Source organism: Adiantum capillus-veneris, chromosome 8 (genome assembly GCF_014529385.1).
Source record: "Adiantum capillus-veneris isolate H3 chromosome 8, ASM1452938v2, whole genome shotgun sequence".
NCBI lineage: Eukaryota > Viridiplantae > Streptophyta > Polypodiopsida > Polypodiales > Pteridaceae > Adiantum > Adiantum capillus-veneris.
Genome location: NC_140938.1, coordinates 169,857,624 through 169,929,712, shown reverse-complemented (window position 1 = coordinate 169,929,712; position 72,089 = coordinate 169,857,624). Strand labels below are relative to the sequence as shown.

Below are 72,089 nucleotides of genomic sequence, written 5' to 3'. Positions count from 1 at the left end.
TAGGTGGCAAAAGCATCAACAAATAATGGATTATGCAGAAGGATATTACATTTTATGTATATTTGATTATTCAAGTGCTCTTTATGAGCTTTGGCCAATTATGTCCGGACGGCCAATTTTTGTACTCATTTTTGGGCATTCAAGAAATCTATAAATAAATGCGTGCAAGAGGAAAATACTCACTCTTGCACGGGGGGAGATTGTACCCAGTGTCTGCGTAGTCCTTCTCCCCTCTCTTCTCTTCTCTCTCATCGTGCCGGCATAGTACTCCACTCTAGGAGGTGCGCCTGCACGTGCTCTTTTGCTCTGTCTTGCTCTCAGTCTCTCTCTATTTGCATATGTCGCGGTTTATGTGCTATGGGAATTGTTAGGTATGCATATTTGTCAGTTTATGCTAGATATTGTGTTATCTTGGGTATTTTGCAAGGCATCCATGCTCCCGTCTTTTTTACGGCCTCCAACCACTCCCATGCAGTGCCGCCAACTTCCTTCTAAACGAGTCTTTTTTTACGGCCGCCAACCACTCCCATGCAATGCTTCTTTCACTCACCACCTGGTCCTCACTTTAACCTGGTGCCTTAGACTAACTCGGCCATCCAGTCACTTACCAACGGCTGCATGCCGCAACTACCACTCCTTCTGAGGCTCGCATTGAATCCCAGCTCCAGCCCACACACTCCTTGAGTAAACTTTGCGGTGCATTCTTTTTTTTTTTCTTTTACTACTCACGACCACACCAATTTTTCTTTTTATTATTTTCCCACTCAATGGCCATGAAACTCTACCTTTCTCTCTCGTCAACTGACAGCTACACAGCACATAACACCACTACACCCTCTCTTTCTCTTTTCCACACACTCTCAGAACCGCCACCTTTTCTATCTTTTTTGAGCACCCATACAACAGTTGATTGGAGACCTCCTCTCCTTCTCGTCCTCACAGAATGCATCTATAGCGGGGATGCAGCAGTCGCCTGCCTGCATTCACATGATGCCGCGGTACCACTGATCATTGCTTCTTATGTAATAAGTTGCAATATTGGTGCGACTCCATGGGATCCATTGCACGTCCATGCTCCCTCGCTCAGTCGACCTAGTTATTGTGAACGAACGGATTCTCGGTGTCAGGAGTTTTTTGGAGCAAGGGATTGAGCATATGTACATACACATGCATGGTGCATCGAATAAAGGATTGCCCAATTTCCATAGCCAGGTGGTTACGTGGGGACCACATGTGTACAGGTAGGACAGCATGTACATAGTGCATCCATTTTCACTATCACCAGTACCAGTATGTTTTTTCTACAATAATGAGGAGTTTATAGCTTTAAAACTTCTTGAGGAAGCTATCCGCGGGCCGACGACATGAGGTAAGCAGGTGCGTCAGATGGCATCTAGTGGCGTCAGGAGGGCGAACGGGGTGAATATTTGCACGTGGATGAATACGGACACAAAGTGGTGTTTTCTTGTGAGAGTTATGCATAAAGGTCATCATTAGGATCAATTTTTGGGGCCACTTCACGTGGTTGTGAGACGCATTATTGAAAAGAAATGAGTGCCAGGTGTGCGCATGGATGCAGTAGGGTGACAACTATGCACTGCGAGGTCAGTTTTTGGCATGTTCGGGGTCCGTTTGAGGTCATCTAAAAGGCCAAGGGTGCCCAACTAATAAAGCTAAGTGTGGGAACTGAAAAAACAGAGAGAAGACCAGAAAATACGTGGAGAAGAGAGGAGGAACAGCCGCAGGTGTGTTTTTGCTCATTTTGGAGCTTGTTTTGGCCGTAAACTGCTCATTCGAGGTCGGATTTGAGCACTTTGACATTGTAGACTGGGGTTTTGGGCCGTTTCGAACGCGATGGCGCTGTCCATTATGCCAAATTCCTCACTCTTTTTCTGTTGTTTTTCTGTGTAATCTTCTTCGGTGAGTGAAGCCTCTGCTTAACTTTGTGGTTGTATCTGGTGTATTTCTTCAATATTGTGTAAACTATTTGCCCCATTGGTGTTGGCCCAAGCTCAATTGTATCTAAAGATCAGAAATTCTCCTCTTTTGAGCTGAGTTTTTTGGGTGTGTGTGTGTGTGTGTGTGTCTGTGTTGAGTGGGCAAGTGGGAAGTCTCTCTCCTCTCACTCCAGAGGTGTGTTCCCTGTCTCGGCCAGGTGTGTTGTCTAAGCCGAGTGGTGCCCCATAGTGTGTGTGTGTGTGTGTGTGTGTGTGTGTGTGTGTGTGTGTGTGTGTGTGTGTGTGTGTGTGTGTGTGTGTGTGTGTGTGTGTGTGTGTGTGTGTGTGTGTGTGTGTGTGTGTATCTTCCCAAGAGTGTATGTTGGGTCGTTATAGAGGCGCTGTGTGTGTTTTCATCCCTCTCACATTCTTTTGGTGCCCCCACTGAGGATCTTCTTCGAGTACCTTCTGCTTCGAGCTTCAAGCTTCGAGATTCGGGGTTACAGGTTACAGGTTACAGGTTACAGGTTACAGGTACAGGTACAGGTGATTCACACAGGTACAGGTAGCTGGAGTACAGTGATATACTAGTAGTGATGTCACTTGCAGTTGTTGTGGGTATACATCACTTGGCGCCTATTTGAGCGCATTGTCTGTTGGATTGTACGTTACTTGTGGAAACTGCCATTGTACACATTTGTGGAGCCATACTTGGTTGTGTTTGGCAGTCCCAACCATTTCTAAGACTTGGTCTGGAAGATAGTCATTTCTGAGACTTGACTATACGCGATTTGCATTAGCCTTCGTGTGAGGGTCGATAGCGTGAGGTTTTTATTGAGCTGGGGGATTCTCAAATGTAGAGATCCTTTCGGTGATACAAGTAGTTGGAGCACCCTTTTTGTGACCTCGCCATAGGCTATGTACTAGTGAGTCGTACTTGATGCTCGGGTTCCATTGTTGACAGTTTATGCATACATATACAGTCTATATTTTGGGTTCCTACTGCTCTATTTCTGGGGAAACTCTGCCAAAATTTTTCCAAGTTATGATGGCTGGTTTTTTGGTCTTTTGAGCCATTTATGCTGTTATGCTGCTGAAATTTTGGCAAAATCAGAGGTTAAGTCAGATGTGCCTTCTTGGGAGCTTCATGGTTGGCTTTAATGGATGATCAAAATGGCCCTCAATTCACTCCATTTCATTTAACTCAAAGAATCCAGATAAATGTTCATGTGTCCAGGAAGATTTTTTTCCAGCAGCGCATGGTCTTTATGTTCGGGCCAAGAAGATTACGAGAGATCTTGGAATGTCCTTTGCCTGTTGTAATTTCGATGATCAACTATGAAAACTCATTTGATGTGCATGTGTTTGTCCTTATCTAAAGTTGAGCTCCATTGAAGTTTCTGGGATTGGGTAGTCAAAAGTTTTGGGTTCTTGCACGTGTGTTCGAAGGGGTTCTCAAAGCATCATAATTTGAGTAGCCATGGCTTTCTCTTATTCGGAGTTTCATGGAAGAAGTGATGAAGATGTGGAAGAATTTTTGGAAAAGATGGAGGTTGCCTGCATTAGCAACCAGATTCATCACCCTGCGCAGATGTTACGCCTTCTCCAAATTTGTTTGAAGAGTGATGCACGAGTATGGTCTAAAGCATTTGAAGAGGAGTTGCGTGTGGCTGATCCACCTGTAAGATTGAGTTGGGACAATCTAAGGCATGGGTTGGAAGTGGAGTTTGTGAAGATAGAAGATCCTGACAAAGTGTGGCAAGAAGTACAAGGTTTGGTGCAAAAGGAAGGTGAGCCAGTAGATGCATACATACGTAAGTTCTCATTGGCATGGGAGCGGATGTGCAAGGCCTTAGCACCACAGGTACCCCGCCTGACATGATGAAGAAGGACAGGTTCTTGGCTGGTCTTTGGGAGAATATATGTTGGAGAGTGGAGCTAAAGAAGCTTAGGACATATGAAAATGCACTAGAGGTAGCAAGGAACAAAGAGTGGAAGTTAAGGAAAATGAGCCAGGTAGGGGTGGAGTCTTTTCCCATGAGGTCTGAATTTCAGCCTATAGAGTCTTTACGAGGTCGCATGTCAGGGGTTCATCATGAACCAGTGGTTCCTGTTACTACTCAGGTTATGCCAGCAGTGGTCACTACAGCAGTGCAAGATGATGGGCTAAGGCAAGACATGAGGCAAATGGTAGATTTGATGAAGAATCTCAGCCTAAACATGCTAGGTCAAGTGGGAAATAATCGAGGTCGATGGAGGTTTGCAAATCAGCCAGGAGGTGAAGAAAGGCCTAGGAATGGTGTTGGACAAAGCAATGGTAGGTTTTGGAGGCAGACGCCCACATGTTATAATTGTGGAGAGTTGGATCACATCAGCCCGCAATGTGATAAGCCACCAAGGATGGGGGGAGACATGTATCCATTGCCAAGACAGGTGCTAACTAGGTCAAATGATTATGGCATCGAAATTACGGGAGACGAAGGAACCAGTGGACTGACCCAGGAGGAAAAGGGAAAGACAAAAGTGCTACATGTAGTCACCTTGGAGAAGGCATCAAAGCTAGAGGATACATTACTGATGCCTATTGGGAAGAGGACCACAGAGGATAAGGAAGGAAGAAGTGCCCCAGGTCCTAGTAAGAAGAAAGGAAAGAGCCATGAAGGCGAGGATGTCAAGGCCAAGAGGAAAAGGAGATCTCGTCGAAAGTTTCATGTTTCAGATTTTCCACTAGGGGATGGGCAATTAATCTATGACTTGAAGGAGGATCTGATGAGCAGGAAGGCAGATGTTACTTTTGGGCAGCTTATAGAGATGGTGCCTGAGCTAAAGCGACAGTGGAAGAGGATGGTTAACCCAATGGAGAAAGAGCCAGAGAGAGGTTCAGTAAAGGTGTTGGCAATGGATGAGCTACCAGACATTTGTCCAATAGTAGATGTGTGGCATAAAAGGAAAAATTTGGGACAAGGTTATGTGGATGGCGGAGCCCAAATATGCGTCATAACACACTCATGCGTTGAGAAGATGGGTCTCACAGTGGCTGGGGTGTCAGGTTTTCGGATCAGATTGGCAAACCATCAAAAAGTAAAATGCTTGGGTGTTGTAAAGAGCTTAGAAGTGGAGGCATATGATGCAAAGGCAGTGGTTGATTTTCATGTGATGCCAGCAGGGTTGGGAGCATATCCTATTATACTGGGCAGACCATGGTTACGTGCAGTGGGAGCTGTTCAAGATTGGCGACATGGTACGATTAGCCTCTATGGAAAGACAGGTACCAAGAAGCTTTATAATATGGACACAAGGAAATGATTAGAGGAGCTTTATGAAGATGAGGATGAGTATAGTGATGAAGACTCTTCCACGGTGACAGATGAGGACATTGATAGCACTACCAGCAGTGATGAGGATGCTGATGTTGCATTTCTTTTGATGGACAAAGAAATACAGGAGTTTGGTTTAGTTGCATTTGCGAATGAGGTTGAAGATAAAAGTGAAGGGCCTTATGAAGTGATTGAAGGGCTGATGCAAACCAAGGTTGAGTTGTCAAAGAAGCAAGAATTGATGACACAAATGATCAGTGGAGACCTCTGAGCTATGGAGAAAGATATATATTTGCACATGCTGGCTAGTTTTCCTGATTTGTTCATTACTTCATATGAAGAGATCAGAGGGTTCAAGGGCGAAGAGATGCATATAGAGATGAAAGAAGGTGCTAAGCCAGTGCGGCAAAGGCTTAAAAGGATGGGTCAAGAGCAAATGAAAGCCTTGCGAGAAGAGGTGGAAAAGTTGTTGAAGGCAAGGTTCATAGTCCCTGTGGAGACCACAGAATGGGTGAGTCCAGTTGTATTCAGTCCAAAGAAGGATGGGAAGTGGAGAATTTGTGTAGATTTTAAACCCTTAGACGTAGCCACTAAGAAGAACCCATATCCTCTTCCATCCATCGATCAGATCTTGGATTCAGTGGTACGTTATGAGAGGTACAATGTGTGTGATGGTTTTTCAGGCTATTTTCAATTGAAGATTGCTCTTAAAGACCGTCCAAAGACCACTTTTATTACGCCATGGGGTTGCTATTGCTACACAGTATTGCCATTTGGGTTGTCAAATGGACCTTCCTTCTATCAAGAGAGAGCAATTTGGGTGTTGGAACCATTCATTGGTAGTTGTGTTAAAGCTTTTATGGATGACTTCTGTGTTTATAGCAATAGGGTTGAACACCATGAGAAGCTGCAGATGGTATTGGCTCGATATGATGAATGTGGAGGACAACTAAATCCAAAGAAATTTCATCTAGCACAACCAAGGATGAAGTTATTGGGCCATATGGTGTCAGAAAATGGCATTGAGGCTGATCCAGATAAGGTTAAGTCTATTATTCTTCTACCATCACCTACGAGTACGAAGCAATTGGCAACTTTTATACACAAAGCGAAGTACATGGCACGGTTTATTCCATTGTCTTCGCAACTTCTTTATCCATTACAGCAAGTGGCAAAGCATGATCCATTGCAATGGGATGACAAGTGTGAAGAAGTGTTTCAAGAGGCGAAAGAGGTGTTAGGGGGGTTGTCAGCCATGCAGGCTCCTGATTGGGAGAAAGTGTTTTATGTAAATCCATCGGTAGGGGATGATGCCATTGGAGCCATGCTATTGCAAAAGGGGAAGGGCAGCCATTATATGAGGCCAGTGTATTGTGCAAGTCGAGTGAAGTTGGTAGCGGAGAGAAAGTTCTCGGAAGTAGAGCTAGTGATGGCCAGTGTAATATTTGCTTGTCGACGATTTCGTCATTACTTGCTACCACGGCCTTTTGTTTTCTTCATGAGTTATGCCTTTTTGCCACAGTTAATTAATGGTACTAACATGTCAAATGTGGTGAAGAAATGGGTAATTGAGCTGCAGGAGTTTGAGTTCTCTTTCCTAGTGGAAGATAGTACAAGGGCCACCCTAGCTGATTTGTTGACCTACAAGGAGAATCCCCTTATTGTTAAGGAAGAGGTGGCGAGAAAGGTAGTTGAAGAAGTGCCACATATCAGCAATGCACATGTGTTGTTCTTTGATGGTTCATACAAAAAGAGCCATGATGCAGCTTCAGGGGGTATAGCACTTTATGACCCAGAGGGAAAGCTAGTATGCAAGAGATGGTTCAAATTGGATGCTCATAGTAACAATGAGGCTGAATATGCTACTCTGGAAGCCGGATTACACATTTGTTTGAAGCATGGGGTTCGAAGGTTGAGCATAAAAGGTGATGCCTTGTTAGTGGTGAAGCAAGTGCTGGGTGTGTGGAAGAGCAAGAACACCTCATTGAAAGAAATGTGCTTCAGAATTAAAGGCCTATTAAAAAATTTCGAAGCATGGATCATCAGACACATTGAACGTGCTCTAAATGGAGAGGCACATGAAGCAGCTCAAGGCATGATTGGGGAGCTATTTGTGTTGAGGACCACTTTACCTCTTTATCATGGCCGGGAAAGTTTGGCTCAAGAAGAGGAGTTTTTGCTAACAGGAATCATTCCAAAGGAGATTCAGAAGTCTAAAAAGTATGGCTTTGTACGTAGAGCATACAGGTACAAATTGATTGGTGATGTCTTATACATGAAAGGGGCTGATCTCGTGTTGAGACGTGTACCTTGGCGGGAGGAGCTTTACAGAGTGTTGGAAGAGAATCATGAAGGCGCATGTGGTGGCCATTTTGCTCTAAAGATCACCTTGCGTAAGATATTGCAAGAGGGGTATGTATGGCCTAGTTTTCACAAGGATGTTCACCATTGGTGTAGGTCTTGCAATAGGTGTCAAGCATTTGGGAAGAGATTGTTGAAGCCAGAGCTACGAAAAACCATTATGGCGTTTGATGTGTTTGAAAAGTGGGGGATTGATGCAATAGGCCCGTTACCTATCACAAGCAGGGGCAAAAGCTATATCTTGACGGTAGTGGACTATCTCTCTAGATGGGCAGAGGCTATAGTAGTAAAACAGATCACTACAAAGGATGTGGCAAAATTTGTGTATGATGAAATATGTTGCAAGTTTGGAGTGCCATTAGAGCTACTTTCAGATAAGGGGCCAGGATTTAGAGCTAAACTGCTAGACTTCTTAAGCACAAAGATGAAGATTAGGCACCAGCATACCACTCCTTATTACCCGCAGTGTAATGGCTTAAATGAAAGATTCAATGGTGAGTTGGTACAAATTCTTTCTAAAGTGACAGAGCACCAAGGAAAGAATTGGGATTTGGAATTGCCTAGTGCATTATGGGCTTACCGTACTTCGGTGAAGACAGGTATTGGGTTTACTCCATTTCATTTGGTGTATGGAAAGGAAGCACTATTGCCTGTGGAGGTAGAGTTGCCTGCGGTCAAGATGTTAGAGAAGTTGCTTGGGCTGCCTAGTGATGCATTCAAAGAGAGGCTCTTGCAGTTACAAGGGGTCCAGTTGGATAGGATGAGCGCATTGGAGCATTATGGGCAGATGCAGGATAAGGCTTTGGCAAAGATAAATGAAAAGTTCAAAAGTAAGGGTATCAAGAAACATGACTTGGTTTTGCGCTACAACAGTAAGCTGGATAACACCTTCCAAAAGAAGTTTCAAATTAAGTGGGAAGGCCCTTTCAAGGTAGTGGAGTGTTTCCCGAATGGTACATATCAGTTGGCTAACCTGGATGGGTTTCTACATAAGTCAAGGGTAAATGGATTGTGTCTTAAATTGTATCATGCCAAGTTGATGATGGTCGAGCAGGATGAGTTGTATGTGGATCAAGGAGTGTTGGTGAGGGATGAGGAGACCTGTGATGCGGCGAGTCTCATATCTCTTTTTGCTGCTACTGATCATGAATGATCTAGCAGGCTAGGGGATGGGCAAATTATGTCAGGAGTTTTCTGGAGCAAGAGATTGCGCATATGTACATACACATGCATGGTGCATCGAATAAAGGATTGCCCAATTTCCATAGCCAGGTGGTTACGTGGGGCCCACATGTGTACAGGTAGGACAGCATGTACATAGTGCATCGATTTTCACTATCACCAGTACCAGTATGTTTTTTCTACAATAATGAGGAGTTCATAGCGCGTAAAACTTCTTGAGGAAGCTATCCGCGGGCCGACGACATGAGGTAAGCAGGTGCGTCAGATGGCATCTAGTGGCGTCAGGAGGGCGAACGGGGTGAATATTTGCACGTGGATGAATACGGACACAAAGTGGTGTTTTCTTGTGAGAGTTATGCATAAAGGTCATCATTAGGATCAATTTTTGGGGCCACTTCACGTGGTTGTGAGACGCATTATTGAAAAGAAATGAGTGCCAGGTGTGCGCATGGATGCAGCAGGGTGACAACTATGCACTGCGAGGTCAGTTTTTGGCCTGTTCGGGGTCCGTTTGAGGTCATCTAAAAGGCCAAGGGTGCCCAACTAATAAAGCTAAGTGTGGGAACTGAAAAAACAGAGACAAGACCAGAAAATACGTGGAGAAGAGAGGAGGAACAGCCGCAGGTGTGTTTTTGCTCATTTTGGAGCTTGTTTTGGCCGTAAACTGCTCATCCGAGGTCGGATTTGAGCACTTTGACATTGTAGACTGGGGTTTTGGGCCGTTTCGGACGCGATGGCGCTGTCCATTTTGCCAAATTCCTCACTCTTTTTCTGCTGTTTTTCTGTGTAATCTTCTCCGGTGAGTGAAGCCTCTGCTTAACTTTGTGGTTGTATCTGGTGTATTTCTTCAATATTGTGTAAACTATTTGCCCCATTGGTGTTGGCCCAAGATCAGTTGTATCTAAACATTAGAAATTCTCCTCTTTTGAGCTGAGTTTTTTGGGTGTGTGCGTGTGTGTGTGTGTCTGTGTTGAGTGGGCAAGTGGGAAGTCTCTCTCCTCTCACTCCAGAGGTGTGTTCCCTGTCTCGGCCAGGTGTGTTGTCTAAGCCGAGTGGTGCCCCATAGTGTGTGTGTGTGTGTGTGTGTGTGTGTGTGTGTGTGTGTGTGTGTGTGTGTGTGTGTGTGTGTGTGTGTGTGTGTGTGTGTGTGTGTGTGTGTGTGTGTGTGTGTGTGTGTGTGTGTGTGTGTGTGTGTATCTTCCCAAGAGTGTGTATCGGGTCGTTATAGAGGCGCTGTGTGTGTTTTCATCCCGCTCACACCGGCAAGCAGTTTCTATGGAGAAGGCTCTATGGAGAGCACAAGCCATGTCTGATACTGATGCTGATGTGATCTTTGCGGATGCATTGTGTTCCAAAGATGAGCTACTTGATTTTTGTAAGATTGTACATGGTACAACCAAAATGGCAACCATGCTGTAGGGAGGTGGGAGAACCCCATTCTGCCTCCCATAGAACTAGAGGGGTTGGGATTCACAATTGTGGCTTACCCATAATCGCTTATGGGTGTATCGATGCAGGATGCTTTATGTGTTCTAAAGAGTGGTCGCATGCCCCTCCAACATACCTCCCTTCTTTTGCAGATATCCAAAAGGTTGTGGGTTTTGAGAGGTGTTCTGAAAAGCAGAGTAGCTATCAACTTCTTCACTTCCAGAATCTGATATACAACAAGAGATGCAATTCCCAGCAATTGATACAGATAGGTCTTTAGAGCCTTCTCCCATAGGTGTTTCTCCTCTGTCTCACACAAATTCACGGTCCAATTCCGAGGGTTTTGGCGTCAACTTGGTTGTTCCAAATGTGCTGGTAGAATCAAAGGATGAACATTTCACTAGCCAAGATTTGGTCTCATACACTACATGTTAAAGTCACTGCTAATAATGGAGCCGTGACACTTAATGTCAGAATTTCGGTAAGGCATTGTGAGCACACAAGTTTCCATGGTGCCTTCGGACCTCTCTCCTCTTCTCGAGTAAAATTGATCTCTGCAAAATCACGAGTTCCAACGGAGCAAAACGAGAATCACAGTCATTAATGTATTTGAGCTCTTTGACTTTATTGATTGTCGGTAGGCTTAAGCTAGTCATAAAATGATAGTAATGGAGAGCAAGTCGATCAAACATGGTAGCAAAAAAAGGGTGAAATATTTGTAGGAGACAGTGGAAAGGGCATGTAAGTGCACATGCTCACAATAATCTGCATATGGGTGCTTCATCCTTGGGAAAATCCCTCAGGATCAGTATGATTATATGCACCCGAATCACTATCATCAACCTCATGCACATCAATGATACGAAAGATAGCCTCTTCTCTAGAGCGTTCACAAATTGTTTTACACCGATAGTGATTTAACTTTGAGCCTGACAGGAAACTCTTCTTCCCTACGTTAATTGATCTAAATCTTCCTTGTGCACTGCTAATAGGTCTAATTTTTTAAAAAAAATTGTCGTTATCCATTGTCTCTTGGCACTTGCACATACAAATATGCTCTATTTTGTATAAATAGACTATCCAAATCTGTAAAATCTACAAAATTTGAAAGAAGTTTTCTACTACAAAAGAAAACATTTCTCTCTCCTCACATACCCTCGGCCAGACGATGTAAGATTGTCTCCTTAGCAATACTTTAATGTAATTTCATTTGCAGTTTCGTACGCTTGCGATTATTTCCACTATTGCACTATACGTTCCTAAATTTGTTATTGGAGTTTAGACGGCTACGATTATTTACGGTTAGGTACTTACTCTTATGTTAAAATTAAAAGCCAAAGTCCTTGCATCATGAGTCATACTTTTGTTTGTATTCAAATATGGACCCATCATCATCACCATATACCTGAGTATTTAGTATGCGGTTAACCTGTTAATAAATTTAATAAGAAATATTTTTTTAGGGCTTTGTCTTTGAGAAACATGTTTGTAGATAAACCTAAGTACAAGGCTACCATATTGTAGACCCTCCAGCTATAAATTCCCCTACCTTGGTTATGAGTTCCGATAAATTCAAGCTTGTTATATTTAATTTCTTTTCAGTAAGTCTTCTTACAGATATTCTCACAACTCTATAACCCGAATTGTCAGTTTTAAAATCAATAGCCTCAAGATATTCCGCCTTTTGGCCATGTAAATTTAGTGTATGATTAGATTGTTGTTGAATTTAACACAAAGTCGTTTTTAGTGCTTTGTTTTTTTAGACAAGTTTTGCAGATAAAATCTAAATACAATGTTCTCATATCAAGCTCCAGGTATGTCATTTCTTAATGCATTCTAATAATACCCCTCTTCAATCATCATTTCAATTATTCTTGATAAGTAAGATCTATCTATGTATGTTTAGACCTCAAAGTAAAATTATCTAATTCACCACAAGTACCTATCCCATCTCTTCTCTTACCTTGACCCCTCCAAATTCCCCCACCCTTCACCACATCTCCTTATGCGCGAATCCTCTAGTTTAATAGTGGTTTGATAAATTACTGCTAATTATATTTGATCTCTTTTAAGTGAGTCTTCTTGCAGATATTTTCACGCCGCTATAAATACCCAAGCACCTTTGCAACAGACAAGAATTTTTTCAGATGCTTTTAAGAAGACATAACTTCCTTACTTGTTTACATTATCTTGCAAAATCCATTGTTTCTACTGTCATGGGTTCTACTTTCTTTGCTTGGACTCTTCCAGAGATGACTTGTCATACCACTACTTACATGAGCTCAGTTGGTGTGTGATGATTGCTAACATTTGGTATATGTTTTCGCATTCTAGTCTATTCCAATTTCATATCAGACAAGTCATTTATTTCTCACGTTTTATGCACTTTCTAGTCCATTGGTCACATGCACACAGATTCGCCGATTTAGGCAGTGTGTCAATGCTCATCTAGTGCAGATTCGCCGATTTAGGCAGCACAACAACAAACTACAGATTCATGCTTTTTGAACTTATATCAAATGCAGATTCGCCGATTTAGGCAGCACGTCAGGTGTAGATTTGCCGATTTAGGCAACACCGATCACAAAATCATGCTGCAGTGACTGGCCACCACTGTAACTGGTATGATTTTGTTACCCGGGTATAAAAAATGAAGGATATTTGGATTTGGATTTGGAATTGGATTGAAATTGGTATATGATGATTTTTTGTCGCGACAGTATTTAAGTGAACTTGAGATTGATGAGAATTGATTTATACAATGATGAGTGTGACCAATGATATCCTGGTCCATCAGGGTATGACATATGCTGCTTATTCTAGTGGTATGGGACACTAGAATAGGTAGTATGTGGATGACGGCAGGCATAAGCAATGTTGTCTAATTTTATGGTTTTTTTTCTTTTATATTGATACAGATTTCTAATCATTGTTTTTTACAAGTATTGTTTGCAGAATTTTATCTTCGCAACTAAGGACAGTTGCTTTCCAACAGAGAGGTATGTTATAGAATTGATATTTTATTATCTATTGTTGCAGCTGGCAGGTGGCAAAAGCATCATCAGATAATGGATTATGCAGAAGGATATTACATTTTATGTATATTTGATTATTCAAGTGCTCTTTATGAGCTTTGGCCAATTATGTCCGGACGGCCAGTTTGTACTCATTTTTGGGCATTCAAGAAATCTATAATAAATACGTGCAAGAGGAAAATACTCACTCTTGCACGGGGGGAGATTGCACCCAGTGTCTACATAGTTCTTCTCCCCTCTCTTCTCTTCTCTCTCACCGTGCCGGCATAGTACTCCCCTCTAGGAGGTGCGCCTGCACGTGCTCTTTTGCTCTGTCTTGCTCTCAGTCTCTCTCTATTTGCATATGTCGCAGTTTATGTGCTATGGGAATTTCCAGGTATGCATATTTGTCAGTTTATGCTAGATATGGTGTTATCTTGGGTATTTTGCAGGGCATCCATGCTCTTGTCTGTAGCAAATCCTCTACAAGCCACTTGATTGCATGAAGCGAAAAAGGGGGTAGGTAGACCTACTTCCTTTTTTTGCTTCGTGCAAAAAAATCTCACTATCCCATTTTTTGCTTTGTTTTGGATTTCCCAATGCTTCGGCTCTCTTAACCTACCCCCCCCCCCCCCCCCCCTCCCTTTTTTGCTTTGTTCGGGTCAACGGCTTGTAGAGTCTTTTTTTCCCATATCAGCCTCTCTAGGTGTCCACCAAATTAGGCATGAAGCCCACCACTCCCAAGATTTTTGAATGCATTGGTGTTGGTGATGTCAAAAAATTCACATGTTGTTTCATTTCAAAGTTACAAATGTACGTTATGTCAAGAGAGCTAGAGCGTTGGGAAATCCAAACCAAAGAGAAAATTGGGATAGTGAGACTACACGAAGTGAAGGGGTAGAGAGATCTGTAGTCACCCAATATTTCTTTCATATTCTCAATCACCAAGATTTTGTCACCTCTCAAGTTTCCTTTCAAATCACCCAAGAAGACAAAAATGAATGCAAAGAAGTAACTGTAGAAATTAGCTAAGAAGTCGTGGAAGAAATTACCCATGAAGTCATGTAGAAAATCACCCAAGAAATCACCTAAGGAGGAGAAACAAGATCACCAATATCAACACCTCATTGACCTTCTCCCTAGTCACCAGAGCACCCACAATCACCATGTCAAGAGCCAACTATGTCCTTGGATGAGCCCAAGACAAAAAGACAAAGATTCAGTTAAAAAAAGGATAATAAATCACCTCGTGCTAGGAGACAAGTAGTTTTGCTTGAGGAAATGTTGATTATTGTAATGAAACCCTAATTTTTCACGTAATGAAGCCCTAGTTTTTTGTAAATGTGTAACTCAACCCCCCTTGTATACCTACTCCTATGAATACAAGCAAATTTTAAGTCTTTGATATACCATAGTTTATTTTTAATTTCTTACGTGTGATGAACCAAGAGACTACTTAAACACTATGAATTCATCAGTAGTGGACACTCAAGCTTTGTACAAATTGTCACTCCTTAGCTATGGAGGGAAAGACATTTGCAAATTAAAATAAACAAGATGATCATAAACTATTCTTGCTCATTGAAAAAAGTAAGAGAACACGCTTAAGGAACAAATTAGAAAAGGGTATTGATCTACGTTCAATACCATGTCCTTGGCCAAGTAAACATGTTCTACTTTGGCTAGCCATCCAATGTTTGTCACTTTTGAATGCAAGAATATGGCTTTTCTAGTGGTTTTTTAGTGTTTAGTCCTATTCACTCTATGTGCACCTTTATGAGATGGAATCATGGTTACCCAATGATTTACACAAAAGACATAGGTTTCAAATTTTCATCTTCTCTCATATAGTGAAAAACACAAGGAGTGATGTTGTTAGAGGGACAAGGGAAGAAGCCATTGAAACTCAAAAAACATAGAAAGGAGAAGGGTGAAATCGCCAAGTAAACTAAGCGTTTGAAAAATAGAGGTTAATCAAAAAGACCTCTTTAGTTTATGTTTCCTCATTAATGGTCTAATTTTCAATGCCTTCAGTAGATGAGTTTTATGAAGCACAATCAAATCCAATGCTCAAACAATTTTTAGTTCTTGAAAACATAAAAATCATCTTTGTACTTTGTGCCTAAGCTTTTATGTTATCCTTGAAAATGGCCAAACCGTGAGTCCATTTAGCGATTTCTAACAAAATAAAGAGTTTTTTAAACATTACTAATCAAAACCATTTAAGAAAATCTCGAGTTAAAGAAGAAAAGAATGTTGTAATTTTGTACATGTGTCAACATTCTTCTTGTCTATTCTTTAAGCAAGTGATTAGCAAACAAGCCTTTTTTAGCCAATTTTGGCCCCAATGAGAGAGCTATATGCAATAGTAAATGCTCTGAAAAAGTGGAGAAATTATTTGCATGGTTCTTAGTTCGAAATAGTGTTTGACCACATGAAAGTATAAAATTGTGTATAAAAACAATCTGGTTTGAAGGGTCGAAAGGCCAATTGGACTGAGATACTTTAGGAGTATGATGTAAAGCTCCGATATTGTTAAGGATGATACTATGTGATACCTAATTCTCTTAGTAGAATACTTGAGGTCAACTCTCTTCTATTCATGAAACTTAAAAGTGAGTTTTTGGAGTCTCTTAAGGGCACATGTGAGCATGATGATGCATCCTTCAAGGTGTGGAGTCGTGTCAAAAAGAGGGATCCTTCTCACTCCAATGTTGGTAGTGTGTCTACTTCCTCAACACCTAGTTCTCCTCTTTCGAGTGACAACTGACAAGCTGAGTAGATGAAAGAATTTTTCCATTGATGAAGGGTACCTACCTCACAAGGGGAGATTTTGTGTATTGTGTTGGGGTATAAGCGTCTGTGCCTTGCCCGGTCGCCCAGAGTCTGGGCGCCCACTGACTTGTATACCTTATACATAGCATAAGTGTATAGGGGGCTGCTCACTCTTTGAGTCTCCCCACCCACATCGTGTGTCTCCTTCTCTCTCTCTCACTCTCTGTCTGTGGTGCTCCCCGATCCCCTTCATATTGATGGTGGACGCAGACATTTGGCACCAAATTCTTTATAAATTTCATGACATTCCAAGTGCAAGGCACCCAGGTATAAATAATACTTATGCACTTGTATGATGATAATTTTACTGGCTAGGCTTACATTGGTATATTCAAGACTATATCTTGCATTACCAAAACTGTCAAGCTCATAAAGCAAAGTGCATGAAGGCCACAGGAGGTCTCTTGCCTCCTTTGGACATTCCCAATGGTAAATGGGAGAGTCTCCATGGATTTTGGTGTGGGTCTACCAACCATCATATGAGGTCATCACTCAGTATGGGTGATTATAGATAGGATGGATAAACTTAGTAAGTTTATTCTGACCACGTCCACCATTAAATAGTCAAGTTTTTTGTTGAAAATGTGTATAGATTATATAGATTTCCCTACGATATTGTGAGTGATCATGATCCCAAGTTTAATAGTCATTTCTAGAGGGCTCTCTTTAAACAATTGGGTACACAACTCATCCCGAGACGCAATGGAAAACTAAACAAGCTAATTATGTGCTAGTGGATATGCTAAAAGCATATGTTAGCAAGAAGAAATCGAATTGGGAAGAGTATTTAGGGTTTAGGGAGTTTATCCAAGACCATATGAATATGTTGAAAATTGATCAACAAACTATTTGACAAGCACACTTGACATATACAAGGAGTATGGTGATGAGAAACATCAACAAGTCACTTCCATGAAACGTGAAGAGGTATTCTTATGTATTCCAAAGCATTCAAAAAGTCTAAAAACTTGTCATATTTCTAAGTTATTTCCTACATATTGTGGCCCATTCAAAGTACTCAAGCACGTTGGAGATTTTTCCTACAAACTTTGTTTACTTGCTTACTTTTGCATTCATCTTGTTTTTCATGTAAGTCATTTACAAAAACACTTGCATAGGAATGAAAATGTAATTGATCATTGGGTTTTGTCAATTTCATTGAGCCTCCAATCGAACCGCATGAACCGAAACATATTCTTGACTATCATGATTTATGTACTCATCATCATGTAGGTTCACCACTTGAAAAAAAATTATGTTCTTAAGAAGAAATACCCCACTATTGTTTTCAAGGACAAAAAAAACCCCTCCAAGGCGGGAGTAATGTGAGGCCAAGCGCGAGCAGGAAATCGGCACGAGTTTTGTCTATAGATTTATATAGGCAGGATGGTTGGGTGGAGTATGGGTTTCCCTACCCTTTGGCCTCTTAATCCCCCCAACCTCAACAAACCCTCGAACTTCCTCCTCCTCATTATCTCCTTTCATATAGCACAAGAGATAGCTTAAGAGTGGAAGTGAGATGGAGTGGTCTTTCTCTCCTTCATGCTTCTACTTTGTCCTCCCAAGGGCTTGAGAGCTTGCAAGAGTTCTCTTTGAGCTCCCCCCCCTTCGCTTGCCTGGTTCTCTTCTTCCCCAACACCTTCAAGAAAAGCGGATTCTCAACTCTTTCCCTTGATCCCCTTGATCTCTTCTCATACTTGTCCCCCTTTTGCTCCTCGTTGCCCTTCTTCTCCCTCTCATGTGTTCGTGTGTGTGTGTGTGTGTGTGTGTGTGTGTGTGTGTGTGTGTGTGTGTGTGTGTGTGTGTGTGTGTGTGTGTGTGTGTGTGTGTGTGTGTGTGTGTGTGTGTGTGTGTGTGTGAGAGAGAGAGAGAGAGAGAGAGAGTAGTCCTCATCGACATGAAAAAAATCCCCTCCCAGAATAGCTTGCTCCCAAAGCTTTTTTTACCAACAACAGAACCATCTTTGCAAGGCATGGGACACAGCTATGATGTTGTGGCACTTCAAACTTTTTGATGCATAGAACTTCATTAGTGATGCCATCCAAAGCCTTTGGTGGCCAACGCAATTCCAGAAAAGCTCCTCCTCCCTCTCCCTTCACTACGTGCATGTCCGATAGTACCTCGGATCGTGCCAAAGTTGGACATTGTAGCCAAAACCCAAGCTAAGTACTCGAAGACAGATTCTGGGAAAAACATTTACCTCAAAGGTCGAGAAATACCTTTAGGCCAATCATCAAGCAGTACCCTTTTGCAAAAATCTGTGAGGGATTTTTCCTTTTTGAACCTCCTTTAGGCTTTCAACCAAGTCTCTAACGAATTCATAGTTCTCGAACACTAGAAAAACACTTCTTTCTTCTCTTTTGTCCTTGTGGATGTGTGCATCACGACAATGTGGTGTTGCAATTGCACGTGCAAATAGAAAATGACATGTTTGTCCCTTCAGTTAATGGAACCCTTTCAAATTGTTGGAATTGCAAGATGAGACACATATGTAATGGTAAGGACTCAATTGTGGGGTCAATTAACTAAAGCCTAAACGTGTTGTCATCGACTAGCAGTGCTCAAATAAAACCCAGGTTTAATGGATAACACCTACAAACTTTGAAACTTACCTCTAAATTTGTAATTCAAGTATGAAAACTTCGTTGTACAGATCTTTGAGTTTTCCAAGTTCATAGGGGAAAAGTTTGCAGCATTATCTACTAATAAGTGGTCCCAGGTTTAGAAAATTCCAAATATATAGAAAACTTATAGATTCCTTGCATAATATCAAAGTGTATAAAAAGTTTTATTATGCTGTTAGAGAAGCATTATATTGACAGAAGCAAATGGCCGATTTCTTTTGCATAGCGTAGAAAAAAATTCCTACTTTTCATATCATATAAGGACTCCTACACTTTTTATGGAGGTATTTGTGTGGACAAGTAAGAGCTTGCACAACACTTTCTCTTTCATTTATGTGGTAGAATTACTAATGCATATTCATAAAACTCTCTCTCTCTCTCTCTCTCTCTCTCTCTCTCTCTCTCTCTCTCTCTCTCTCTCTCTCTCTCTCTCTCTCGGAGAACACAATTAACAACACGTTAGCTTGTTAGGGGTTGTTGGAGAAACATTTCCAACGTGGTGTTCTCACAATTGCATAGAAAGTTCTCGATGATGTAGAAAAAAGGATCAAGTGGGAGAGAGGGCACCAAAAAGATATTGCAATCGAGGTGGCTAGAAGGGTAGGAGGCAGAGGGCAAGAGATAGAGGAGGGTTCATTGCTGGAAGCAGGGTAGGTAGTGGCTAGGTGGCAAGGTGCTTCAAGTAGGGCGTTGAGGCAATTCATAGCTGAAATTAGGAAGGCACGTGCGAGAGAAAGGGGAGAATATTCTAAAGCAATGATTTATGTGAAGAGGTTCCAAAAAGGTAACCCACATCTTTAGTTTGGATTTGTTCATAAGATATTGGAGGAGATTCCATTAAACTTTAAATTGAAAATTGAAATGGGAAAAAATAAAAAAAATTTGATAAAGGGGAAGTTCAACTTTCCCTTCATATGTGATGTTATCATACGCAATGCATATATGCTACATACAGCAAGGTGACAAGAAAGCATGCTCCTCTCCCTCCTCTCTCTCTCTCTCTCTCTCCTTCATCAAAAGGAACGCTAGCGATGGTCCAAGAACATTGTCATTTTTTAAATTCCCAAAAAGAATTTTAGGATGCCTCCTTCTCTTATCATTCTCATGAAAGGTTTTTTGAAACACTCTTTGGCAGGTCAAGAGTTATGGTTTGTGGGGCATATAGAGTGAGTAAGCAAGAAGCACCTCGCTGAGGAGAAACGAACAATCATAGGCACATGTCGAATGAAACTGTGGAAGATATCCTTGATAATAGTTGGATTTATTTGAGAGGTATAATATGAATTGTATGTGAAGATCTGCATTGCAAATCACATGAGGATAGGAATAAGAAAAACATCTCTCATACAATACACACGATCAAGGAGGAGGCAAGTTGATCGAGCAAATAGGGATAGGTGACTTATGAGGCCAAGTTACAATTGAAAATGTATTTTTGAAATTGCAAATCAATACCTATGGAATGCGGGCATTGGAATAGATGAACTAACTAGAAAAACGGATGTTGTACTTCTTGTTGAAACTTGGGAGCATGATGCACAAAGGACTAATAGACTAGAGAAAATATAATATACATTCATTGATGTGGTCGAAAAATCTCAAGCAACGAAGAGGGCAAAGAGAGGTAGCATATATGAGATTGGAAGATTTTGTATCAATGTAAAAGATGATAAGCACCAACATCATGTAAGGTTGAAAATTATGGTACCAAAACAAGCACCTAATTTTGTAACCAATTACTCCATACCTCATCTCATGATTTTCCATTTTATGCTTGCATTCAATTATTTGTTGATTTAGAGGAGGACATCCTTGCAAAGGTGCTATTATTGTCTTTTGACGATATGAATGTCCACACAAAAACATTACAACATGATACACAACAATTCGATATGCCATACATTTCAAAGAAGTTGGAGAAAACTAACTTACATGATCATACTTCAATGGATGAGAAAGAGGTGGATCACTATGAAAAGCTACTTTCTACACATGTGCAATTGTACAAGAATGCTCATTGCAACTAGCGTATCTTTATGGAGTAGAAGTAGGGATTTATATGTATAAATTACAATGAAAATAGTGTGGTTGACTATATACTACTCTCTAAAGCCATTACGTTTTGTATAAAGAGTTTCACTTGGCCAATGAATTTCAAAATCATACCATTGGATCTTATGTATTGATCTTACATATGGAGAAACAATTAAGCATGAAAATCTCAACCAAAGTGAAGAAAAATTGTTTCTTTGGATTAATTTTAAACATGCATTGATACATATTGAAATGGTTGAGCAAAAATTATGAAAGACAAAGCTCCAACATCATGCACCATTGGTAAGCAAATGGGAAGCTTTCAAAATTAAAAAAATGTATCGAAGAATGCTTTGCCATAAAGCTTGTCAAAGGTGTTGACAAAAGGAGATCAATTTGATAAGAGAGTCTAAATGCTAAAAGTTCTCAATAAAGTTAGATGCAACTAAGAGCAAAGATAACTATCATATTCATTTGCATGCATACAAAGCACTAATTCAAAAAAGAGAAGAAATTGAGAAATCAATCAACAATTTTCAAATCCAAGAAAAGGCATGTGCATATGAAAGATTTTGGAGAAACCTAAAAGGCAAGCGGATTGAGAATTTTGGGAAATCGGGTCTTGTGAATTTGTATACGTCTTGTAGGCAGAACTATACGAGCCACCAAGTGCGAAAAAGATTCCATGTTATGGTTCACTCCCATGTGTATGCAATAGGCCTAAAAAGTTAAATCTTCAAGGTTTTCGTCAACATCATAGCATCATTGATCATCTTGTCACTTTGTATGTACTCATGGAAGAAAGCTCGTTGACAATAAACAATTTTATTACTGCTTCGTGGACTTCAAGAAAGCTTTTTATATGATTCCAACTAATAATAGTACAGAAGGGCGGAACAACTCCTAGTACCAAGTGAGTTTCTACTTACTCTATTTTGAATCTATAAGAAACCTATGAAGCCAAGGAAAGGCTTATGAAGCCCATCTCCAAACTTCACAAGCGTCTAGCTATCCTCCTTGCTGCAAGAAGCTCAATGAACTTGTGATTAATAGGTGCTCTTAGGGACAAGAATCGATAGAGCTATAACCTCCTAATAAGGGTATCTCTTCTAATTGATGTATTGACAAAAGCCTAAAGGTCGAGATTAGAAAATACAAAACTTGCGGCACATGCAATCATGGACCCTTCCCTTTACTGAAAATGAAAAACCAATAAATTGGACCGTTGGCCTTGAGGCGGGATCACTTTATCAAACACAAACACCTTTAGCAAACAGTAATTAATCATTCTGGTTGGAGAGCAAGAATATATGTTGCTAAGGTATGCTTGGAACTCAAGAGTTAGCTCAACCATAGCTATGATATATTTAAGCTAGGACTCTGACTTGCTTTGTTAGGATTTGATGGCCATCCACATGTTCAGAGGGGTTGAGAATGTCACATGAATGGCAACAAAAATCCCCCTGTGTTATTCGCATGGCAAACAAAAAAGTTGCCCGTCCACTCAAACAAGCAATATTTTGTGAAGTTGGCCCACCAAAGTACAATAGCCTTACTTATTCAACCAAAACAAGATGTTTTTATACATCTTATAATGGAAATCCTCAAAAAATAAGTTGAGACCATATAAAAAGTAAGTCCGCCTACCAAGCTAAGGCCCTCATTCAAATGGAAAACATGAAAAATGGAATGGCAATGGGAGATGCTATGCTATGCTATGCGAAATGGCTATCCTCAAATTTGAGGGTCCATTGAAATTTTGGGGTGTCCAATTCTAACCCTGGCTAGCTAGGAGCAAGATACCATGAACCTTCAGTATTGGAGATTAAGAAATGTTTTTGAAGGTATGTCAGCCTTGCAAATTTCATTACCAAACCCTGCATGTAAAAAGAATGGTTAATATTGCATCCACCAATATGGATGAAGTAAGATATGTCCACATTCCTCAGAGGTGTCAAATACACAACATTCTTACTTTTATATTGCTCTTGCAAGTTATGTCCATGTCCTCAGACCACATTAAGTGTAACATTTAATGGCCTATAATCTTATGTGTAGCGGAAATTAGCATGAACATAGTGGGCATTTCATTAGAATAGATTCCTAATGAGAATTACAAGAGTGCTTGGGTGGAGAGAGCAACAAAAAGCATAACACCTAGTTAGATAGCATCGACAATACTTTCAAAAGAGAGAGAAATTAAGCTATTGACAACAGTTGAGGACCGGATTTGCATGGAGCCGGTCCCCCCTCCAAAAGGCTTTGTATTATGGTTTCTCCCATCAAGAGAGAGATTGTACAATACAATTCTTTGTGTTCCTTCAAAACTAGCTAGTGCAATGAAGATGGAAGCTTCATACACCAAGCAAAACACTTAATCAAACACAACTTGAATTATCCCCGTTCTCAGACCCAAGACCTCACACACCTTCGAAGATGGTGAGAGCTAGCAGGGTATGAGAGTAGATTGAGAAGAAAAAGAAGTATCTTACGAGAAAGATGTACATCTCCTCACATAATCACTCATATTAGCATAGCTTAGCTTAGTAATTAGCTTGGTAGAGAAGATGAGCATGCATTGAAGCTTGGCTCTTGGTTGGATTTGCATCCATATGCCAAGAGAGTGTTGATGTAGGCTTCTATCTCACAAGCTTGGAGTAGGTGATGAGCTCTCCATTAAAGCTTGGGAGGAGATAGAGTATTTTCCCTTCACACATGGTCAAGTGTGAGAGTGTGTGTGTCAATGCCAAGCAAAAATCAGCCCCCCCTCTCTCTTGGGCGAGCCCTAGCTGCTAATTAGGTCTGGCTTTTGCCTCATTGGACCTCCCCAGGTCAAGCCAATAGGAATTAAGCAGCATAAGTGATAGCCTTCTGACATGTGTCCCCCTTTCCCCTTTTGTGAGAGCTTTAGGTAATTAAATAATTAAACTAAACTCTCATTGGACCCCTTTGCCTCCTGGCCAATAGGAATCAGGCAAGCCATGGGGCTCCTGAATGCTCATTGGACCCCTTGGGAGACTGCCCAATAGTCTTCTAGGAGACTTAATTCTCATTGGTTTCTTTTATTAAATGTTTTTAAATTAATTAAACTAGATTTACTCTAGCTTAATTCTCATTGGTCCACTTCAAGGGTCTTCCAATAGGAATTGGGCACACCTTGTGGGCATCTGGCCTAGGGAGCTGACATGTGTCCCTCATTCCCTTTGTGTAAAGGGAGCCTGTGTGTGTGTGTGTGGCTTTCTCTCTCATCCCCTAGCTTTGGGGCTCGCCCCCTCCCATGTAGGGATGTGCAAAGACTTTTAGGGCACACACAAAGCATCCAATTTTTCCTAGGGTTGACCTTTGGACACAACCTTTGAATTTTGGAACCTTAGCATTTTGGAAGTCTTAATGGGCTGAACCTTAGGGTCTTTTTGGCCCATTGTTTCACATGGCTCTTTTGCAGATGCCCCCCCTTTGGATCCCTATTTTCCCTCCTTTGGATCCCTACTGTGGCCGGTCTGCTAGCTTAACCAATATTCTAGCTTTTTCTCCCTTGGCACTTCCCCACATTAAATGATCAGTTTAATATGAGAAAATCATTTAGGAGAATTAGATATTGATTATTATGACATTACCTCTCTCTTGAAATCATAGTCGTCCTCGACTATGGTGTAGAGAAGATAAAGCATATGCATGAGTCCTTTTCTTAGCGGGTAGAGGATCCCTATGTTACCCTACGACATCATTCCATAATGGATGACTAGTCCATTTGGCGCTTGAGAGCCTGAGGCTGCCGCAAGCATGTCTGCACATTAGTCCTATCAGTCTTCCATAGTAGAGTGACAAGCTCTACTTGGTGTTTGGGAGACGTCGTCTCCGCAAACTTGATCTAAGCATGCATACTACTTCATTTTTGTGCACAAATAAAGAAAAAGAGAGTCTTATAAGACAAAAATTTTGTTCATTTTTAACATTTTGTACATTTGCTTACTCTTGGGAAGCATTGTAAGCATTGACAAGGTTTAGGTTATCCTTTAATTGTATGCCTTGCATCCATCTAGCATCTTCAAAAGGATAATTCTTAAACTTAATAAGATATCGTCGGATAGTCTTACCGCCTCTTAATACCTTGTCTTCATGTCGGAGAATGGACTCGGGCTGCAGCACCTCCTCGTGGTCCTCGATCTCCGGTGGGTCTTCAATAGTTGGTTCTTGAGGTGGCTCTCCTTTGTAAGGCTTTAATAGGCTCACATGAAAAGCATTGTGTATGAGCCAATGATTGGGCAACTTAAGTTGATAGGCCATCTCATTGATTGGCCTAAGAATCTGGAAGGGACCATAGTACCTTTTTGCTAGTTTAGCATAGTACTTTTGGTGGCCCGTAGGATTCTTGCCCGTCGTGTGCCTTAATCGAGCCTTGGGAAACTTTAACAAGACCCAATCGTTTTCTTTAAAGGCTTGGGCTCTTCTGTGCTTGTCAGCAGCAGCCTTTTGCCTTTGCTGTGAGATAGAGATAGCATCCTTAATCTTTTGGAAAGATTCTTGTAGGTCTCGGCTATACTCATCTGCAGCGAAGATCTTCCCATGTACCTTAAGTAGCAAGGGACTTTTTGATCTTCCCTCAATTACCTCGAAAGGTGCTTTTCCTGTGGAAGTATGTACAGTGTTATTGTAAGCATACTCTACTAAGGGTAAGTACTTCTCCCATTGGGATCTTTGATCTACTTCCGTTACATAGGCTTTTAGTAGATCGAGAATGGTTAGGTTAGCTATTTCACTTTGGCCATCAGTTTGTGGATGATAGGCCGAAGAGAAGTTTAGCCTTGTTCCTAAATTCTCAAAGAGACCCTTCCAGAAATTACTGGTCATTCTAGGATCTCTATCCGACACTATGGACATTGGCAAGCCATGGTACTTGAAAATTTGTGAAATGAAGAGGGTTGCCATTTGATGGGCTTTGATAGTCTTTTTGACAGGTATAAAATGAGCTTGTTTACTGAACCTGTCTACTATCGTCCATATTCCCGTATTCCCATGGATAGACTTAGGCAATCCAAAGATAAAATCCATGGATATGCTCTCCCAAGGTGAATTAGGGATTGGCAAGGGTTGAAGCAATCCAAGTTGCTTCCCTCTATCAAATTTTGTCTTTTGACATACCACACATTTGGAAACATACTCGTGTATGTTCACTTTCATGGTAGGCCAATAGAAATATGTTTCAATTCCCTTTAGGGTAGACTGAATCCCTCTATGCCCCGCATATGGGGGAGCATGAGATTCATACATTACTTTCTCACGTAGTGAGTTAGTAACGCATAGTCTATTGCCATAGAGAAGATAACCATCTTGTAAAGTAAATGGTTCTTCTTTCTTCCCTAATGCAAGGGCTGAAATCACATCTCTAAAATCGGGATCAATAGCATACTCATCTATCATTGAAGATAGATCATTGTGAGTTGCTATGGAAACCGCATTCACTCTCGGTCGTCTTGAGAGTGCATCGGCTACTTGATTATGCTTGCCAGCAATGTGAGCAATATGAAAATGAAATTGCGAAAGGAAATTTGCCCACCTCATTTGTTTGTCGGAGAGCTTGGTCTGCGTCATGAAGTACTTAAGACTTTGGTGATCCGTTCGCAGAATGAAAGGAGTCCCCAATAAATAGTGCTTCCATGAGTCTAAGGCATGTAGAACTGCAAGGAGTTCTTTTTCGTATATGCCTAGAGCTTGCTCAACAGGGTCGAGCCTTCGACTCTCATAGCCTATGGCGTGCCCTTCTTGGAGCAAAACAGCCCCAAGGCAATCACCACAAGCATCACATTGGACCTCAAATGGTTTTGAGAGATCCGGTAGTGTAAGCACAGGTTGAGAGATAAGCTTTTCTTTAAGCTTTTCGAAAGCATTGTTCTCCTTAGCAGACCACGTATACCTAACATTTTTCTTTGTTAGGTCATGTAATGGTCCCGCAATTTGTGAGAACTTTTCTATGAAGCGTCTATAGTATGCACACATACCTATAAAGCTTCTTAGTTCATGAAGATTCCTTGGTTTAGGCCATCCTTTTATTACCTCTAACTTGGATGGATCCATTTGGATTCCATCTTGAGAGATAATGTGACCTAAATATTGAATCTCTTGCAAGAAAAATTCACTTTTCTTTCGATTAACATAAAGTTTATTCTCTCTTAAAACTTGAAATATTACCTGGAGGTGTTGCTTGTGTTCCTCCAATGAATTAGAGTAGATGATAATATCATCAAAGAACACTCCAGTGAAGGTTCGATGAGGCCTGAACAGCTTCTCCATCAAGCGGTTGAATGTGGCTGGTGCATTGGTCAAGCCAAAAGGCATGACAATGTATTCGTAAAGACCAAATGTAGTACGAAATGCGGTCTTTACAATGTCTTGATCAACTATCCTTATTTGATGATAGCCACTTTTTAGGTCAATCCTACTGAAGTAGGTCGATCCTTGTAGCTTATCAAATAGGTCTTCTACCCGTGGAACGGGAAACCTATTCTTGATAGTGATCCTATTTAGTGCTCTATAGTCGACACACATACGATATGTGCCGTCTTTCTTTTGCACTAATAGCACAGGTGAGCAAAATGGAGATGAGCTAGGCCTAACCATGCCCTTCTCAACTAACTCATGCACTTGCCGCATAATCTCCTCTTGTTGAGCTTGAGAAACTCTATAAGGAGGTTTGTTAGGCGGTGAACTTCCTGGAAGAAGTTCAATTGCATGGTCGTCATTACCTCGTTTAGGAGGTAGCTCACAAGGGATGTCGTCAATAAAAACATCTTGAAACCCCTTGAGAAAATTGGATAACTCTAATTCCTTTTGGTTGCTTTTATTTTCTTTTGCTAAAGCATTAGGTTCATTTTGAGAATCTTTAACAAAAATCATGTACACGGAAATAGAGCTCTTTATTGACTTGTTGAAAGCTGGTGTATGTACAATGGGGATGGTGTTACCCATCTCCTTAGCATCTATATACATGTCCTTTTCCCTGAACTTAAAGGAGATTCTCCTTTCAGGAAATTTAACATCGGCAGCCAGGCGGTCAAACCATGGTGCCCCTAGGATTACATCCTCATGCTTGAGAGGAGAGATAAAGAAGTCCTCTTTGTCCACATAGCCTTGGACATGAAGCCTCAATTTCCCGATTAAGGGAGTGACTGAAGCTTCTTGCCCCTTGAAGGCACTGTCTGCGGGTAGGATATCTCCCATCTCGTAGGATTGTATGCCTAGCTTGGTGGCTAACTCCATAGATATGAAATTGTGAGTAGAACCAGGGTCAAAGAGAATAAAAGCATCATGTTCTCTTACCTTTCCCCAAGCATGGCATAGAGGAGATCCTTTGTGGTGAGTTTGGTGAATCTCCTCCTCTTGGATTTCAACCAAAGAAGCTCTAGGAGGATCTTGGCGGTTGTTCTTTTGGGGACAAGCGCGGTACGCATGCCCTTGTTCGCCGCACTTGAAACACCGGTTATCTTTACGATAACGCTCAAGCTCTTCAGGAGAGAGTTTATTCTTTCCTTTGTAAACTCCCTTCTCTTTAGCTTTGTTGGAATTGCCCTTAGGAGACTTTTGGACATTGTCCTTCCCCTTAGGCTCATTGGAACCCTTGTTTTCCGGGGGCTTATTATTTCTTTTACCCCCCGTTTGGAAATTGATTCGCGAGGCCACCATAGTATGGTGTATTACCGCCGATATGGTACGTGGCCTTTGGGAGTTGACATACTCCGCCATTTCTTCGGTTAAGCCCGCACAAAATTGTTGCTTTTGCTCTCCAAAATCCAACTTTTTGAAGACAGTGGCTTTGAGTTGTAGGTCCCAAAACTTGTCTACATATTTGTGGATGGATTCATTGGGAGAGAGCTTTAAGCTTCGCCATTCGGTGAGTACTTTGTCTTTGGCATCGGTGGCCAAAAACTGCTTCATAATGGAAGCTCTTAAAGCCTTCCATGTTCGTGGAGCTTCACCGTTGGCTCGTAGGCTAGACCACCATTGTCTGGCGGACTTTTGAAAGTGCATAGCTACATGGCGTAGCTTAGAGGACTCCGTGAAGCCCTCATCTCCAAACGCCGCATCGAATTGCTGGATAAAGGCCAAAACTTTGTCTGTAGCACCCAAGGTGCCATCATAGGTAAGGAAAGAGATGCTCTTCCCTCCCTCTTTGAATTTCTTCAGCTTGGACGACCTCTTCCATGCGGCATAGGATTTCCTATGGCCTCTTCTTTTTGATGGTTCAAAAGTTGCACCATCACTTTCTTCAGAAATGAAGAATTTGAAGAAGGTGGAGAAGAGGGTGACCTCTTTCTCGCCTTTTTCTTGTCTTGATCTTTGTCGTCTTCACCATAGCTTTCATAAGAGGAAGAGGATGAAGAAGATGGAGAAGAGGGTGTCCTCTTTCTCGCCTTTTTCTTCTCTTGCTTTTTATCATCCCTCTTTGAATTATGGCGTGGAGAAGAGTGTGATGGTCTTCTCCGCTTTGGTGGTGATGGAGAGCGTTTAGCCCGCCGTCTTCGTGGAGCCATCTCCGCCGAGGTGGCGGGAGACTCGCTTCTTTCTCGTTCCTTCGGTGGAGGCTCTTGAGTTCTCCTTTGGGAAGGAGATGCATCATCAAGAAGTAAGTTCTTGAGCCCTTCATATGGATTCTCTTCTTCTTCCCGAATCGGAGAGAGACCTCTTTTGGTAGTCTCACAAGGAGGCTTCCTAGGTGTTCTCTCGTCATGGTGATGAGCTTGGAGAATCCCGTGAGCACGGAGCTGCCGTTGCACTTCACTTTGGAGAGATGGATTGCCCATGGCTTGTTGAAGCCTAGAAACAAGATAGTTAACAAGCATTGAAGCATCATTAGTAGCTTGCTCATGAGCAAAATCAAAGTTATCAACATTAATTTCACTCTCTTTAATATTGTCAGCCATTCTAACAACTTTTAGGTGTAAACTTTTTAGGTGTACTTTGGCACTTCAAGCCCTAGTTGCTACTCCTCTTTACCCCTTTAGAAAAAGCACTCAAGCTACTGTACCCGCGGCTCGAATACCATTAATTGCAAGGAATAGAAGAGAGGGTCTTTCGACACCAAAACAGCACCGGCTCCTGTCAAGCTTCTAATAGCTCAATAGTGGTTAAGCCGTAGGCAAGCCCCGTAGGACTCCACTATTAAGACCATAGCTCTCGACGGTGATGCCCCGTTAACTGCACAAAGGCAGGCGCACTGCAAGGCTGAAAAATCCCTATTCTACTTACTCACTGACAATTAATAATACCAACCATTTGTAGCTAGCTTGAGGACCTCCCTTCTTGAGCAAGAAAAGAGAAACCTTGAGCTCTGATACCAATGTAACATTTAATGGCCTATAATCTTATGTGTAGCGGAAATTAGCATGAACATAGTGGGCATTTCATTAGAATAGATTCCTAATGAGAATTACAAGAGTGCTTGGGTGGAGAGAGCAACAAAAAGTATAACACCTAGTTAGATAGCATCGACAATACTTTCAAAAGAGAGAGAAATTAAGCTATTGACAACAGTTGAGGACCGGATTTGCATGGAGCCTGTCCCCCCTCCAAAAGGCTTTGTATTATGGTTTCTCCCATCAAGAGAGAGATTGTACAATACAATTCTTTGTGTTCCTTCAAAACTAGCTAGTGCAATGAAGATGGAAGCTTCATACACCAAGCAAAACACTTAATCAAACACAACTTGAATTATCCCCGTTCTCAGACCCAAGACCTCACACACCTTCGAAGATGGTGAGAGCTAGCAGGGTATGAGAGTAGATTGAGAAGAAAAAGAAGTATCTTACGAGAAAGATGTACATCTCCTCACATAATCACTCATATTAGCATAGCTTAGCTTAGTAATTAGCTTGGTAGAGAAGATGAGCATGCATTGAAGCTTGGCTCTTGGTTGGATTTGCATCCATATGCCAAGAGAGTGTTGATGTAGGCTTCTATCTCACAAGCTTGGAGTAGGTGATGAGCTCTCCATTAAAGCTTGGGAGGAGATAGAGTATTTTCCCTTCACACATGGTCAAGTGTGAGAGTGTGTGTGTCAATGCCAAGCAAAAATCAGCCCCCCCTCTCTCTTGGGCGAGCCCTAGCTGCTAATTAGGTCTGGCTTTTGCCTCATTGGACCTCCCCAGGTCAAGCCAATAGGAATTAAGCAGCATAAGTGATAGCCTTCTGACATGTGTCCCCCTTTCCCCTTTTGTGAGAGCTTTAGGTAATTAAATAATTAAACTAAACTCTCATTGGACCCCTTTGCCTCCTTGCCAATAGGAATCAGGCAAGCCATGGGGCTCCTGAATGCTCATTGGACCCCTTGGGAGACTGCCCAATAGTCTTCTAGGAGACTTAATTCTCATTGGTTTCTTTTATTAAATGTTTTTAAATTAATTAAATTAGATTTACTCTAGCTTAATTCTCATTGGTCCACTTCAAGGGTCTTCCAATAGGAACTGGGCACACCTTGTGGGCATCTGGCCTAGGGAGCTGACATGTGTCCCTCATTCCCTTTGTGTAAAGGAAGCCTGTGTGTGTGTGTGTGGCTTTCTCTCTCATCCCCTAGCTTTGGGGCTCGCCCCCTCCCATGTAGGGATGTGCAAAGACTTTTAGGGCACACACAAAGCATCCAATTTTTCCTAGGGTTGACCTTTGGACACAACCTTTGAATTTTGGAACCTTAGCATTTTGGAAGTCTTAATGGGCTGAACCTTAGGGTCTTTTTGGCCCATTGTTTCACATGGCTCTTTTGCAGATGCCCCCCCCTTTGGATCCCTATTTTCCCTCCTTTGGATCCCTACTGTGGCCGGTCTGCTAGCTTAACCAATATTCTAGCTTTTTCTCCCTTGGCACTTCCCCACATTAAATGATCAATTTAATATGAGAAAATCATTTAGGAGAATTAGATATTGATTATTATGACATTAACCAACATTTCATATACACGATGATGGATAGACGCTTGTAATGTGATTGTTCTTAGTAAGAATGAGCATTTCAAATACATTCTCCAGAAACATAGATAGTTTTCAGAACTTTGGCGCTTTAATTGAAAAGGCTTGAAACGCTTTGAGTATGTTAGTTCTGTTCAATGCTTTAGCAGTGCCTGCGGTTGAAAGACAAGATCATATGGAAAATGTGGATTGACTAGGTGAAAATGACTTCACACCACATCACATGCCTCTTTCATTGATCTAGAGAATGCATGCCAGATCCACCTCTTTTCTTGGCCTCACCCTCCAGCAAATCATGTTGCCTGCTCTTTCACTACGCTCACCCTCCAACAAAAAACCCAACTCCTGTATACAGCTATACAGGCAGTAACATGGCTTACAAAGCTTACTTACCAGGTGTAAGGTTGCATCAAGAAATTATGACAAGCTCGGTGCTTGTTAGCACTGCACATCCAAACTTCTCACTTCTAGCCATCCTCCTCTTCATTGAGTAAGAGAGCAATCAATGCATCAGCTGCTTCAGCTGAGTCGTTATAAACACTGGGTATGATGTTCACTGGATTTGTGAACTTGACAAAGTCTTTGAGCTCTTTGAAGCTGCAGTGTTCACTGTACGGAACTTCATACCTGCAAAACCAGACGAATGGCCATTTTGCATCATACATCAAAAATAATGCAAACTCTGGATATTTAGCCATCATTAAAGCAGGAAATAACACCTGACGACGGTTCCCTGCCGCCATCTTCGACCAGGTGTTCGTTTCTTCCCCCTTCCAAAGCTCCATCCAGTGGGTGAAAATGATACGATAGAATTGTACCTTCCCTGGTTTTGTGTTAAGAAAAGCACTTCAAGTTGGGAGCTGGATTGAGAGATTTGAAATTGCTATCCCAATTCAGGAAAAAGCACACAAGGTTAAAAGAACATACAGCATTATGTCGTGCAATGTAATTCATGCGCTTGAAGCTTGCAATGCTCCACAGGGGTACAACATGAATATGGGCATCCCGTTCATTTGTTGTCAACCACTTCATATCTTCATCTGGAAAGTTCATGCACTGCAAAAGCCGCAATTTTGTGGCACTACAAAATATCTTCTTTTGAAGAGCTTTGGCAACTTCAAAAAAGATTCTTTCCTTCCCTGTAAAATTTCAACCTCTTGGATGACAGGATAAGGAGGCTTGAGTGAGAGTGAAGTATGACTTGCAAAAGTGAAAATTTGCAAGCAGCACCAAGTTCAACTCACCTATAGTATACGTGCCAATCAAAAACAAGGTACTGGGATTAAATGCCTCTGCTTGGATGGCATCAATAATAAATTGAATCACCACCTCCTGCTTAGGAAAGACATACTGGATAATGGTAAAATTAGTAAAAAAAAAGAGTTGAAATCATCTCGCCTGATAACAACATCAAAATTTCTCCAAAAAGCAAGGTGAAGTTCACACCCGTTTAGGATGAGCACCTGAGGATTGCAGTAAGTTGTGTCAAGAATCACAGTATGGATGTTGCATGCCTGGAGCATAAGGTTACTGGCCATATCCTCAGAGAAGCGAAAATCACCAGTGTGCAACACTGCCTGCATCAAAACTCAGAGTGAGCAATTCTGTACATCAAGACTATTATGACTAGCACTCGATTACTTTTAGCTAAAACTGGAGAAACCCGCCAAAAACATGATTGCATGTTGTTTTTAGGGTTATATAAAAAATTTTGGTGTGTGCTTGCTATTTTTTTGCTGGATTTTGCTATTTCCAAATAAAAAGGCCAAAAAATATTACTAATTGGCCACGAGTGTCCATTGGAGAATCTGACCTCAAATGACTGATCACGAAGTCAAGATGAACAATCAATAAGCGCGTGCTCATGAGTTTAATTCTTCATCACTGAAATGAAATCAAACAGTAACCAATTTCATGATTACCTTCCCGTTCTGAGGCTGAAACAGAATCATAACCGATCCAGGACAGTGGTTGGCATCAATGAGTGTAACCTTTACCCCATCAATTTCTGTTGTTTGATCAAGTGGCAAGGACTTCAAGCGCTCCCAGGGGACACCAATTCTTGTATTTACCAGTTGTGCTGTGATAGGCGAGCAGTACACATGCCCATATCTGAATGCTCTTGTAAGGCCTTGATAATCTATGAAATTCACATCATTCTAAGTAACTTGACATTTTGAATGTGTATAATCATGTTTTGTACCCTCACAAAAAAGAAGCAGCATAATTAGCGAGGAATAAACCGATTTGCTTTTCATATTACCCCTTGAACATTGACAAAAAAGCATAAAAAGATGAGATGTGGGGAAGCTTACGATCGGTGTGAAAGTGTGTAAGAAACCAATGCGAGCAGTCTGCTCTAGGATGCTGAAAAGCGTCCTGCATTTGAGACAATGAAACATAATTTCATTACTCAGATTTGGATTACAAAGGATACTTTTCAACAGAAGAAAGAAAGAACTTATAGATTCAAGCTTGTATCTGTAAGGATAGCCTTGAACATGCCAGATTTTTTTGGTGGAAACTGGGGCACGGGTTAGTTCAATAGCAGCAAAGTTGGAAAGAGATGCCGCAAAATCAGAATTGAGTTACCGACAGGCACCAGGTTAACTACAAGGAGAATTGGTTAGCGACATCATTATGGGAAAAACCTCAGAGTGCAATGAAACAACCGAGGTGTATTCCACATTCATTGGAGATAAGAGGCTACAAAAGAAACTAGAAACCCTAGAAATGCTTTTGGAGTTTTGACGGAGTTACTACAACACAGAGCAGCTATTGCCTTGGTCAGCAACATAGAGGCTTGAGTATTGCAGCCACACATTATAGAAAACAGCCAGAGCCAGGGAAGTTTGTTCCATGAAATGCTCAGATTTTCCAAACCCATGCCCCTCCTTCAGACAAATTATTGACATCTGGAGGAAACACGGGTGCTAAGAGGCCACATATTGTTGTTTCACGCCTTAGGAGCTATCTTGCGTCGAACCTGGTGAATGACATTCAACTCCCAAGCTTATGGCTCCAATGTAGCTAGAGGGCATTCTTAGATTTATCACCTCCCAATACATCAACCCCCACATGAAACATTGTATGACAGATGTACGCCAGATCTGAGCATTGTACCCACCACATACCAAGGATCTCGTTATCATTACTTTCATTTCCTTTTTCTTTTTGACTATCTGGCATTCATAGACAAGATCACCGTAGATTAAGAAATGTCTTCTAGGCTATTTTGGTCTTTATGTGGTAATGCAATCCCTTTTTCTGTCTTTCTCCTTAACAACATTGTTCTCTTTTTTCAGAGATCCACTATTGGAAAGACATACATGCAGGGGACTCATTGAGGTTTTTGAAGGCCACTTCTCGTCAGACTCACAGACCTTTTAGTTACATTACCACTTTGTGTCGTGCAAGTTCACAATTAGGCTCTTCGTAGTCCCAAACAGAAAACACAAACCACCACACCATTTGCTCTCTACAATTAAAGAACCTGCTCCGGGTGAAGTACACCTAAAGCTCTTGGTGATGTATCATAGTGTCATAAAAAAAGATTGGGTGCCAAATAATAATGGGCAACATACCACATAGAATTTTGTGCCTGGGATGGACATCCATTCTGGTATGCCAGCGAGATCTGCCATTATTCTCTTTCGAGCTGCAACACCACCAGATCCTCCGCGTCTCTCCTTGTTAGCAGGCTCTGTTTGGGGACCAGAAGCACCTTCTCCTTGCAGACAAGTAGGAAGCTCAAAAAAATCAGTGATTCGCTTTTTTCCTGTTGTATCTGCTTCCACTTGCTGCTTGTTTTCAGCTCCTCGGTTCATACAATTGCTATTGATCAAGTTATCATGCCTTCCCTTCTCAAGCTGTTGCAATGCATGAAGTATTTTTCTTCTAGGACCAAGCGCTGTTATTCCCAATGTAATAAAATCCTATCAAAATAGCAAAAAACACATGAAGATGTTGGCTAAGGCCACCATGTGCAGCTATTTCCCAACATTAGCAATCACCTCATCTGTGAGGCATTTAAGTGTATCCCAATCAATCTCTTCCCGAACAAAAATGTCTGCATATCTGGAGAGGTTCAGTGTCTGCAGCCACCTCAACACGGGGGTCAGATCGAGCGAACAGTCCTCTTGCACGCATTCCCCTAGCTCACTCTTGCCGTCAGGTCTATTCAGCTGAAACGTTGACACAAACAAAAATTAGTTCCTATTTGAAAGGGATGACGCAAGAAATACAACCAACTTTGGAACTACATCCTATCATGATGCAAAAGTTACTGATTCAATGATTCACTGACCCAAAGCCATGTGCTCACAGCCTTAAAATGCACTCACTGCGACAATATTTTTCGACCAAAGTCGGGATTATGGCTTGAGTAGAATAGCATGCCTTTGTACAAGACCAAATTAGGACATGAAGCCTGATTGGCTGAATGGATTTGAGAGTGCCTGATTAGGATTAACCTAAACTTCTCTTTGAATTGCTGAGAGGCCTGTGATTGGGGACACGAGACAAAATAATAAGGATGTTACCAAGGTATCAAACAAGCATAGCTTCCTGCGTGGCTCCTGAAATTGTACCAATGAGCACATATGCTCCAAGCCTGTAAGGGCTGCATATCCTTGTGTCAGTCTCAAAGCTGGGGCCTCCCGCATAGAGAAACAGGGTCGTACAAAAGGGGCACCAATATATGTGCAGGACTCTACATACTCAACCACTTCTGAACATATGTGAATGTTGTGCTGTTGCCCTCACGCACTGTGCTGTAGTCTTAAACTCGTAACATTCGTCATGTCCAGGTTCACGGACAAATCTCTATCCTGTGGCCTAGCTCCATAATGCATCCAGCTAGTAGCACTTCTAGATTCATTTCAGTATCGCTTTTTTGTACCCAAACATGGTATCCAATTCACCAGTTTGTAACGGATTGGTCTGATAGGTCATTTTGGCCTTTTGAAGACATTAATATATCATTTCATTTCTATGGGCCCTCTGGCGAGTCAACCATGAGAACAATATCATAAAGCAAGAAGGATATCAAAAGTTCCTGAAAATTGTGCACCTCTGAGGTAGTTTCAAACGTTAAAAAACCGTCATCATTTAAAATGTTTGAAATGTGATTCAAAGCGCTGGTAGGCATAGAAAGCATTCAAAATGTCAAGTTTCTTGTTAGCTGCAGCGGCACTAACGACTCAGGCATGTACTTGGAGGGCCAGGAGGCCAATCTGTACAGGCGTGAGCAAGCTCTTGAGGTGTTTTGTTGTGCATCAGGAGCACTGATAAACTGTAGGAAGACAGTGGCTTTCTGGGTTGGCAGTGCTCCTACGCCTGATTGGTTGTGGGCTTCAAGTGAATCCACCCAGGGACTTATGTATGTTATTTGGGCTGTGGAGCCCGTCCATCAGGTGGATTTTTACAGAGATGCACAAAATTGGCCTGACCAAGAATTGGGAGGATTGCTTTGCTACGAGCCTACTTAGGTATTGGGAGCAGCTGCGGAGTTGCATGGAGCAGCACCAACCCACATGCATGGCGGAGCGCTTGAGGCAACCTCCTGTTTGGAAACCCATGGTCAGCACTCAGCGAGGCCACTTGGTTGGTAGCAAGCCTCACTTTCTTGGGGTCCTATGGCAGAGGTCCAATCCACACTCAATGACTGGCTACAGTTTTCATGCCTTCCTGAGGAGATTCAGAGCATTTAGCTAGGAGGCATGAGAGGGGTCCAAAGCATGTGTCAAGATATTACAAAGGCTATACCTGCTGAGTGGCATACCCCTCTTGAGGCAGCAGCTCCCAAAGGAATGGGTACCTTTACGCGTTTGGAGGTCCTCATTGCAGTAAGGGCTTGCTCCGAATCAATACCTTGCATGTTTTTCAAGGTTCAGGGAGAGTGTCGTCTTCACTGAGTCTCAACAGAGGCACCACAGGTTGCATAGTGCTATTTTCAGAGGATCCGACTTGTGCGCATCTTTAGGAGGACTTGTGCCATAGATCCCAACCCGACAGATCTTGAGTCAAGACATTGGCAGCTTTGGGCTTGGGAGAGCCGCTCTTTAGTACAAGTGTAGTGGGACCCAGGAGAGTGGTTCTGGCGAGATCCTTCCTCTTCAGTCGATCACCCACGGACTCTTTTTTTCCAGTACATAGCTCGTTTGGGACGACACATACTGGCAACAGGGAGCGAGGCTTGTCCAACTGCAGCACGTCACTGGCAGGAGGAGGGCCTCACAACAGAGTTCTTGGCAGGATTCTGGGAGAGCGGTTGTGGGACAGCAGGTAGCCGAGAAGAGTTACCATGTTGCAATGGCTAGTTGCCCATAGAGCTACTGCACTTGGGAGTTGGTTGGTACACAGCGGCTTCTCGGCAGCATGTACAGCCTGTGGCAACCCTTTCGAAAGTCAGCTTCACTGTTTGTGGAACTCCCCCATTGCAAGCAGGTTTGGCTTGGATTCTTCGGTTGATGCCAGCACTCTTTACAACCCGACAGTGCACTAGGGGTGTTGCAAGCTAGTCAACACTTTCGAATTCAACGCTCCATTTTGAGATGGCTTCCACCAGCAGGATGATAATCACAATTTCCCAAAATGTATGAGAATCCCCATGTAGCAACTTGCCACATCTATGATAACTGTCTATAGTCCTCCTACACAAGTAGTATATCCACATCTTGGTCTACATGAGAAAACAAATCTCTATGAAGTAGATTCTGTGTTGGACCACTACTGCCAGTGAAAACGCTGGAGATCTCCTGGGTCCTGCGGGTACTGACTGGTGCTATTGCATCTCCGTGTCCTCCTACTGCCTCTAGCGCCTAATTGGGCCCCTTAAATAGGTGGAAAAGGCTAGGTCGAGCAGCAATAAAGCAGCCCCATTATTGGGAATGTGAAGAGTCACTAATTAAATTAATGAGCACACGAGGTGGTTCACACGCGGTAAAATGCACATGCTAAAATGCGGTATTGTGCAAGAGAGGGTATGCAACTATGGACATGCACGTCCTGCTAGAGGCTCACAAAGGTACCAAGCTACATCCTAAGCTAAGACGCATGCTAGACTCTAGCAGAAGCATGTCCACATAGCGCAAGTGAAGTGCGCACATGACATCCCCCTCTCTTACAAGTGAGACACAACTGTCAAACTTCTATCTTTGGATACTTCTTCTAGAATTCTAATGCTGACTGTGTAAAGTGCAACAGAAGTGAATGTTGGTATTGCTCAAGATGAGTGCTCCGAAATGTGCTCAAGGGTTCCTTTTACTTACAGAAGGGAGAGCCTTCCGTCGTTTAGAGAGAGAGTGCAATGATCACAAACAAAGTGAATGTGTCACGTGACACATCCAACCCTATGTGTCCGTGGAGAAGCCACAGCATAACAAGAGTTCCGTCAATCCAGTCAGTCTAGATTAGCAAGTGTTCTGGCACTTTTGTGAGTCTGTTCGCAGACCGTGCATGCCCAAACACTTAGTGTATATGCATATCCTCTGGTTGCACATAGCATGATCATAAGCATTCCCATCAGAATCCTTCAAGGGAATTTTCCAGTGTATTTGACCTATTTTCCCTATTTTTGACATTTTTCGCTTATTAATTTAAATGACTTTTGTTGGAAAGTAGGTAGGGCAAATTGAGTAAGTTTGTATATAAGCAAACCTAGGCTAGTAATTATCGGCAGAAGAAGAAGGAGAGCATCAAGCATTCACGTGCAACAGGCCCTCTGGAGACACTTCTCAGCAAGACGACCCTCACCATTGCCTTGGGCGATTTCAGCCAGCAAAGACAGCAGCCTCTCAGCGTTTTGACCCCAGCTATCCAGCATTTTGGGACATCAGTACGACAGTGAATTTCAGCAACAAAATCAGTGCTACAGCAGCCAGCCTATCCAGCGTTTTTGGAGCAGCTTTCAACCAGCCAATCAGCGTTTCTTCCATGCAGAGCAGGCTAGCGTTTTTGCACAGGCATGTCAACGTTTGCAAGCCATAAGAACCTGCGTTTTCAGCGAGGCAAATTCAGCCGATACAAGAGTAGCATTTCAGCATTTTTGCATCAGCAATTTCAGCGACCCTTTAGCAAGCACAACAGTAGTAGATCAGCCGATAGCTTCAAACCCTTGCAAATTCATCAAGAACTCAGTTCTCAGCCATAGTCTTGTCTTCGTCGTCCACTCCGCCGACATCGACATCGTCCCTTAGATTTGCATTCAGCCATTGTACCAAATTGTGCAATCAATAGTAGACCACTCTCGCCAACGAGAGTGGGCCCTTCGGAGGAGGGTTTTACAACGTCCCTGGTGTCGTATTCTCTTCTCTCTCTATCTCTCAGTCTCATACACTTTCACACACAATGTCCGTTCACTTGTTTGTGATCATTGCACTCTCTCATTAAGAACGAAAGGCTCTCTCCCTTCCATAAGAACAAAAGGAACCTTGAGCACAGTACGGAGCACTCATCTTGAGAAAGAACAACATTCACTCCGTTGCACCTTACATTGGTATCAGAGCTTTGGCAGTGTTCTGTATCACTCAAGGAAAGAACCACAAGAATCACAAGTTTTTTTTTGCTTGTTGAGGTCACACGAACCCAAGTTCGCTTGGGCGTGTCGATTCCTAATCGTGTTCTTGAAGAGTGACAGGAATCCCAGGAAAGAAGAGCTTGTCCAGCCTCCCCTTGTGCCTCTTTTCACTCATTGAGAGCGGACCGTGCACTTAACGGCCGGCCAATCGACGTGAGGTGGGAAAAAGTAACCTTGGTGCGAGAGCAAGGCCGCCAAGGGGTGCGGGTGCGCCTGCAGAAAAGAGCAAAACTCGGGTGAAGAGAAGATCCTTCTCAAACACAGATTGCAAGCAAAAGAAGACCCTCAAGAACCCAAGAACTCAAGACCCGCAAGAACCCAAGTTCCTCGTGAACTTAAGAACCAAAGATCATAGTGCATGGTCATCACCCGAAGCGGAATGGATACTTCGCATACAGGTGATGAGCATGAGAGAGGCGACGAAGAATTTTTCCCACCAGGAGGTTTTTCCGACCCTCCCCCCTCCCCATCTACGCCACGAGTTGTACCAAATCCTATGGAGGCGATGGTCAAGTCGATGTTGGAGATGTTGACACAACAACAAGAAACGAATCGCGTTGTGATGGCACAACTAGAAAGAAAAGCAAAACAACAAGAAGCGACTCGCATTGCCTTGGAACGCAAGCACGATGAACGAAAAGAAAGAAAAGCAATACAACAAGAAGCGACTCGCATTGCCTTGGAACGTGAGCGCGATGAACGAAAAGACAAAAAAGCACAAAGAAAGAAGAAAGCCGAAGTAAGACGAGTGGCCTTGGAGGCCGATCGAGAGGTTCAAAGAGACCTACGCACTCAAGAATTGGTTCGACAAGTTCTTGCCTCGAAGTCTGAACCAGCCAAAGATGTTGGTAGTTCCTCAAGTGACGCAAGCCGGGATGCGGACTCCAACAACCCAGTCACAGAAAAGTTGACTTGCAGTAAGTATAATGGTAAGATGGATGCTACGGTTATTCAAGTTGGTTACATCAATTTAATACTTATTTTGCGACAACTAAGAAGACAGGAAATAGCAAGGTTTTGACGGCAGCTGTGTACCTTGCCGGTGATGCCATCAATTGGTACCACGCATGGCAAGAGGCACGGTTAGCCGCGCACCTAGAGGAACCCAACGAATTCACGCCCCTTTCCTTCAATTGGGCTGATTTCCAAGACAAGCTTGATGTCACGTGACACATCCAACCCTATGTGTCCGTGGACAAGCTACAGCACGACAAGGGTTCAATCAGTCCAATCAGTCTAGATTTAGAAGTGATCTGGCACTTTTGTGAGTCTGTTCGCAGACATTGCATGCCCAGACACTTAGTGTAGATGCATATCCTTTGGTTGCACACAGCATGATCATAAGCATTCCCATCAAAATCCTTCAAGGAAATTTTCCAGTGCATTTAGCCTATTTTATCTATTTTTGACATTTTTCACTTATTATTTTTAAGTGACTTTTGTTGGAAAGTAGGTAGGGCAAATTGAGTAAGTTTGTATATAAGCAAACCTAGACTAGCATCGTCTTGAGAGTGCATCGGCTACTTGATTATGCTTGCCAGCAATGTGAGCAATATGAAAATGAAATTGCGAAAGGAAATTTGCCCACCTCATTTGTTTGTCGGAGAGCTTGGTCTGCGTCATGAAGTACTTAAGACTTTGGTGATCCGTTCGCAGAATGAAAGGAGTCCCCAATAAATAGTGCTTCCATGAGTCTAAGGCATGTAGAACTGCAAGGAGTTCTTTTTCGTATATGCCTAGAGCTTGCTCAACAGGGTCGAGCCTTCGACTCTCATAGCCTATGGCGTGCCCTTCTTGGAGCAAAACAGCCCCAAGGCAATCACCACAAGCATCACATTGGACCTCAAATGGTTTTGAGAGATCCGGTAGTGTAAGCACAGGTTGAGAGATAAGCTTTTCTTTAAGCTTTTCGAAAGCATTGTTCTCCTTAGCAGACCACATATACCTAACATTTTTCTTTGTTAGGTCATGTAATGGTCCCGCAATTTGTGAGAACTTTTCTATGAAGCGTCTATAGTATGCACACATACCTATAAAGCTTCTTAGTTCATGAAGATTCCTTGGTTTAGGCCATCCTTTTATTACCTCTAACTTGGATGGATCCATTTGGATTCCATCTTGAGATTTAATGTGACCTAAATATTGAATCTCTTGCAAGAAAAATTCACTTTTCTTTCGATTAACATAAAGTTTATTCTCTCTTAAAACTTGAAATATTACCTGGAGGTGTTGCTTGTGTTCCTCTAATGAATTAGAGTAGATGATAATATCATCAAAGAACACTCCAGTGAAGGTTCGATGAGGTCTGAACAGCTTCTCCATCAAGCGGTTAAATGTGGCTGGTGCATTAGTCAAGCCAAAAGGCATGACAATGTATTCGTAAAGACCAAATGTAGTACGAAATGCGGTCTTTACAATGTCTTGATCAACTATCCTTATTTGATGATAGCCACTTTTTAGGTCAATCCTACTGAAGTAGGTCGATCCTTGTAGCTTATCAAATAGGTCTTCTACCCGTGGAACGGGAAACCTATTCTTGATAGTGATCCTATTTAGTGCTCTATAGTCGACACACATACGATATGTGCCGTCTTTCTTTTGCACTAATAGCACAGGTGAGCAAAATGGAGATGAGCTAGGCCTAACCATGCCCTTCTCAATTAACTCATGCACTTGCCGCATAATCTCCTCTTGTTGAGCTTGAGAAACTCTATAAGGAGGTTTGTTAGGCGGTGAACTTCCTGGAAGAAGTTCAATTGCATGGTCGTCATTACCTCGTTTAGGAGGTAGCTCACAAGGGATGTCGTCAATAAAGACATCTTGAAACCCATTGAGAAAATTGGATAACTCTAATTCCTTTTGGTTGCTTTTATTTTCTTTTGCTAAAGCATTAGGTTCATTTTGAGAATCTTTAACAAAAATCATGTACACGGAAATAGAGCTCTTTATTGACTTGTTGAAAGCTGGTGTATGTACAATGGGGATGGTGTTACCCATCTCCCTAGCATCTATATACATGTCCTTTTCCCTGAACTTAAAGGAGATTCTCCTTTCAGGAAATTTAACATGGGCAGCCAGACGGTCAAACCATGGTGCCCCTAGGATTACATCCTCATGCTTGAGAGGAGAGATAAAGAAGTCCTCTTTGTCCACATAGCCTTGAACATGAAGCCTCAATTTCCCGATTAAGGGAGTGATTGAAGCTTCTTGCCCCTTGAAGGCACTGTCTGCGGGTAGGATATCTCCCATCTCGTAGGATTGTATGCCTAGCTTGGTGGCTAACTCCATAGATATAAAATTGTGAGTAGAACCAGGGTCAAAGAGAATAAAAGCATCATGTTCTCTTACCTTTCCCCAAGCATGGCATAGAGGAGATCCTTTGTGGTGAGTTTGGTGAATCTCCTCCTCTTGGATTTCAACCAAAGAAGCTCTAGGAGGATCTTGGCGGTTGTTCTTTTGGGGACAAGCGCGGTACGCATGCCCTTGTTCGCCGCACTTGAAACACCGGTTATCTTTACGATAACGCTCAAGCTCTTCAGGAGAGAGTTTATTCTTTCCTTTGTAAACTCCCTTCTCTTTAGCTTTGTTGGAATTGCCCTTAGGAGACTTTTGGACATTTTCCTTCCCCTTAGGCTCATTGGAGCCTTTGTTTTCCGGGGGCTTATTATTTCTTTTACCCCCCGTTTGGAAATTGATTCGCGAGGCCACCATAGTATGGTGTATTACCGCCGATATGGTACGTGGCCTTTGGGAGTTGACATACTCCGCCATTTCTTCGGTTAAGCCCGCACAAAATTGTTGCTTTTGCTCTCCAAAATCCAACTTTTTGAAGACAGTGGCTTTGAGTTGTAGGTCCCAAAACTTGTCTACATATTTGTGGATGGATTCATTGGGAGAGAGCTTTAAGCTTCGCCATTCGGTGAGTACTTTGTCTTTGGCATCGGTGGCCAAAAACTGCTTCATAATGGAAGCTCTTAAAGCCTTCCATGTTCGTGGAGCTTCACCGTTGGCTCGTAGGCTAGACCACCATTGTCTGGCGGACTTTTGAAAGTGCATAGCTACATGGCGTAGCTTAGAGGACTCCGTGAAGCCCTCATCTCCAAACGCCGCATCGAATTGCTGGATAAAGGCCAAAACTTTGTCTGTAGCACCGAAGGTGCCATCATAGGTAAGGAAAGAGATGCTCTTCCCTCCCTCTTTGAATTTCTTCAGCTTGGACGACCTCTTCCATGCGGCATAGGATTTCCTATGGCCTCTTCTTTTTTATGGTTCAAAAGTTGCACCATCACTTTCTTCAGAAGATGAAGAATTTGAAGAAGGTGGAGAAGAGGGTGACCTCTTTCTCGCCTTTTTCTTGTCTTGATCTTTGTCGTCTTCACCATAGCTTTCATAAGAGGAAGAGGATGAAGAAGGTGGAGAAGAGGGTGTCCTCTTTCTCGCCTTTTTCTTCTCTTGCTTTTTATCATCCCTCTTTGAATTATGGCGTGGAGAAGAGTGTGATGGTCTTCTCCGCTTTGGTGGTGATGGAGAGCGTTTAGCCCGCCGTCTTCGTGGAGCCATCTCCGCCGAGGTGGCGGGAGACTCGCTTCTTTCTCGTTCCTTCGGTGGGGGCTCTTGAGTTCTCCTTTGGGAAGGAGATGCATCATCAAGAAGTAAGTTCTTGAGCCCTTCATATGGATTCTCTTCTTCTTCCCGAATCGGAGAGAGACCTCTTTTGGTAGTCTCACAAGGAGGCTTCCTAGGTATTCTCTCGTCATGGTGATGAGCTTGGAGAATCCCGTGAGCACGGAGCTGCCGTTGCACTTCACTTTGGAGAGATGGATTGCCCATGGCTTGTTGAAGCCTAGAAACAAGATAATTAACAAGCATTGAAGCATCATTAGTAGCTTGCTCATGAGCAAAATCAAAGTTATCAACATTAATTTCACTCTCTTTAATATTGTCAGCCATTCTAACAACTTTTAGGTGTAAACTTTTTAGGTGTACTTTGGCACTTCAAGCCCTAGTTGCTACTCCTCTTTACCCCTTTAGAAAAAGCACTCAAGCTACTGTACCCGCGGCTCGAATACCATTAATTGCAAGGAATAGAAGAGAGGGTCTTTCGACACCAAAACAGCACCGGCTCCTGTCAAGCTTCTAATAGCTCAATAGTGGTTAAGCCGTAGGCAAGCCCCGTAGGACTCCACTATTAAGACCATAGCTCTCGACGGTGATGCCCCGTTAACTGCACAAAGGCAGGCGCACTGCAAGGCTGAAAAATCCCTATTCTACTTACTCACAGGCAATTAATAATACCAACCATTTGTAGCTAGCTTGAGGACCTCCCTTCTTGAGCAAGAAAAGAGAAACCTTGAGCTCTGATACCAATGTAACATTTAATGGCCTAAAATCTTTTGTGTAGCGGAATTTAGCATGAACATAGTGGGCATTTCATTAGAGTTGATTCTTAGTGAGAATTACAAGAGTGCTTGGGTGGAGAGAGCAACAAAAAGCATAACACCTAGTTAGATAGCATCGACAATACTTTCAAAAGAGAGAGCAATTAAGCTATTGACAACAGTCGAGGACCGGATTTGCATGGAGCCGGTCGCCCCTCCAAAAGGCTTTGTATTATGGTTTCTCCCATCAAGAGAGACAGTGTACAATACAATTCTTTGTGTTCCTTCAAGACTAGCTAGTGCAATGAAGATGGAAGCTTCGTACACCAAGCAAAACACTTAATCAAACACAACTTGAATTATCCCCGTTCTCAGACCCAAGACCTCACACACCTTCGAAGATGGTGAGAGCTAGCAGGGTATGAGAGTAGATTGAGAAGAAAAAGAAGTATCTTACGAGAAAGAAGTACATCTCCTCACATAATCACTCATATTAGCATAGCTTAGCTTAGTAATTAGCTTGGTAGAGAAGATGAGCATGCATTGAAGCTTGGCTCTTGGTTGGATTTGCATCCACATGCCAAGAGAGTGTTGATGTAGGCTTCTATCTCACAAGCTTGGAGTAGGTGATGAGCTCTCCATTAAAGCTTGGGAGGAGATAGAGTATTTTCCCTTCACACATGGTCAAGTGTGTGAGTGTGTGTGTTCATGCCAAGCAAAAATCAGCCCCCCCCCTCTCTTGGGCGAGCCCTAGCTGCTAAATTAGTCTGGCTTTTGCCTCATTGGACCTCCCCAGGTCAAGCCAATAGGGATTAAGCAGCATAAGTGATAGCCTTCTGACATGTGTCCTCCTTTCCCCTTTTGTGAGAGCTTTAGGTAATTAAATAATTAAACTAAACTCTCATTGGACCCCTTTGCCTCCTGGCCAATAGGAATCAGGCAAGCCATGGGGCTCCTGAATGCTCATTGGACCCCTTGGGAGACTGCCCAATAGTCTTCTAGGACACTTAATTCTTATTGGTTTCTTTTATTAAATGTTTTTAAATTAATTAGACTAGATTTACTCTAGCTTAATTCTCATTGGTCCACTTCAAGGGTCTTCCAATAGGAATTGGGCACACCTTGTGGGCATCTGGCCTAGGGAGCTGACATGTGTCCCTCATTCCCTTTGTGTAAAGGGAGCCTGTGTGTGTGTGTGTGGCTTTCTCTCTCATCCCCTAGCTTTGGGGCTCGCCCCCTCCCATGTAGGGATATGCAAAGACTTATTGGGCACACACTAAGCATCCAATTTTCCCTAGGGTTGACCTTTGGACACAACCTTTGAATTTTGGAACCTTAGCATTTTGGAAGTCTTAATGGGCTGAACCTTAGGGTCTTTTTGGCCCATTGTTTCACATGGCTCTTTTGCAGATGGCCCCCCCTTTGGATCCCTATTTTCCCTCCTTTGGATCCCTACTGTGGCCGGTCTGCTAACTTAACCAATATTCTAGCTTTTTCTCCCTTGGCACTTCCCCACATTAAATGATCAGTTTAATATGAGAAAATCATTTAGGAGAATTAGATATTGATTATTATGACAGCATTCGATGGTTTCGTGAGCATAACCCTCTCATTGATTGGGCGGAAAATACGTTCACTTTCAATGCCAAAAGTGACTCTTCCATTGTCATTCGTGGAGAGCAAGTTATTCATTCTCCCTCTCTCATTGCAAATGTGCAGGCAAAGATTGAACGGATTCAGGAAAAAGGGACTCTCTCAGTCTCTTCTTCTCCAAAGCATGACACACAGGATTTGCATGATGATACGCATGATGATTTGGATGATAATGATGAGCATGATGATTTAGATGGCACTGATAAGCATGATGATTTGCATGATCAAGATGTGATTTCTCACAAGCATGATGATTTGCATGAAGATGACGTGATTGTTCACAAGGATGATGAGTTAGTGGATGCTTTTTAAAGCAACGCTAACCTCGTTGCAGATTCGTTCAATCGGGAAGAACCGATCTTGGCTCTCGAGCCTCAATCCCGAGAACCCTCACAGGAAGTATTATGTGTTCGCATAATTCATATGCACGCATTGTTCAAGTGTTTCATTCGTGATCGTTTCTTGTATTTTCGTCAGCTCTTTATGTGATCCCTTTTCCTAGGCATGACATATTGTACGTTGAGCACGTTTCACTCATGAATGAGCACGAATGTATGCGGATTGTTCATGAAAAGCTGAAAAGTTTGCATTCAAGGAAGTCACATTCCATGGCACGACACAGTTGTAGAAAGAGCACATGACAGTATAAGCACCAAGCATGGGCATTTCCGTTGTGAATTGCCACAGTTGATTGCTTTAGATCAGAAGAGAAAGATTTGATCTCATTGTTTGCATGTGTGTGGTGAACGGTTTGGCACTCCGTCTCTTTGTTCATCTACATTGCATGCACAGTCTATTAGGACGACAGGATTTTTTCCACTCACTTTACATGGAATAGGTATGTTCATGGTTTTGTGTTGAAAATGGTTTCAGGAATTTTCAGTCATGGAGATTCTTGAAGAAGAAAGAAGCATGACTCTCGACAAAGTTGAAGCATTGAAGAAGTCACAGAAGACTTTATGTTGCTTACGGTGCGGCCCAAAGAAGCAAGCGTTGCAGACCTTTATGAAGTTCAAGTACCGCACGACCCACACATCAGAGTGGACCAGCGAAGAGTCCCTTCCAGGATTCCGGATGCTATTGGCGATCTCCCTCGACGCCATACAGTTCGGTACCAATACCTCACTTTGAAAAGGAGGGGATGTCGCGTGACACATCCAACCCTATGTGTCCGTGGACAAGCTACAACATAACAAGGGTTCCGTCAGTCCAATCAATCTAGATTAGCAAGTGTTCAGGCACTTTTGTGAGTCTATTTGCAGACCGTGCATGCCCAGACACTTAGTGTAGATGCATATCCTTTGGTTGCACACAGCATGATCATAAGCATTCCCATCAGAATCCATCAGAATCCTTCAAGAGAATTATCCAAGTGTATTTGACCTATTTCTCCTATTTTTGACATTTTTCACTTATTAATTTAAGTGACTTTTGTTGGAAAGTAGGTAGGGCAAATTGAGTAAGTTTGTATATAAGCAAACCTAGGCTAGCACTAATTGGCAAAAGAAGGAGAGCATCAGGCATTCACGTGCAACAGGCCCTCTGGAGACACTTCTCAGCAAGACGACCCTCACCATTGCCTTGGGCGATTTCAGCCAGCAACGATAGCAACCTCTCAGCGTTTTGAACCCAGCTATCCAACGTTTTGTTTCCAGCCATAGCTGCATTTTGGGACATCAGTACGACAGTGAATTTCAGCAACAAAATCAACGCTACAGCAGCCAGCCTATCCAGCGTTTTTGGAGCAGCTTTCAACCAGCCAATCAAAGTTTCTTCCATGCAGAGCAAGCTAGATTTTGCAAGCCATAAGAACCTGCGTTTTCAGCAAGGCAAATTCAGCCGATGCAAGAGTAGCATTTCAGCGTTTTTGCATCAACAATTTCAACAACCCTTTAGCAAGCACAACAATAGCAGATCAGCCGATAGCTTCGAATCCTTGCAGATTCATCAAGAACTCGATTCTCAGCCATAGTCTCGTCTTCGTCATCCACTCCGCCGACATCGACATCGTCCCTTAGATTTGCATTCAGCCATTGTACCAGATTGTGCAATCAATAGTAGACCACTCTCGCCAACGAGAGTGGGACCTTCGGAGGAGGGTTTTACAACGTCTTTGGTGTCGTATTCTCTTCTCTCTCTATCTCTCAGTCTCATACACTTTCACGCACAGTGTCCATTCACTTGTTTGTGATCATTACACTCTCTCATTAAGAACGGAAGGCTCTCCCTTCCATAAGAACAAAAGGAACCTTGAGCACAGTACGGAGCACTCATCTTGAGAAAGAACAACATTCACTCCGCTGTACCTTACAGAATGCTACTGTGAATGAAAGTGTTGAGACTGATAGAAAGAGAGAGAGAAGAATATGACGCCAGACAGTTCTCAAACCCTCTTCCAAGGGCCCCCCTCTCTATGGCGAGAGAGCTCGATGCTATAGATTGCACAAATCTGGTATAATGATCTAGATGCAATGGACTTGCCATAGATTGCACAAATCTAGTACAATGGTCTAGATGCAATGGACTTGCCGACGATGTCGACGACAATGATGACGACGACGAGGACGGGCTGAAAACTGAAAACGCTAGGGCTGAAGTTCTGAAATCTGGAAAATGCTGACTTTCTACTGACACTGACACTATGTCAGCAAGGATGGTGATGCGACGACTCGACGACGATGCGCTGAAAATGCAGATGCTCTGAAAACAACGGGCTCAAATTGTAAATGCTGGTTGACTCGACTGTACGATGAGGATCTGCTGCGGATAGGTGAGATCTGCGAGGCTAGGGGCTAAATCTGCAAAGGCTAAGTGCTGAAAATTGAAAACGCTCAAGGTCTTGGCTGATCTAGCATCGGGCAACTATAGAACGTTAGGCTTGATTTGCAACTGGAAACGCCAAGAAACGTTGGGGCAATACTTTTTGAAGTTCAAGGATCGAGGAACCCACGAAGCAGTGTGGGTCAATGAAGAGTTTTCAAAGATTATCCCGAGATGTTGGTAGCCTACAAGGAAGCCATGCAGATCGGTATCAGTACCTCACTTAAAAAAGAGGGGATGTCACGTGCACATCTAACCCTATGTGCATGTGGACAAGCTACTTCATGACAAGGGTTCAGTTAGCCTAGCTTAGGAAGTGTTCTAGCACTTTTGTGAGTCTGTTCGAAGACCGTGCATGTCCATACACTTAGAGTAGATGCATACCCTTTGGTTGCACATAGCATGATTATCAGCATTACCATCAGATCCATTAGGAGCATTTTACAGTGCACAGAACCTATTTTCCCTATTTTAGCCATTTTTCGCTTATTATTAATAAGTGACTTTGTTGGGAAACTGGGTAGGGCAAATTTGTTAAGTTAATATATAAGGAAACTGGCAGTCACTTAGTGGAAGCAGAAGAAGAAAAGAAAGCAGAGGCAAACACTTGCAGCAGGCTCTCCAACCTCCCTTCTCAAGCAAGAACCTCCACAACCTAGCGTTTTTCAGCAGCTAGACCTAGCGTTTCCCAACAGATAAACCCAACGTTTTTCAACAGCCCTTCACAACATTTTGGAGCAGTCAAACCAACATTTTTGTAGCAGTGAAATCAGCTCACAGCATCAAAACCTTGTATCAGATTTGTGCAATCAATAGCAATGGATTGCTCTCGCCATAGAAAGTGGGGCCTTCGGAGGAGGGTTTGACAACATTCTGGTATCGTATTTTCTCTCTCTATCTGTCAATCTCAGCACCTTCACTCAATGTTTACCACTTTGTTTGTGATCATTTGCACTCTCTCACTAAAGGAACGGAAGGCTCTCCCTTCCGTGTGTAAAAGGAACCCTTGAGCACAGTTCGGAGCACTCATCTTGAGCAAAGTTCAACATTCACTTCCGCTGCACCTTAGAACCTGAGCTCTTCTCTTTTCCTCGGGTGCATCCCTTGGCGGCCTTGCACTCACACCAAGGTTGTTGTTTCCCACCTCACGTCGATTGGCCGGCCGCTAAGTGCACGGTCCGCTCTCAATGAGTGAAAAGAGGAGCAAAGGGGAGGCTGGACAAGCCCTTCTTTCTTGGGTTTCCTGTCACTCTTCAAAAACACGATTAGGAATCGACACACCCAAGTTGACTTGGGTTACGTGCGACCGCAACAAGCAAAAACAAATTCTTGTGGTTCTTTCCTTGCGTGACACAGAACACTGACAAAGCTCTGATACCAATGTCAGGTGCAACGGAAGTGAATGTTGAACTTTGCTCAAGATGAGTGCTCCGAACTATGCTCAAGGGTTCCTTTTACTTACGGAAGGGAGAGCCTTCCGTGGCTTTACTGAGAGAGTGCAAATGATCACAAACAAAGTGGTAAACACTGTGAATGAAGTTGCTGAGACTGAGAGATAGAGAGAGAAGAATACGACACCAGAATGTTGTCAAACCCTCTTCCAAGGGCCCCACTCTCTATGGCGAGAGAGGTCTATGCTATTGATTGCACAAATCTCGTACAATGGTCTAATGCAATGGACTTGTCGACGATGTTGACGACGATGATGACAACGACGAGACGGGCTGAAATCTGAAAACATTAGGGGCTGAAATCTGCAAATCTGCTATTTGCTGAATTCTGACTCTATGTCGGCGACAACGGCGATGATGACGACGCGATGATGATGCGCTGAAATGCAAATGCTGAAATCTGCGAATAGCGGGCTGAACCTGCAAATGCTGGCTGATCTGACCGTGCGGCGAGGATCTACTACGGGAAGGTGAGATCTGCGAGGTTTAGGGGCGGCGGTACAGATCCTAACTGCTGAAAATGCAAAACATTGATGCAGAAAGTGGTTCTATCGTCAAGGAACTACAAAACGCTAGGCTGATTTGTTGTTCCAAAAACGCTAGGGCTGATGTTGATATCTGCTGCAAAACGCTAGAGAATCTATTGTCGCCAGGTTGATCTGCAACTTCCCAAACGCTGGGGCTGATCTGCAAATGCTAAAAACGCTAGACTGTTCTTGATGGTTAAAAACGCTAGGTTGTTCCACCGAGGGTCTTGCTGAGAAGATGCATTGCCAGACACTTAGTCCCCTCCTGCCTCTTCTACCAGAAAGTGCTAGCGCTAGCTTTCTTATATATTAACTTGCCAAAGTTGCCCTACCCAGTTTCCCAACATAGTCACTTATTAATAATTAGTGAAAAACGGCTAAAATAGGAAAAATGGGTTCTGTGCACTGTAGAATGCTCCTGATGGGTACTGACTGTAATCTGATGATCATGTTGTGTGCAACCAGAGGAAATGCAACAACTCTGAGTGCCTGGACATGCAGGGCCTACGAACAGACTCACAAAGGTGCCAGAACACTTCCTAAGCTGACTTGAACCCTAGACATGAAGTAGCTTGTCTACGTACACATAGGGTTAAATGTGCACGTGACAAGCCTCTCTCTGGCTAAAACATGTTGCATCACCGGCACCTAACTAGAAATCTGGCATCATGGCTAATGTGGCTGCCACGACATGTGCCATGCCGATCTCCCAAATCGGATTTTTATCGGATATCCTCGTTATCTTTGTCAAGCTTACCTTTGCCTTTGTCCTCTTGTGAGCTCCTACATTTACCCTTGGCTTTGCATTCCAAGGCCAAACAAAGCATCTTCATCTCCCTTGACGACTCCAACTGTGCCGAGACAATTATTGAGTTGTCACGTGACACATCCAACCCTATGTGTTCGTGGACAAGCTACAGCATGATCAGGGTTCAGTCAGTCCAATCAGTCTAGAATAGGAAGTGATCTGGCACTCTTGTGAGTCTTCGTAGATCGTGCATGCCCAGTCACTTAGTGTAGATACATATCCTCTGGTTGCACACAACATGATCATAAGCATTCCCATCAGAATCCTTCAGGGGAATTTTCCAGTGCATTTAGCCTATTTTACCTATTTTTGACATTTTTCACTTATTATTTTTAAGTGACTTTTGTTGGAAAGTAGGTAGGGCAAATTGAGTAAGTTTGTATATAAGCAAACCAAGACTAGCACTATTTGGCAGAAGAGGCAACAGGAGCCAAGCTCAGCAAGCAACTTCTCAACAAGACCTTGGCGGTTTCCCCCTCCAAGCAAGAAGAAGTAACATCCCCTTCCACTAGCGTTTTTCGAAACTGCACCAGCCTGGCGTTTTGCATCAGCCATGACCTAGCGTTTTCAAGATCTACACCATCGCCAACAAGTTCAAACACTAGCATTTTGCATCAGCCTTCATCGCCAGAAGAAGTCACAGACAAGCTAGCGTTTTTGCCATCAGCAGCCCTAGCGTTTTTGCAGATCTCCGCATTTGCAGATTTCAGCCTTCGCCGACTTTCAGCAATAGACGAGTAGCAGATTCAGCCCATAAAAAAGTAGCAGATTCAGCCCAATAAGACCATCAATTTTCAGCCTTAAGAGACCTCAGTTTTCAGCCCTAAACCTGCAGGATTTCAGCGACAAAGACCCACAGAAACAGCCCCAAAAATCAACGTTTTTGGACCCACAACAGATTTCAGCCCATAGCATTTTTGGACAGCAGTAGGAAGATTGCAGATTTCAGCCCTTAGGTCGACTTCGTCATCACAGTCGTCATCGTCGTCATAGCCTAAACTTGCATCCATCTCATGCATACCATTTGTACCAGATTGTGCAATCATAAGTAGACCACTCTCGCCAACGAGAGTGGGGCCTTTGGAGGAGGGTTTTACGTCTCTGGTGTCGTATTCTCTTCTCTCTCTATCTCTCAGTCTCATACACTTGCACGCACAGTGTCCATTCACTTTGTTTGTGATCATAGCACTTTCTCATTGAGAACGGAAGGCTCTCCCTTCCATAAGAACAAAAGGAACCTTGAGCACAGTTCGGAGCACTCATCTTGAGCAAAGCGCAAACATTCATTCCGCTGCACCTAACATTGGTACAAGAGCTTTGGCAGTGTTCTGTATCACTCAAGGAAAGAACCACAAGAATTTTTTTTGCTTGTTGCGGTCGCACGAACCCAAGTTCGCTTGGACGTGTCGATTCCTAATCTTGTTTTTGAAGAGTGACAGGAATCCCAAGAAAGAAGGGCTTGTCCAACCTCCCCTTGTGTCTCTTTTCACTCATTGAGAGCGGACCGTCCACTTAGCGGCTGGCCAATCGACGTGAGGTAGAAAAAAGCAACCTTGGTGTGAGCCCAAGACCGCCAAGGGATGCGCCCACGGAAAAGAGTAGAACTCGGGTGAAGAGAAGATCCTTCTCAAACACGGTTTGCAAGCGAAAGAAAACCTCAAGACCCTCAAGAACCCAAGAACCCAAGACCCTCAAGAACCCAAGTTTCTCGTGAACTTAAGAACCAAAGATCATAGTGCATGGTCGTCACCCGAAGCGGAATGGATACATCGCATACAGGTGATGCGCATGAGAGAGGCGACAAAGAATTTTCCCCACCAAGAGATTTTTCCGACCCTCCCCCTGCGCCATCTACGCCACAAAGTGTACCAAACCCTATGGAGGCAATGGTCAAGCAGATGATGGACATGATGGCCAAACAAGAAGAGACTCGCATGAACATGATGGCCCAACAACAAGAAGCGAATCGAATTGCGTTGGCACAACAAGAAGAAAATCGCATTGCTTTATAACGCGAGCGCGATACACGAAACGAAAGAAAAGCAAAAAGAAAGGCCGAGCGTGAAGCTCAAAGAGTGGCCTTGGAGATCGAGCATGAGGCTCAAAGAGAACTATGCACTCAAGAATTGGTTCGACAAGTGCTTGCCTCGAAGTCCGAACCAACCAAAGATCGTGGGAGTTCCTCAAGTGGCGCAAGCCACAATGCGGATTCAAACCATCCAGTCACAGAGAAGTTGACTTTCAGTAGGTATGATGGTAAGATGGATGCTACGGTTATTCATTCTTGGTTGCATCAATTTAATGCTTATTCTGCGACAACTAAGAAGACAGAAAATAGCAAAGTTTTGACGGCATCCATGTACCTTGCCGGTGATGCCATTAATTGGTACCACGCATGGCAAGAGGCACAGTTAGCCGCGCACCTAGAAGAAGCCGACGAACTCACGCCGCTTTCCTTCAATTGGGCTGATTTCCAAGACAAGCTCAAGGTGCGGTTTATGCCACCTCAGTACCTCGCACGATTGAAGGACAATTGGCGCGCTCTCAAGCAAAATGGTATGCCGGTTATGTCTTTTTCTAATCGTGTTTTGCAGCTAGGTACCCAATTACGCAAGTCGGATGATGAACGCAAAGAGGCATTCCTTTATAGATTGGACAAGTATATCAAGTACGATGGCGAGATGCTCGATCCAATCGATCTCAACAAGACAGTAGCGATTGCTCTCGCGCAAGAGATGAAGCACAACAAGGGAAAGCCTAAGGAGAACAAGACTTCCACAAGTACCTCGCAAACTTCTCAGAACCCTCAGAATGGTAAGAACAGTAAGAATGCTAAGAATAGTAACTCTTCTAACCAATCTTCCAACAATCTCTCAAAAAAGAATTCTTCCAATGAATCTAAGGGTAAGGCTAACACAATTGCTAAACCTAAGCTTACTCCAGATGAAAAGGTAGCACAAGGAATTGTAGGAAGATACATCACGTCGGAAGAGCAAAGCACTTATTCTAAGGAAGGTCGTTGTTTTCATTGTCACATTAAGGGTCACATAAAAAGAACATGTCCTAAGCTTGAATCGAATGAATCTAAAGAACCCACAGAACCCACTTCCTCTGTCAATGCAATTAATGATAACACGAGTGTGCCTCAAGTTTCTCTTGACCATCCCATTGAATGTTATGGTCAAGTGTCGGGGCAGCGTTTTGTCATATTGTTTGACCCAGGTAGTATACATGATGTGATCAGTCTCTCTCTTGTTGAGAGAGCCCGCCTAGAAGTTAGTCAGAGATCTCCTCTCGAGGTCTCTGGCTTTGTTCCCGGTAAGGACGCTCTCATCACAGAGAAGTGCCTTGGTGTGTTGTTTGCAATTCAACAAGCTGCCTTCACTAGAAGATTTGTTGTGTCTCCTCTCTCAAGATGTGATGATTTTGGGCATTCGATGGTTTCGTGATGTTAACCTCTCATTGATAGGGAGGCTAACACTTTCACTCTCAATGCCAAAAGTGATTCTCCCATTGTCATTCATGGAGAGGACATTGTTCATTCTCCATCTCTCATTGCTAATATGCAGAACAAGATTGAACGGATTCATGAGAAGGAGACTCTCCCAATCTCTTCTTCTCCCAAGCATGACACACAGGATTTGCATGATTATGAGAAGCATGATTATGAGAAGCATGATGATTTAAATGACAATGATTTGCAAAATGATTTGATTGACACTGATAAGCATGATGATTTGCATGATCAAGATGTGATTTCTCACAAGCATGATGATTTGCATGATCAAGATGTGATTTCTCACAAGCATGATGAGTTGCATGAAGATGATGTGATTGTTCACAAGGATGATGTGTTAGTGGATGCTTTTGCTAGCGAAGCTAACATCGTTGTAGATTCGATCAATCACGAAGAACCGATCTTGGCTTTCAAGTCGAGGTCCAACGAACCCCCACAGGACGATTCGCTCATTCACGAAGAATCGATCTTGGCTCTCGAGCCTAGGTCCAAAGAACCCTTACAAGAAGTACTATGTGTTCGAATGATTCGTCAACACGCATTGTTCGAGTGTTTCATTCGTGATCCTTTCCTGTATTTTAGTCAGTGTCTTTATGTAATCCCTTTTCCTAGGCATGACATATCGTACGTTGAGCACTTTTCACACATGAATGAGCACAAATCTATGCGGATTTTTCATGAAAAGCTGAAAAGTATACATTCAAGGACGTCACATTCCATGTCTCTTCCTTGGCATGACACAGTTGAAGAAAGAACACATGAAAGTATGAGCACCAAGCATGGGCATTTCCGTTGTGAATTGCCACAGTTGATTGCTCTAGATCATAAGAGAAAGATTCAATCTCATTGTTTGCGTGTGTGTGGTAAACGGTTTGGAACTCCATCTATTGGTTCATCTACATTGCATGCACGGTCTTTTAAAACGACAAGATTTTTTCCAGTCACTTTACATGGAATGGGTATGTTCATGTTTTTGTGTTGGAAATGGTTTCAGGAATTGAGAACCATGGAGATTCTTGAAGAAGAAAGAAGCATGACACTTGACGAAGTTGAAGCATCGAAGGAGCCACAGAAGACTTTGTGTCGCTTTCGGTGCGGCCCAAAGAAGCAAGCGTTGCAGACCTTTCTGAAGTTCATATACCGCACGACCCACACAACAGAGTGGGCCGGCGAAGAGTCCCTTCCAAGATTCCGGATGCTATTGGCGATCTACCTCGACGCCATAAAGTTCGGTATCAATACCTCACTTTGAAAAGGAGGGGATGTCACGCGACACATCCAACCCTATGTGTCCGTAGACAAGCTATAGCATGATCAAGGTTCAATCAATCCAGTCAGTCTAGAATAGGAAGTGATCTGGCACTTTTGTGAGTCTTCGTAGACCGTGCATGCCCAGTCACTTAGTGTAGATGCATATCCTCTGGTTGCACACAGCATAATCATAAGCATTCCCATCAGAATCCATCAGAATCCTTCAGGGGAATTTTCCATTGCATTTAGCCTATTTTACCTATTTTTGATATTTTTTACTTATTATTTTTAAGTGACTTTTGTTGGAAAGTAGGTAGGGCAAATTGAGTAAGTTTGTATATAAGCAAACCAAGACTAGCACTATTTGGCAAAAGAGGCAATAGGAGCCAAGCTCAACAGGCAACTTCTCAACAAGACCTTGGCGGTTCCCCCCTCCAAGCAAGAAGAAGCAGCATCCCCTTCCACTAGCGTTTTTGGAAACTGCACCAACCTGGCGTTTTGCATCAGCCATGGCCTAGCGTTTTCAAGATCTACACCATCGCCAGCAAGTTCAAACACTAGCGTTTTGCATCAGCCTTCATCGCCAGAAGAAGTCACAGACAAGCTAGCGTTTTTGCCATCAGTAGCCCTAGCGTTTTTGAAGATCTCCGCATTTGCAGATTTCAGCCTTCGCCGACTTTCAGCAATAGAAGAGTAGCAGATTCAGCCCATAAAGAAGTAGCAGATTCAGCCCGGTACGACCATCGGTTTTCAGCCCTAAACCTGCAAGATTTCGGCGACAAAGACCCACAGAAACAGCCCCAAAAATCAGCGTTTTTGGACCCGCAGCAGATTTTTCAGCCCATAGCGTTTTTGGACAGCAGTAGGAAGATTGCAGATTTCAACCCTTAGGTCGACTTCGTCGTCATCGTCGACATAGCCTAGACTTGCATCAGTCTCATGCATACCATTTGTACCAGATTGTGCAATCATAAGTAGACCACTCTCGCCGACGAGAGTGGGGCCTTCGGAGGAGGGTTTTACAACGTCTCTGGTGTCGTATTCTCTTCTCTTTCTATCTCTCAGTCTCATAAACTTGCACGCACAGTGTCCATTCACTTTGTTTGTGATCATAGCACTTTCTCATTAAGAACGGAAGGCTCTCCCTTCCATAAGAACGAAAGGAACCTTGCGCACAATTCGGAGCGCTCATCTTGAGCAAAGCGCAGACATTCACTTCCGCTACACCTAACATGAGTATAAGCCAATCCACTTTCTGTAAGGTGCAACGGAAGTGAATGTTGAACTTTGCTCAAGATGAGTGCTCCGAACTGTGCTCAAGGGTTCCTTTTACTTACTGAAGGGAGAGCCTTCCGTTCCTTTAGTGAGAGAGTGCAATGGACACAAACAAAGTGATGAACGCTGTGAATGAAGGTGCTGAGAGAGAGAGAAGAGAATACGACACCAGAATGTTATCAAACCCTCCTCCGAAGGCCCCACTCTATGGCAAGAGCGGTCTACTTATGATTGCACAAATCACCGACGATGTCGACGACAAAGAGAACGACGACGAGACGAGGGCTGGAAGCTGAGAATGCTAAGGGCTGAAATCTGCAAATCTTTATCTGCAGAATCCTGACTCTATGTCAGTGACGATGTCGATGACGACGGTATGACGACGACGCGCTGAAAACGCAGATGCTGAAAATCTCCGTTTTCCGGGGCTGAATCTGCAAACTTTGCGGGATCTGACCATGCGGCGAGGATCTGTTGCGGGAAGGTGAGTTCTGCGAGGTTTGGGACTTGTTCTGCTGTGCCTATATGCTGAAAACTGAAAACGCTGATGCTTCTAATTGTTCCATCGCGAAGGATCTGCAAAATGCTAGGATGGTATGCTGATCCAAAAACGCTAGGACTGAAAATGGTTCCTGCTGCAAAACTTTGTGAGTCTGTTGGTGCAAACCACTAATGCTGATGCAGATGCAAAAACGTTGGCTGATCTGGGTTCTTGATGCAAAACGCTAGCCTTGCTGTTGTGTTGCAAAAACGCTAGGCCTTGCTGAGGGGGTCTTGCTAAGAAGGTGCCTGTTGAACCGAAGCTCTTGCTGCCTCTTCTGCTAGAAAGTGCTAGCGCTAGGTTTTCTTATATACATGCTTAGTGAATTTGCCCTACTCGGTTTCCAACAAAAGTCACTTAAAAATAATAAGTGAAAAATGTCAAAAATAGGAAAAATAGGTCTATGCACTATAAAAATGCTCCTGATGGATTCTGATGGAAATCTGATGATCATGTTGTGTGCAATCAGAGGATATGCATCTAATCTAAGTGTGGACATGCACGGTCTGCGAACAGACTCACAGAAGTGCCAGATCACTTCCTAATCTAACTGAACTGAAACCATGTCATGAAGTAGCTTGTCCACGTTGTCAAGAAGTGCGCATGCGACTAGGAAAGCACCGCGCTTCTGATTGTGAGGATTCGTAGCAAAATCAAGCAAGGCGAAGATGATTTGAAGCTAAAAAACACTAAAAAAGAACAAAAGTCCAGCCATGAAAGCTCCACTTTGAAAATGAAGCAAGATCAACTCAAAATTCTTGTGTATGTGAAGATTAGGTGTAGCCTCGCCCCCAATTGCACAGATGCAGTGCTCATTCGACCTGTTAAAAACCCTAAATTTACGCTTCGATTCTTCGTCATGACCATTTCATGGAAGCTTCAACACTTCATTGGAGAAGCCCAAGTAGTTATTTGAGGAGGGAAAACCCTAATTGGAGGCCTCACAGCCTCAACCATGTAGTGGAAGCAGCACGGGATGGCACTAGCACCCTGTAAAGGAAAAGCTGTATCTCCTTGCTCATATGCCCAAATGAGCTCGTTCTTGGCTCTAAAATTTCTCACACAACTTAGACAACGACGGCACCGTCGTTGATGTGGCGTTTTGAGCTATTTTGAGCTATTTCTAGGCTATTTTTGACCATTTTAAGGCCATTTTAAGGCATTTTTGGGCCCAAAAATACCCCTTTCTACCTGTAAAAGGCCCAAACGAGCTCGGAAAATCCCTAAATTTGTGGAAAAATCCCATTGGCCTCAAATTTCATGTTGAACCTCATTTTTCCACTTGGTAAGCACTTTGGACACGTCTTCTACGCCCGCGCATGAAACCTGCTATTTTTGGTCGAGATTGCCCGCATTGAACTTTCTAGGCAAAACGAGCGTGCCACTTCGAAACACTTGACATTTGTACATTTCTAAAGCAAAATAGGCATATATTTATGTGAAAAAGCTTGCCATAGTGCCACGTCTAGGATCTCGCCCGCCCGGCAAGGTATGTACACGACTGCAATCGTGGCATCTATTTTCGCATATATCACACTATGTACATTATAGCATTCGGTCCCACATAACAAAAGCATTGAGAGTGAGGTAGATATTTTAGTTTTCACATTATGCACGACAACGTACACATAGGGTTAATTGTGCACGTGACACTTTCCATAGCCTTTGATTGGTGTTCTCGTTATTGATGCCTAAGCTGCAAGGAAATGAGCCCTTGCTTATGCCTTTACTTTGTTCAATAGGCACTGCACAATAGCTCCAAAACGGCCATCTACACCTTGTATAACAACCGTGTGTGTCCTCCACAATAGGCCAAAGCCCCAACCTTTCAAGACGCCCTCAAAAACGCTGGCTGAAACCGTGGCATGTGGATACCCTTACAGCTTGCGTTTCAAAACTCCTTCGTTGCAATTCAAGCCAAAAGTGAGCATTTCAATGTACTGCCAAGGAAGCCTCCACCGTTCGAACATTGCCTACCCGAGCGTTTCAAAACGCTTTGTCGAGAAACAACCCGTCATTAAAACCTCGCAAAGGATGGAGATCCTCCCCGCCTTCAACGTCTCTGTCACGTGCACATCTAACCCTATATGTACGTGGACAAGCTACTTCATGACATGGGTTCAGTTCAGTTAGATTAGGAAGTGTTCTGACACTTTTATGAGTCTCTTTGCAGACCGAGCATGTCTAGGAACTTAGAGTAGATGCATATCCTCTGGTTGCACATAGCATGATCATCATATTTCCATCAAAACCCATCAGGAGCATTTTTACAGTGCATAGACCTATTTTCCCTATTTTAACCATTTTTCATTTTTTATTATTAAGTGACTTTTGTTGGGAACTAGGTAGGGCAATTTTGATAAGCAAGTACATAAGAAACCTAGCGCTAGCACTTTCTGGTAGAAGAGGCAGCAGGAACACCTTGTACCTTCTCAGCAAGATCTCCCCAAAACAGCAAACCTAGCGTTTTGCAAACAGCAGGCCTAGCGTTTTTCAGCCATTACAAAGCCATGGCGTTTTGCATTGCAAATCAGCCCCCGCGACAACAAGACCACAGCAGGACACCTAGCGTTTTTGCATCTGCACAACATTCAGCTCTAGCGTTTTTGCATCAACATGACAGCCTAGCGTTTTACAGATTCTCCGCCACAGGACCACAAGGTGCACCAGCGTTTTCAGTTTTCAGCAGTCAGGCACCGCAGTAGAAGTCCCGAGCCTCGTAGATCTCACCTTCCCGCAACAGATCCTCGTCACACGGCCAAATCAGCCACAATTTGCAGATTCAACCCGGAAAATTTCAGCATCTGCGTTTTCAGCGCGTCGTCGTTGCATCGTCGTCATCGCCGTCGTCACCGACATAGAGTCAAAATTCAGCAGATAGAGATTCGTTGATTTCAGCCATTAGCATTTTCAGATTTCAGCCGTCTCGTCGTCGTCAACATCATCGGCAAGTCCAAGCATTGTAGAGATTTGTGCAATCAATAGTAGACCGCTCTTGCCATAGAGAGAGGGGACTTTGGAGGAGGGTCTGACAACATTCTGGTGTCGTATTCTTCTCTCTTATCTCTAAGTCTGAGTAACTTCATTCACAGTGTTTATCCACTTTGTTTGTGATCACTTGCACTCTCTCATTTTAAAGGAACGGAAGGCTCTCCCTTCCGTAAGTAAAAGGAACCTTGAGCGCTGTTCGGAGCAGTCATCTTGAGCAAAGTTCAACATTCACTTTCGTTGCACCTTACAGTCTCAAAACGCTAGCACCCTAGCTGCCCCTTCGCCTACATTTTAAGACACCAACACTTGAGTTTGCCTACGTTTTAGAATCCTGGTGGTGATGTCCTTTTTGCTTGAGTTTTAAAACGCTACGAGGAGAAAAGCCAAACGGTCCACAAGGCCACCCTTGCTATCACCACCTTCAAGAAAGCTAATCAAAGTTCCTTGTCTTCTCAACAATGCGGGTTCTCTCCACCTTGCTCTGATATCATGTCAACGTCGACGATGCAGCATAGAAATGAAATGAAATGAAATGTTATATTAACGTCTTCAAGAGGCCGAAGTGGCCTATGAGACCAAAAGTTACAATTGGTGAATCTGATACAGTGTCTCGCTAACTCACTGGTTCGGTTCTTTAGTTGCAAAGGGGTGAGTTTATTTGAGATCCATACCTTCGTGCCTTGTAGTGATATTTTTTCTTCATCACGGCTATCTTTTCCTCCATAGTCTCATAGTGTACTGCTGCTTGTTTCCCTTTGCTTAAAATATAGGTTGGGTCCACAAAAGGTACTGCTTTCGCCAGCTTCAGCTTCCATATAATTGTTTCCAGCATGTATTCGTCTTCTTCCACATCAGCTTGGGTCCAATCGTCACACACACCACCAATTCTATTCACCTTCTTGTTTGCCTGCACCTCGTCTCTTTGTTGAAGTCGGAAATAACTTTTGATACTAAATTGTGGGTTACCTGTGTGGACGGGGGGGGGTGATGCCTGCTTTGTCGCTCTCTTTCTTGTCTGTGTGGTTTTGTTGTGCTTTGATTTTTAATTGTGCTTCTAACCGCATAATCTTCTCACCTTTTGCATCTATATCTACTTTCATAAGGGTAAGCTCATTTTGTACCACTTTTAAGTTCTTTTGAGAGAGAGAGAGAGAGAGAGAGAGAGAGAGAAAATGAATGAAATGTTATATTAACGTCTTCAAAAGGCCAAAGTGACCTATGAGACCAGAAAGTTACAATGTGGTGGATCTGATACAAAGTCAGAGTCAGAGTAACAAGATGACAACAATGACAAAAATGAAATGACAAATGTCACAATAAAATACTATGGAATCCTAAACTACTAGGTGTGAACAGGAGCTAGCTGGGATAGCTAGATCACAAGAGATCCAGCATCGGTCGCTGGCGGATCTCATCAATCTCCTCCATGGTCAGTAGTCTGACCGGGCATCGTGCATGTCGAGCCAAAGTGATCTGAATCCTCTGATGCAGCCTCCGCCGATGCTGTGTAGTTCTCCGCAGTCGTGGGCGTCTGGATCTTCCCAGCTCAATCGCTCAGTCGATCAGTGTGCCTCTGGTGTGAGACGACGAGCTCTGTTGTGGTAGTAACTCCTCCGAGTGTCCAGTGGCAGCTCTAAAGAAATCTGTGATCTGTCTCTGGGACTGGCTAGCCTCTCCTCTCATCAGGCTCTCTCTGTGTCTGCGTAGCTCGAGCAAAAACAAACCCAAGCATCTCTGATCCTCGTACTGCATGACTCTGGAGAATGGTCCAAAGCCCTCTCTGAACAAGCAATGGAAGCAGCCTCGTATCTCGTAGTAGACGGGGCAGTGGCATGTGTAGTGCAACTCTGTCTCAGGCTCGATGTCACACAGGGGGCATGTCCTGGCCTTTGCTGGCACTCCGTTGTATCTCCCAGTCTCGATCTGCAGCTGGTGTGAAGATGTACATATCTGGCCGATAGCACATCGTATCCCATGAGACAAGTGGGTGTCCATGTATCTCGGCCTCGTCACAAAGCCATCAACCGTAAGCTGGAGGAGATGCTCTCTGTAGAAAGCCATCTTCGTGCCCAGCTCCTATGCTGGCTGTATCCATGTCCTCCTGGTGTCTAGCTCAGTCAAGTCCTGGCGGATGAGCCTGGTGATCTCGGACTGTGTAAGAGTCAGAGAGGGTGCATCCAGTGAGTACTGGAAGGGAGACAATCTGTCTATGCTGAACCCATGCGCCTGAAACCATGATGTCATCTCCCCATACCAGCATGTTGTATCTCCCTGCATGGCTAACTGTCGAGAGGACTCAAGTGCAAGGCGGGCATATCTGTCTCTGGGAAGTTCCCACATGCGGTGTATGAAGGAGACCGATCTGGTGAGCGCCTCAACCACTAGTGGGGGGGCAGCTAGCTCTGCTTGAACAATAGCACGTGGTACTGAGGCCTTGGCTCTAATGAGCCACGAGATCATAGAGACCAGAGGCTTCTCCATGTCCCCCCATCCATCACTGCGGCCTGTCCTCCCGTGATGATCTAATGAAGGTCCCCAGATCTCACCTCCATAAAGCAATGCAGAAGCCACCAAAGTGTCAAAGAGCCAGAGCTTCGTCCTAGGCTCCTGAAACTGAACCTATGAACACATCCTTTCCAATCTACCCAATGCTGCATGGGCTCTGGTCAGTCTAGTCTCTGCTGCCCTCCTCAATGAAAATGCTGGCCCACTAAAAACCACTCCGAGGTAAGTGTACGCATTTGTATACTCCACAGTCTCCTGGCCGTATGTGAATGCTGGTGCTGACCTCCTGATCCACTGTGGGGTGGTATTAAATACCATGACCTTGGTTTTACCAAGGTTGACGAACAAACCACTTTCCTGAGCAAACCTATTCAAAGCATCCAAGTGACGTTGCATCCCCTCCGGAGAGAGAGAGAGAGAGAGAGAGAGAGAGAGAGAGAGAGAGAGAGAGAGAGACTGCTAAACCAACCAATTGGGCAATGAAATAGATGATTTATAAATGGGGGCTAAGTGTGCTTATATACTCCCCTCAGAATTGCCCTACCCAAGACTTTGACAAATAAGTAAATTAAATACCTAAAGTCAAAATAGATATTGGAATCACAGTAGGCTATTCACTTGAGATGCCATAACTTTAACACATATAAATAACTTCATGTTGCCAAAAGTCCAGGTTTAACCACATACTAGCTGATATGTCCATGTCCACCCTCGTGCTCATATGAGCAAGATATGCCTCCACCGGTTCATACATAAACACCATGACAATTCACAAGAAATTGGTGACGTGCCTTCTGCCATCACAATCTGGCCACCACTCCGTGACTCAGTATAGCAGCACACATAACTGTGCCCACTTCTATACAAGCCCAGCACAAGGCTAGATGGGTCCAAACCTCAAAACTGAAATTCTCAGCCTTCTTACAGTATAGCCAAATGTACAAAGGACTTTACAATAAACAGATAGAGCTTAAGGAACTTGTTCTGAGGTTTCAAATTCCACTTGTCGGTTTGGAATTTCTTTTCAAATACACATCTTAACAAATCAACTTTCGAAATAAAGAACCATAACTGACCTGGTCAGTGTCCATAAAAGAAATTATTGCCTCTGCACGAGTTTCCTTTCTATCGATACTGTCGAGGCATGCATTCGTATGTGCTTCTCTTTGTTCCAGAGACAAGCCAGTTATGCAGCTACCACATACAGGGCACTCTAGAGGTTGCTCAAGATTGGACTCAATGCATACTCCAGTCCCTTCACTGTATGGTTTTCCATCAGCGTCATCTTGTTTGCAGTCAGAAAAATCTTCACACACCAAAGACAGATTTGGGGCTTCCAGGCATGTCTTCGGTGAAATAGTGAGCAAAGGATTATTCTCTGTGTGGCTCTTTAGTAAGACTTCAGACGACGCTTCAATGGGTTCTAGATACACATCACAAGAAAGGGAAGAACAAGAAAGTGAAGGTTCCCTGCATCTTTTCTGAGTAAGTAAGCTGCATATAAGCTCTTCTACCTGTACAGAACCATCTTCAACGGCCAAGTTGTGGTCTAAGCTGTCAGCATGGAGCTCATCCACTTCCTCATCGTCACTGACACTATTGACGCAAAGATTCAACAGTGCATTGAATTGGCTATCGGGATTAACATTTCCTGAGGATAGGCAATCAACTGCAGGTACATTTCCTTGCTGGATACAATCTGGCTCAAACTGCTGCTGCTTTGGCTCCATGAGATCAATCACCAAATCATCCTCCTCAGCCAGAGATATTACTGCATTCATTGATGAAAACGTGGCATTGCCTTCCACCATCTCCACTAATAGGTCACCAGGTTTTTGAGCTATATGGTGGAGAACTCCTTCTACTGTGGAGGAAGGCCTTGGTGAGAGTGTCTGAGCCATTCCTGCTATTTTGCTTTGTGGCTTAAATATTCCTTCCATTTGCTGAAAGGTTTGAGCACCGCCCTTGAGCGCCTCCAGCATCACTTCCTCTTGGGTCTTAACATGACAATCATGATGATCATCAGCTAATTGCTTTGCAAAACCATCACACTCAGCCTCTACTGCTGACTCATGAGTTCTAACCTTGGCCTGGTTATGATAAGAATGATATGATTCTGGCACTGAAGAAAATAAATCTTTACGGGTCTCGCCTGCCTCTTTCTGACAATAGTGAGGCAAGTATGAACCTGAGGAGGCTCCATGTGCTTCAGATGGTTGATCACATAAAACCTTTGGGGCTCTGTCTGTGCATGTTTGAGCTTTGTTTACAGCGGTTTCACCTTTCTCATCCTGATCTTTGCTCAAATCTCCTTTCGAACTTTCTGCAGGAGAGGGAAGGGTTCTATTTTCTACATTTGGCTTCCTTGTTGCCAGAGGCCTCCGAACTTGCAAGGGATCAGGATCTGTGAAGTTGACTTTCGCAAGGCTGCGTCCATTTCTGCAACTTCTCTGGTCTTGGTTCTCCTTTCTTTCTATTGAGGTGCGTTGGGGCTTCTCCAAGACGGTTCGCTTCTTCGAGAGACAATGAGACTTTCTCTGACGCTTTGGTGGATGACCGATCTTGCTGAGAATACAAAGCTGCCCGGCATGCGTGGGGAGCTGAAAGTCCTCGTCTTGACTGCTGTCGCTGTTCTCGGCTATAGCCATTGCTAGCGCAAGGTCGGAGTCCGCCATTCGGCGGGGGTACTCCACTTTCAAATTTTGAAACTACAGGCGATATGCATATTTCTGATCTGCCTATAATAAGGGTGGTCCCGGTGGTGTGTGGGCGCAATCCAGTAAAACTAGCATCGCAGAGCTAAAACAAAACAAGTGAAAGGGTCACGACGGCTTTCAAAAACAATAAAAAAGTGATAAAATTGTTTAAACTGGTACGAGTGTTTGGGAAGGATTGCATCAGCTTAGTCTTGAGCCGATTGAAAATCAAAACTAGCTAACTGCAAACCATGGTAAATGAAAGAAAAACGGATGAAATATATGAGATAGTCGTCCAAACATTTTGCAAATCTCAATAGTTTCTTTGTGAGGAGGAAACTTGTCAACAGCCGCTTAATAAAAGAGACTTTCTTGAATGTTAACACTAATTGGAATCGAGCTATAAAAAGCAAGAAATGTAAAGCCATGTGAAATTGTGAAATGAAAGAACTAATTAATATATGTGTGTGTGTAGAATTTATTAGAATTATGCAAGGTGAAGAAGCTTCACTTTAGCATTCTAAAACAATAGAATGCAAAAAAAAAACACATGTGTGTGTGTAAAATTTACTAAAATTATGTAAGGTGAAACTTCACTTTAGCATTCTAAAACAACAGAATGCAAGAAAAGTAAAGACAGGATGTGAAATGAAAGGTAAGTCTCCATCATGCACTGAAAACTATGAAAGTCCCTCTAACCCAGCCCAACACTAAGGGTTTCTTTTAGAAAGCCAAAAAGGAATTCCACATATGCCATTTGCTAATAAGGGCGGGTTCATACTACACGCCCAAGCGAAAGATGCAGTGTTGTAGAGAGCTTGTGTGTCATGCTTCCATTCGTCCAAAATGAGAGTACGCTTTTCCAAGACCACCATATTTTCGGACAGCGTCACCACCCCGGACGTGGAGGTGCTCCATACACTTTTCAACATCGAAAGCGGAGCTATGTTGGATCCCACGACCCCACATAGGAAAGCTGACAGCACACTCTAATTCGGCACTTGCCCGTCGTTGATTACAAGCGGACGATTCAATCATTCACGATAGAACTGCGCTGTGTGAATAGAAGAGAAAGGAAAAAGCTTTGACGGGCTCACTGTGCTTGCGCAATTGAACCCACCCTAATATTGCATGGGGCTTTCATATCAACGTCTGAAAAGGTGGTGACTCGTGAGGTGGCTATCTTAGGGCGGCTTCACGAACAGGCACCTCTCGTCCATCATAAGGGCTTTACATGGGTGCTTTCAAAATGAGCCGTTTTGGACACATGTGGATTCACAAACAAATGGACATTCATTATGCTTTTTACTCGTTATGTAGCGACAGCGACTTGTTTGCTTGGATAGCCCATTAACCTTGCCTCCATGTGGCGCATGTTCTCAACACTCCAGGCCCGCTTTCCCATTTTTGAAAAGTGGTTGGCATCCTGCTTTACGGGTGAGCGGATTCTTTTTTTTTTCCTTTTGGGGGAAAGGGGGTGTTGTAGCGCGGATAATGTGTCGTGCTCTCTAAGTCGGTGGTCCTCAATGCAATGTGAGTGACAATCTCACTCAAACAGACTGAAAAGAAAGGAAACAATAGACATCAACTGAGCTCACAAAGACACAGCAGAAGACCAGAACATATGACTCGACTATCTCAAAGAACTGATACAGACTCTGGCGTGGCAGCACACTCAGCTCCAGCCCAGGACTCACAGGTACAATGGGGGTGTCGAGGCTCAAATGTGCCGGGATGGTGAAGACGTGCTCTGTGTATAGACTCACTCTAGACGACTACGTAAAAAGATAATCCTGACCAAACCACTACTACTCATATATACAACCATAAAGAGCCACCAACGGCTCATAAATGACAACACCTAACTCTATCTCCACTGGGTGGCGGTGGTGACATGGCCACGATGTCCACTAAACCATTGTATCCCTGCCACGTGTCACTGCCCAGCGAGTCTGTCTAGTGTGAACCGACCAAACCAAAGACCAAGTGTAAAGTCCAAACTGTACTAATTGTCATGTGAAAGTGACACTGTAGCCTGCTCTACAGATTGCCCGCCACAAGACCGCTTCCCGTCCCGGAGAGCGGAACTGAAGAACTGAAAGATCGATAACCAAGTCTCTACTGGTAAAACTCCAAAAGGTGATATCTATTGTTGGTGGTCGGATGATGGAGGAGGAGGAGGAGGCTGGTAGAAAGGTGGGTAAGGAGATGGAGTCCATGTGTATGGTAGGGGGTAGTGGCCATGAGGAGGGTACATTGGATATAGAGTGGCCACCCCATGAGCAGCAGGCAGACTGAGTAGGGTGAGTAGGTGGAAACCCAGGAAAAGACTGAGTAGGCTAAGAAGGCTGAGAAGGTGGGACAGGTGGAAACCCAGGAAAAGACTGGGTAGTCTGAGATGGTGGAACAGGTGGTTGGAATCCAGGGAAGCTGTAGAAGTGCTGAGGGAAAGAGGTGGACTGGGAGGGGGAGGCCATAGAGGGTCCATGAAACTGTGATGAAGCCAATCCTGCTGGCTTAGACTCCATAGTGGTAGGATTTGTTTTCTCAGCTGCTTGAGAATCCCCTGAATGGGCTTTGGAAACATTTGTCTCTATATGTCCTGCCATAGCAAGAACTTGCATAGAAACCGGAGTTGTAGTTGTAGCTATAGCTGTTTTTGAAATGGCTACAGCTTGTGGCACATGAGAGACACACTGTATGTACCACAGGAGAGAGGTCCTGAACTGCGGCCATATCATTTGCCTCTTTTTAACTGTATTTGTTGAGTGCGTACAATATGTTTGAGGTCCACTACCTATTGAGTGAGAATCTTTATGCGATCTTGAGCCTGAGCAATTAACATGTCCCTATCCATCGATCGTTGAAGGTGGCTACGCACTTCCCTTTGCATATTGTCATAGACAGCGCGATGCACACCGTTGGTACCTTGCAATGAGATGGTTGCATCCATAATCATCAAAATGGCTCTTCTGTCCGCATCTAAAAGTCTGTCGGCTTGAGGCGCAAAATTGGCAAACATGTCAGGTTGCCCAAATGTAGGTGTCCCAGAGCTAGATGCCCCTGTTGTATCCCTATGTGCCCCTGCACTAAGAGTAGTATGTGGTGCTGCCAACACAACTGGAGGGTGTGTTTTGGTGCCTGCAACACTACTCACAAGAGGTGGTGTAAAAGTAGAGGTGGCCACAGAAGTAGTCATGCCCACTCTTGGTATTGCAGTATTGACGTCAAAGATTTTGACCTGTGATTCAGAGAAGGGTAGTGTTGCTAGCTGCTAAGTCGAATCTTTTTGTTCTTTTGCCCTCTTGCGCAAGGTGCTTTTCCCTTTGGCCATTTTGGAACGGCCTTGTTCTTGTTCTTTAGCTTCATCTTGCAGGGTGAGAACAGCGGTTGCATCTACCTTTTGCTGCATAATTTGCACTACCCAATACATAATAGGGGTTGCATAGCAATTGAACCTCTCCGCTTTCCCTTTACGTTGAGTCTGAAATCGCTTTGCCCTGTCCTGTAGAGCTCTAAACAGTAGATGGTGAAACGGATACGGCAGGCAGTGGTAGAGACAAAAAAAAAAAAGCATCGCATATTCCTAGAGAACCTGGAGAAGATGGAACTACTGCTCTTTCCCGTGCGCGTAGTAAAAAATAATACTATAAAATTGAATACAACTGCTAACTCTTGTGATAGTCTGCATGTGAGTGCAGCAACAGTTCTTGGAACGCATTTGCAATGTCTTTCGGGGAGAGATTCGAGAAGGTTTTGGTGGCGGGCAAAGGTGCCATCACATTTGAAGTCGCGGAGCGGAGCGTGGGTCGACTCTCTCTCTCACACACACACAGCTTACACAGTACACAGTACACAGAGATCTGTTAGAAGGGTTATCTCCTAATTCCTTAGTATTCACAAAGAATATGTTAGTATATACAAAGAGTTAGAGGTAAGTGAGTTAGGCGGGCGGCCGGCCATATCCGCATAAGAGGCCACTTGGGCTTTAATCCCAACAACCTCCCACTTAAAGTCCAATGTGGCACTTTAAGTAACTGTAAATCTATGAACATAAATGTACAAAGATTTACATGGCTGCCATCTATCCAATGCCCAATAACTCACGACAATGCACAAAGCCCTCTCCTGGAAGTCCCTTTGTGAGTAGATCAGCAGGATTGTCCTTGGTGTGGATCTTCAGCAGTTGTATTTGCTTGTCTTCAAGTACTTCCCTAATGAAGTGATACTTCACATCAATATGCTTAGTCTTCGAATGGAACACTGGATTCTTTGCCAATTGTATAGCACTTTGACTATCACAATATAACTCTGGCATATCTGCATTGATTCCCAAGTCTGCAACCAATCTACCAAGCCAAATAGCTTCTTTGCATGCCTCATTTGCTGCAACATACTCAGCTTCTGTAGT

General features: G+C 43.3%; 1 protein-coding gene across 5 annotated transcripts; it reads right to left on the bottom strand.

Annotated features, from left to right (window-relative positions):
• Positions 1-31,639: 31,639 nt before the first annotated feature.
• Positions 31,640-67,790, bottom strand: LOC147453340 (sterile alpha motif (SAM) domain-containing protein). Of its 5 annotated transcripts, XR_015188970.1 has the most exons (11): positions 66,059-67,788; positions 35,701-35,871; positions 35,272-35,622; positions 34,003-34,066; positions 33,610-33,827; positions 33,151-33,264; positions 32,932-33,037; positions 32,615-32,826; positions 32,407-32,510; positions 32,081-32,314; positions 31,640-31,839 (listed from the first exon to the last, which is right to left on the bottom strand). XR_015188970.1 is itself a non-coding variant. In XM_086518732.1 (10 exons), the coding sequence occupies exons 1-10, from the start codon at positions 67,655-67,657 to the stop codon at positions 32,155-32,157; spliced, it is 3,099 nt and encodes a 1,032-aa protein (XP_086374858.1). In that variant the 5' UTR covers positions 67,658-67,788; the 3' UTR covers positions 31,873-32,154. The 5 variants fall into 5 exon arrangements, 1 of the variants encoding a protein (XP_086374858.1); XM_086518732.1 differs by lacking the exon at positions 31,640-31,839 and having other exon boundaries at positions 31,873-32,314; XR_015188971.1 differs by lacking the exons at positions 31,640-31,839; positions 32,081-32,314 and having other exon boundaries at positions 32,615-32,843; positions 66,059-67,790.
• Between the last annotated feature and the right edge of the window lie 4,299 nt (positions 67,791-72,089).

Bases quoted from the DNA above. Each gene is read 5' to 3' on its own strand.
- LOC147453340 (XM_086518732.1), bottom strand. From the start codon at position 67,657: ATGGCGGACTCCGACCTTGCGCTAGCAATGGCTATAGCCGAGAACAGC. The intron at 35,872-66,058 runs GTCAGTTATGGT...TCAACGTTTCAG, and splicing joins CTTTTATGGACACTGACCAG to CTGAATAGACCTGACGGCAA. The intron at 33,038-33,150 runs GTGCTCATCCTA...ACCATTATCCAG, and splicing joins CAACTTACTGCAATCCTCAG to TATGTCTTTCCTAAGCAGGA.